The sequence below is a fragment of the Miscanthus floridulus genome, chromosome 8 (assembly GCF_019320115.1).
Source record: "Miscanthus floridulus cultivar M001 chromosome 8, ASM1932011v1, whole genome shotgun sequence".
NCBI lineage: Eukaryota > Viridiplantae > Streptophyta > Magnoliopsida > Poales > Poaceae > Miscanthus > Miscanthus floridulus.
In genome coordinates this window covers 67,087,529-67,158,696 of record NC_089587.1, presented here as the reverse complement: position 1 = coordinate 67,158,696, position 71,168 = coordinate 67,087,529, and the positions used below count along the sequence as shown (strand labels likewise).

The 71,168-nt window shown below is 47.9% G+C and overlaps 4 protein-coding genes and 1 pseudogene across 16 annotated transcripts; 2 read left to right on the top strand and 3 right to left on the bottom strand.

The window, feature by feature from the left end:
- Window positions 1-738: 738 nt before the first annotated feature.
- On the top strand, window positions 739-8,525 carry LOC136476585 (pentatricopeptide repeat-containing protein At1g19720-like). Of its 13 annotated transcripts, none has more exons than XM_066474480.1 (9): window positions 739-3,618; window positions 3,863-3,946; window positions 4,026-4,147; window positions 4,228-4,351; window positions 4,479-4,581; window positions 4,683-4,755; window positions 5,309-5,444; window positions 6,280-6,383; window positions 6,455-7,100. In XM_066474480.1, exon 1 carries the CDS (start codon window positions 963-965, stop codon window positions 3,579-3,581), a length of 2,619 nt encoding a protein of 872 aa, XP_066330577.1. In that variant the 5' UTR covers window positions 739-962; the 3' UTR covers window positions 3,582-3,618; window positions 3,863-3,946; window positions 4,026-4,147; window positions 4,228-4,351; window positions 4,479-4,581; window positions 4,683-4,755; window positions 5,309-5,444; window positions 6,280-6,383; window positions 6,455-7,100. The 13 variants fall into 13 exon arrangements, with proteins under 13 accessions (XP_066330577.1, XP_066330576.1, XP_066330575.1 ...); XM_066474479.1 differs by having other exon boundaries at window positions 739-3,683; XM_066474478.1 differs by having other exon boundaries at window positions 739-3,683; window positions 3,822-3,946.
- Window positions 8,526-10,950: 2,425 nt separating this feature from the next.
- Window positions 10,951-12,363, bottom strand: LOC136472417 (vacuolar protein sorting-associated protein 26A-like). Its single transcript, XM_066470127.1, has 3 exons — window positions 12,245-12,363; window positions 11,972-12,147; window positions 10,951-11,239 (listed from the first exon to the last, which is right to left on the bottom strand). Exons 1-3 carry the CDS (start codon window positions 12,298-12,300, stop codon window positions 11,052-11,054), a joined length of 420 nt encoding a protein of 139 aa, XP_066326224.1. The 5' UTR covers window positions 12,301-12,363; the 3' UTR covers window positions 10,951-11,051.
- Window positions 12,364-32,070: 19,707 nt separating this feature from the next.
- LOC136469278 (protein unc-13 homolog) lies at window positions 32,071-34,148 on the top strand (annotated as a pseudogene).
- Window positions 34,149-39,207: 5,059 nt separating this feature from the next.
- Window positions 39,208-47,164, bottom strand: LOC136469277 (uncharacterized). The gene is made up of 3 exons (XM_066467533.1): window positions 47,014-47,164; window positions 39,741-39,997; window positions 39,208-39,516 (listed from the first exon to the last, which is right to left on the bottom strand). The coding sequence occupies exons 1-3, from the start codon at window positions 47,162-47,164 to the stop codon at window positions 39,220-39,222; spliced, it is 705 nt and encodes a 234-aa protein (XP_066323630.1). The 3' UTR covers window positions 39,208-39,219.
- Window positions 47,165-51,730: 4,566 nt separating this feature from the next.
- LOC136469276 (probable methyltransferase At1g29790) lies at window positions 51,731-53,125 on the bottom strand. The gene has a single exon (XM_066467532.1). It carries the CDS (start codon window positions 53,123-53,125, stop codon window positions 51,731-51,733), a length of 1,395 nt encoding a protein of 464 aa, XP_066323629.1.
- Between the last annotated feature and the right edge of the window lie 18,043 nt (window positions 53,126-71,168).

Here is a 71,168-nt window from a genome sequence, read left to right as displayed (position 1 = left end):
GTAAAAATTATTTTCAAAAGGGACCAAAATACAAAAATTTCACTCATGTTGATTTGGCAAAGTCACAGTGAAAGAGAATATAAGCATCATTCTCATTTTGGCCACGGGTGTAACAATTTGAATAATAATAAATCTTCAAGACTCTTGTGCCCGGAAGGGCGCATCTCCAGACACGACTCAAAAGTACATCCAGATACGGCACAAAGTATGATTACGAGACAAACTATAATATTACATGATTATTAATAAATTTCAAACTATAATATTACATGATTATTAATAAATTTTGACATGCAAGATGTCCGCGTGACCGTATGTACTATTGCAACGCACCATTACAAATACTGTCTCGGACCCTCTATCCACGGAAGAGTACAATTCTAGCACACTAAGGCCGTGTTCGCTGGTCTGGAATTCCAGACCAGCTGGTTGCTCCCCTCATAATTTACTATTCACCAAAGTAGTTAAATAATATTTTTCTCTCACAAAACTAGTCAATTTTAGCTAAGTTTTAAACCAGTGAACGGAACCTAATAGAGTTATTTGGATCGATGCCATTATAATATTCACGTACTCAGAAAACACAATTAAAATTTATCTATTCGGAAATGAACCACCGTAACTTTTTTTTTCGGAATTTTCTTCCCGTTTTATCCCGGTGCGCAGCGCAGCGTTTTTTTTTTTTTTTTAGACTTCTTGGGCCAGGGCCCTTATCCGGTCATCTCTATCTCCTTTAGCCACTCGTACCGGCGGTACCGCCCCGCAGCCGTTTGCGAGGCGAGCGTGGTCTGCTCCTGCGCGCGCGACGGCAAGCAGCGGCTCCGTGTTCCGCCCGTGCGAGGGGAGGGGAACGAGAGTTCCGGTGGCCCCCGCGGTGAGCTTCATCGCCCCCGCCCCATGTCTGTGCCTCTCGTTGGGTTGGCTCGTATCCCTATCCCGACATCTTCTTCCCTCCCATTGCCATGGAGCACCTCCCGGCTCCGTTTCCCTTTTTCCTCCCTAGACCCCACCAATTACCTCCCCAATTGCCTCTTTCCAGACCCTGCCATGGCCGCCTCCAAGAGCCCATCATGGCTGCTTTCGCCCAGGCTCCTCCCCTTGCGCTCCACTTCCAAGAAGCAACAAGAAGCAGCAGCTCCCAGCCCCCACGCCCACGTACCCGTCCCAGTCCCCCCGCCCAGAGACCAACAACAGCTCACCCGCCGCTGCCTGGCACTTCCCCTTCCTCCACCAGTGAGCCCCTGATTGTTTCCGAGACGAAGCTCATCACGATGCACTCCTGCGCGGGGCGCCTCGAGGACGCTCGCAAGGTGTTCGAAGGAATGGCGTGCAGGGACCTGCTCGCCTGGTCCGCCATGATCGGCGCATACGCCATCAGGGGCCTGTACAAGGAGGTTGTCGCGCTCGCGGTGACCATGGTAAGGGAGGGGGTCATTCCGGATAGGTTCCTGATCACCCGGATTCTACAGGCGTGCGCGTACACAGAGGACCTGGAGCTCGGGGTGGCGATGCATTCACTGGCGATCCGGAGTGGTTTCATGGTGGAGAGAGCGAGGGACGTGCCGGTCGGGAACTCGGTGCTGGCGATGTACGTCAAGTGCGGAGAACTGGGCCGTGCACGTGTGGTGTTTGAGAATATGGGGCAGCGGGACCTGGGCACATGGAACTCAATGATTTTTGGGTGTTGCCAGTCCAATGAGTGGGAAGAGGCACGGAGGCTGCTTGATGATATGAGGCATGAAGGTACAGAGCCTGGGGTCATCACGTGGAACACGCTGATCTCGAGCTATGCGAGGTCTGGGGAACTTGATGTGGCCATGGAGATGCTGGAGCAGATGGAGGAGTCCGGTGTTGCTCCGGATGTCGTCACCTGGACTAGCCTTGTGTCTGGTTTTGTCTACAGTGATAGGGGTGGTGAGGCACTTCGGTGTTTCATGCGCATGCGTCTTGCTGGAGTCGAACCGAATGGCATGACGATCGCGAGTGCCATCTCAGCTTGTGCTAGTTTGAGGTTACTGAGTCAGGGCATGGAGCTCCATTGCCACGCAATAAAGGTTGGGAGCGTGAACAATGTGCTCTCAGGGAACTCCTTGGTTGACATGTATGCAAAATGTGGAGAAATTGTTGCAGCTAAGAGAATATTTAATGAGATACCCGAGAAGGATATCTTCTCCTGGAACTCAATGGTTGCGGGGTATGCACAGGCGGGCTATTGCGGCAAAGCATATGAGCTTTTCTGTAAGATGGAGAGCCTTGGTGTTCGGCGCAATGTGATAACATGGAATATAATGATCTCGGGATACATAAGAAATGGGGATGATGAGAGAGCTTTTGAGCTATTTCAGATGATGGAAAGCTACGGGGTAAAAAGGGACACGGCTTCATGGAATGCACTCATTGCTGGGTCAGTGCACAATGGCCATTCTGATAGAGCCCTGAGAATATTTCGGCAGATGCAGTCACTCTTGGTGAGACCAGATTACATCACAATATTAAGTATCATTCCAGCATTTGCAAACCTAGTTGCATTTTCCAAAGTACGGGAGATCCACGCCTGCATATTTCACAACAATTTAGAAATGGATGGCAAAATAGCAAATGCACTTATCAATGCCTATTCAAAATCTGGTGATCTTGCTGGTGCTTGTGCTGTTTTGGATAGGCACTCATCAAGGAACATTATTTCTTGGAATTGTATAATTCTCGCACACTTGCTGCATGGTTCTCCAAGTGAAGCACTGGATTGCTTTTGTGAGATGAAACAAGAAGGCGTGCGGCCAGATCATACAACTTTGACTGCCGTAATCAAGGCCTATGGCCTCCAGGGAAAGGTTTCTGAGGCGAAACATATATTTTATAATATGACCCACGATTACAACATTACTCCAGATTTAGATCATTACGCAGCTATAGTTGATCTCCTTGGCCGCTCAGGTTGTCTACAAGAAGCATATGAGTTTATTGATAATATGCCACTCATACCCAATTTAGCAGTCTGGGAGGCATTGCTCACTGCTGCAACTATTCATGGAAATGCAAGGCTAGCAAACCTGGCAGCAAGAGAGCTGTCATCGCTTGATCCCAGTGATCCTAGAATCCAAAGACTGGTTTTTAATTACTGGGATCCAACTGGAAAGTCTGCTGATGTGCCACTCATGACAGTATACAACAAAGGAAGAGAGTTGGAAGATGTTGATAGTTGTTCGGTTGAAATCAAGAACAAGGTCTATTTGTTCTCAACCAGTGATAATTTAGCATTAGAGAGTACAGTAGCTGAATTGAAGTTGATTATGATTCAGATCAGAATGTCATTGCTGAACATCTGTAATGGGACTGACGCTGAAGAAGAGAAAGAAGAATTATCTGGAATACATTGTGAGAAGCTAGCAATTGCTTTTGCAATTTCAAATTCCCCTCCTCTCAGAAGCATACGGATAATAAAGACCTTAAGGATGTGTAGCCGTTGTCACATCTTTGCCAAGCTAGTTTCAGAAAAATACGAGCGGCAGATACTGATCAAGGATTCAAATTGTTTGCACAAGTTTAAGGATGGAAAGTGCTCTTGTGAAGATTATTGGTGAATACAACTAATATAAGTGTACCAATGGTCCTGTTCATGTATGCGTCTTCCGGACTGGTTTTTTCATGTATGAATGTAGTGCATTCAGTTCATGGTTGTATTGGTACGGAAAATTACTATAGCTGGTTTTGCTCATAAGAAAAGCCTAATGTTGTCTTATTGCTACTTTTTAGTCGGAAGTAGTAGATATCTTTATCTTCTTTGGCTGGGGCTTACTATACTTTAATTAACTTCTCTCAAGCTTGAATTTATTGGTGTTCAAATGCTACCTGCTACGTACAGAGGCAGAGCTCCCCTATGGTTTATGGCAGCTCTAATAAAGGGAATGACAATAAATTTATGGAATCTAGATCAACCATTAGACAAGTATGTTGCAATGACACTGTAAATTGTTTTTTTGCAGCTTGTCTCATGTTCAATTTTCTAATGTTCTCTTGGTGCTTAGGGTGTTCTTGCACAGAGAAGGTCAAATCTTGGTGGAAATCAGTTCCCTTCTACAAAGCAGGCTGTGAAGAAGGCTGCTGCTATGCCAATGCGCAATGGGGCTGTCTGATGGAAAAAGCCAAGGTATCAATCAGTCATTATGTTTTTTCCTCGTTCCTTTTTAGCCATGTTTTCATCTCAATAAATTGTTATGTTATGGACAGGTAAACAATGGTTATCTTATTGCTTATGAGAAAGTTTACTGCATTCAAGGGGCTGTTAAATTTATTGAGTCGTACACCTTGGGTTATATTGGCTGAGAATGATTGTGATGCTGGTGTTTGCATGGTAAGTTTATAAAGAACAATCAAGTTCATATTCTTGTGGCATAAGGCCTGTTTTCTTGGTTGAACTGCTACAAATATACGATGAATAGAACTTATGAGCCTTAAAGCTTCATTAAAATTTATGGCAGTTGCCTTTATTCTGGTTGAGCTGGTCAAATTTTTGAACTTGCTGGAGCACCCTGAATATGGGGGAGCTGCTATTCGACCCCTCACTTTTTTATTTAGTCAAAGGTAATCCCTTTACCAGAAAACTTTTTACATGGTGATGGCGAGTTTGCCTGAGATTGGCCTAGTATAGCATCTTTTCCTGAATTTTTGGTGCATGGACTCAGGCAGCCGGTTAAGTCACATTCAATGATGTTTGACAGGAAGATTATTGAAGCCCTCGAGGACATGTCCCTGAAGGTGAGAAAGCTCACTCATCCTGAATGGTGCTGCCTTTTACTTCTTGCTACATTTTGTTGTGAATTCAAATTGCCATTCATCTCCTGTTTTGAGATAAAATAAAGTTGGGCAAAAACAACATCTGTTAAATATATAGGCTTTAGTGGAATACTTCTGGTAACACGGAGCATGTTATGATGAGATAAGAATGATAATTTTCGGTGAAATAGAGTAGATGCAGAGGGATAGAAACAAGCTTGCTCCTTTTTAATGATTGGTCAGTTGTGCTAAATTTTATCACGTGAAGGACTCTGTATCTGTATGCATTGCCTGCATACAGATACATGAAGCAAGATGATGCTTGCATTTGTTTTCATCATTGGCTGTCACATAAATTAGTAAAGACTTTTCTAATTTTTGGCCAGAGACTTGTTTCCTGGCTAGAATGAATTGTGTTATATTTTATCAGCCTGCTTGTCCTCAGATCAAAATAGATGTCTTGTTTGGAGCTTTCATTAGGCAAAGCTTCAATCTTTTTTAATCTGAAAATTTTGCTACATCTGAAATTGTTCAGGTTTCATGTTTTAGAGAGTTTCTATTTTGCTTGACTTGCGACTGGACCATCTTGGGATCGTATTGCAACCACTAATTCCTGTGCTTGCTAGCATCAATTGGCAAGGGATATTATGCTGCTGCTGCACTTGAGACAGGTACCTGTAATTCTTGTCTTTGCATTATCGTCTAGCTTCACGTACCTTTCCCATTATCATTTCTGTATCCTTTTGTTGATACGAACATGACCTCAAGATTCCATTGCTTGTTGATGTATGCAAACATAAGCCAATCTTTTACCCGCTTCTTTATAGTTCCTGTTATGGCAACGTCACATCTGAATGTTTGCAAGGCTTGTGCTGTTGAGAAGATGGTCACTCAGTCAGTCGGAGTGCATGTCGAACTCTTGACCTCTGTCTTTCTGAATAAGTAGTATTATGATTTTAAAGACTAAACTGCTTGGATTATTCTTCTTGTGTCTGTGTTCACACTATTGCTCTGTCAGCCTGAATGTGAAGTAATTTTCATAGAAAGCAATCTCCTTGGTTCAGTAAAAGCACATCATGGTCAAGTGGAACTTTTGATAGATTTTTGGAGCCTTTTCTTTTAAAGCCGCCACTAGAGCTGGCATTTATTTTTTCTCAAAAACGCAGGAGCTAGAGCTGACATTTAGAAAAGAATAATTATAAGCCCCAATGACTGGAACATTTTGAATAGCCAACATTTTGGATGCATATAGTAATGGGAGTGACATAGATCTCTTCACATTTTTCTAATATATAACCTATATATTCCTTGCTGATTAGAGACGCTGTCAGAAACTTAGAACTGTCTGTGCTAAGAGTTGGTTTTCACTATGGAGCATTTTCTCCTTGCCATTTGTTTCTCTTATTGTCACCCAAGTGATTCCTGACGTGGTAATATTTCTAAAACCTGAAAGATCTGACCTTGAGGTTATTAATCACATCGTGGAATTATTTGGCCATACCTCAGGACTCAGAACATGAACAAAAGTTCAGTATTGCCCATCCAGTGCGGAGATGTTGTGGTGAGAACTATTTCAGAAACACTCCCATGTGAGCTGAAGGACTTTCCATGTACTTACCTTGGCTTACCTTTAACTCTTCGCAAACCCACCAAGTCTGACCTCTTACCTCTTATTGACAAGGTGGCTGATAGTCTCGTGGGAAAAGGTTCAACGCCCTATTCAGTTTGGGGGGCTAGGCATTCATAACCTTGAAACTTTGGACTGGTCACTCCGTATCAGATGGCTGTGGGCACAGAAGACTGATGAGGGACGTCTAAAGGGCAGGTTTACCAGTGCAAGTCCCATGTATTGCCCAAACGTGGGTGTTTCTGTACAAACCATAGTTGGTAATGGAACTTCAACTAAATTCTGGCTGGACTGCTGGCTTTTTGGTAAAACAATTGCAGAGCATGCTCCCAACCTGATCAAGGTCATTCCCAAAGAGAGCCTTGAAACAACGTACGGTCTACGGTGGCACAAGCTTTACAGGACAGAAGTTGGGTGGCTGACATCAAGGGGACCTTGACAATTGAAGTATTGTTGGAATACTTGCAACTGGACACTCCCGATCAGCACCAATGAAGACTTGCACAATCGGGCTCTTACTCTAGCAAATCAGCCTATGTAGCTTTTTTTCACAGGGATCATCAAATCCATCCACCGTAGAAGAGTTTATAATAATCATATCCAAGACTAGGATTGTACTTAGAGCATTCGAAGAAAAAAGAATTGTGCTTAGAGCAATTTCCTACATCATTTCTGTCGAGCAAATTCAGCCTCATTGTCATTTGTGTGTCTAACTAGTTTTTTATGATCTTCATTCTACTTCCACTTCCACCTCAAAGATTTTTTTTTTAGGACTGGAGTTTACAGGCCACTCCATGGCCTTCCTAGCTCTGTAACGCGTCAGAGAAGACTGAACACCATTGATCCGCTACTTGCTTCTTCCGCCGTGGAAATCGAGCTCGCCGTTGTTCAGCTTCCCGCTTGCACGTAGTTAGTAGCTGTTGGACTGACGTTTGCTCCTCCCTGAAGACAAGTGCATTTCGTGTTTTCCAAAGTAGCCAGCGCGACAAACGCTCCGAACTGATCTTGTGGCAGGTTGCTTGGCCGGGGGAGCTTATAAACATCTGTACTCTCGGTGGAGCTGCGTTCTTCCGGACGAACGCTGATCCTTCATCACTTCCCTGTCCACGAGATTTGAGCAGCCTGTATACTCCCCCGGAGTCAAGACTAGCTTCGCCGGTACTGAAATGGGACAGCCTGCGGTCCTGATCCTCTGAAAGGGTGACCTCGGACAGGTTGGTTTCAACCATTCTCAGCTGCTCCAGTGCCAATGTCGTCAGTCTTTTCTTTTTTTTCTTTTTTTTTGAGGAATCAGGAGGGGGTTTTGCCCCCTGCTGGTTAATGTCGTCAGTCTTGGAGCGAAGATTGTCTGTATTCCAGTATCCAGGACTTCTCTGACCGTGACATCCTTGCATGTGCAGTGGCTGTACAGCGCCGGGTAGACCTCTGCCAACGCCTCATCGCCGAGCCAGACGTCCATCCAGAACGAGCTGAGGTGCATGCACCATCACCAATTTGGACTGTGGTAATGGCTTGGTAGAGCGGTAGGATGGAGCGCAGCACCTCCCAGTGCTCTCCATGAAGGTCACCTTTCAGATTAGCAATACAGGCCTTGCCTAACCCACCGTGCCCATGCAGAATATTGAGGAAAATGAAGCCGGTGAATGAGTTTCAGCAGGAGGCACACATTTTGGACGCCCATATCTTTGATACCAAGTCCTCCTAGCTCTTTGGGGTTGCACACCTGAGTCCAAGCTACAAGGCATTTCGCTGGGGACACAGTTCCAGTCCGTTCACCAGCCCACATGAAGGCCCTACGCCTCCGATCCATTTGGTGTATGACTGACGGTGGTAAAGCTAGGGAACTCATGAAGTATACCAGCTGACTGTCCAACACTGCATTCACCAGCACGGCCCTCCCCATGGTGTTCAGTAGTTGCGCCTGCCAGCATCCAAGATACCTATCAGCTTTTTGAATGTAAGGGGTGTATGCAGAGATTGGCAGCTTGGATGTGGATAGGGGTAAGCCAAGATAAGCTTTGAGGAAAGCTTTCTTGCTTGCATCCAAGGAGTTGGACACAATTCTGAGTTAGATGTTCATCCATATGTAATACCATAATTGTCTTCAGCGCAGTCACACCATTCAGATCCCCTTTTAGCACTATGAGCGTATCATCGGCGTACTGAAGCACTCCTCAGTGTCAGGGTGTAGAATCCCGTTACCGTCCTCTTTGATCAGGCGCTGCAACGTTTCAGCCACCACCAGTAGGAAGAGGTAAGGGGGTGGGGGCGCGTCAAGCCCACCGCCAGATCCGGCAGTCACCGGCGAGGGCGGCCCGGCCGCGCGGCGGCGCAGCCGGGAGAGAGAGAGAGAGAGGGAGCGGCGAGCGAGAGAGAGCGAGGGAAGAAGAGAGGCAGCGGTAGATATTTTGTTGCCTGTCGGCTCACAGTTGGCCGATATAATTATATCGGCTCTCCATGGGCCGACAGGACAATCGGGCCAATAAGGATACACTGGCCCAGTCATGTCCCAGTCGGCTACTGGCCTGCCGATGGTGTCACCCTGCCAGCTGCCGTAGCTATCCAGGAGCCGACATTATACTATATTTATAATTCTTATAATTCGGATGCTATATTTGCAATTATTTATTAAAAAATATTATTTAAAAAAAATCTCTTACTTTGGGATATAATAAGGTGCTTCTGAATGCAATTAGCAAGAGTTGACTGAATCGGCTAGCAGCCTATTCGTTTGGTCGTGTTTGGCTTATAAACCGTATTTTTTCAGCCAACGAACAATTTTTTTCTCTCACACCAAACCAACCAACAGTACTTTCAGCAATGACTTATTAACCAAACAAGCCCAAATGAACAGGCCATAGATGCTAAGTTGTTTGTTGTGCGTACCCTCTCTGTTTTTTTTTTTTTACCTACAGTCCAAATTGTTCTACAGACACCTTTTTTCGGAAAAGTTCTACGGACACCTTGATTTCCTTTTAATTCCAATCAGCACATGGCGACTGCACGTCCCGACAGGTCCCTCTTGGGAATGGGGGAGGGGGGGGGGGGGGGGGGGGGGGGGGTTGAGTTTAAAGAGATTTTACCGACATGTCTTACATATCACGCACCCGACAAAACTCCTCTAGTTTGCGTATCGCACTCACCGGTCACCACTGGAGGCACAAGGGTGAAGTTTGTGCGGACAAGCTGTTATGTGATGGCAAAGTCGGCTAGGCTGATTTTGGCCTGCCTCTACCGAGCTTTCTATCTCTTTGTGGTGTGTGACCAATCTAATTATCTAAACATCAACCGATAGGAAGAGCATGGCCAAGTTTTCAGTTGGAGGACAAAGCAGCAGAAGCCCTTGAAATGCATGCCTTATCCGTAGCAATTTCTTGCCGTCTTCGTGCACAAGTGATGCGAGTAGATTCTATCTTGTGATTGTCAGTCTTTGATTCATTGGAACATACGGAGAAACAAAACGTGCAGGTGCATTATTCTTGTGTGCACGTCTTGATGCAACATGCAAGTTGTATGATTTAGTTAGTTGTTACAACAGCAGGCCTAGAATTATCCACTAGGATTAACAGTCCAGTCCAGTCCATTTGTCACACACGCTTGTGAACAAGGACGGACGAGTGACATGATTAGCATGCCATGTAGGTCAGGTCCATTCATGACCCTTCTGCAAAATATAGTTAAGAGTAAGGCTAATAATACAGCTCGTTGTTAGCTGTATTGTATGCATAGCCGACGTTGTCATCAAGATCGATGTGAACCTTACTCATAATTTTCCGTTTATTTAAAACAGATAGGTCTAGTAAGTTTCAAGTATCCTTTGGACGTGAGAATGATCAAAACTGCAGTTATAAGCGGAATCAAACACATCACAACGGGACTCGGTGATTGATGTGAAAATTAACGAGACATGAATACATATTTGCGTGTTTGGTGCACGCCGGCCATGTACAAACAACAGATATAGTACAAATAATATGACCTGAGTCCACACACATGACACCACACAGTTATCTATATCAGTAAGCTAAGACGACTAAACCGATGGTCGCTGCGTCCACCTGGCAGGGAGCTTGGGCTTGGGCAAGGCCAAAGGCCTCCTGGTGAGCACTGCCAACGCCTCAGCAGACGGTGCGAACCTGTCGTACTCCGTGGCCTGCCCCATGAGGAGCCAGACGGCGTTCATGAACTCTCCTCCGGTGCTGAGCTTGGTGGCGCTCACTACTACAATAAATATTCGTAGGAGCGGCTAGAGATCGTTTGTAGATGTGGCTCAGCCAGCTACCCCTACCATACCGTCTCTACAAATTATATATTTGTAGGGGGCGGTTCCTAGACCGCACAATCGATTTGTAGGGGCGGCTGGTAACACAGTCGCCTCTACAAATCGATTTGTAGAGGCGGCTACAGTACCAACCGTCCCTACAGTACATTTTTTCGCAAAAAAAAAAACAAATTTACAATTCAAATTCGACCCGAACATATATTTTTCATGCACAACTCCATCATGACTTATCTTCTGCGATTGTACTGAAACTCAATGAGAGGCGAATATGCTGCTACACCCTGAGAGTTTATATACATGACATTGCTCTAACCTCAGCGCCCACTTGTACAAAACCTGAGAGGCGAACATGCTGCTACAGGTTGGGATCTAGGAGGCCGGGGGAGATTCTAGGAGGCGGTACATTGTGATCTCTTGCTGCTTGAAGTACCTCCGATCTTCCTCGTCCACAAGGACCAGATTCAGGTAATACTTGACGCTGAACTTGTTGTTTATGTTGCGGTAAGTCGGGGTCAACTCATAAGGTGTCAGGAACAGCCTCACTGGAATAGATTCACCTGTAAAGGAATTTGATTAGGTATGCGGCAAACCGACACCAACATCATTGAAACATGTTAGGACCTAGTTTGGGCAGGCTACAGACTAGAATTAGACCAAATCCTGGTTCCATCAATGTGTAATTCAAGGACAGATCATAATTTAGTCCAATACCAGCTCAACCAAATGGTTCCAATGTGGAAAGGCAGGTAAGCAACAACAGCATCAGATTCAGGCTTTGAACCGTAGGTGGTATTGGACAATAACAAATCATGACAGTGAACATCTGAAGAAAAGTTGTCAATTTATGCATCATGGTCCGTTTGCCAAGATGAGCATCCATGCAGCCAGTCCTAATTCAACTGCAGACAGGACCCATATCTATAGTTACCAGCAAAGTGGCACAAGTTGTACAAGGGACTGCTGAAGCTAACTGAGAGATCTCCAGTTATCAGTATCCACGTGACTATTTAAAACCAAGAGCACCAGTAGTAAACTCAAAATGAACTAGCTTGTCAGTTCTTCATATACGTTTCAAATTGCTCACAAGTTCATTTAGGTACTTTTTTACTTTGAAATTGAGGTATTGAGAAAGGTACAAGTGAAAAAGAGTGCACCCATGAGGTCAAGAATGGACATGAATACTCCACAACAAAGAAGGAAACACTCACTACATTGTCTAAACTTGAGGGCACAGGACAAACATTTAGAATTTGAAAAATGAAAAAGTGGCAACAAAATGGCTCTCATACCTCTCACAGGAGCACCATCCATCAACTCAAACTTTGCAAGAGTCTCAGTTTCAACATATGTGTTAGAGCCTGATCCTGTTGATTCCCGACGCCGAATCTCCAGCTCCATATTTTTTATCTTTATTCTGACAAGAAGAAAATATATCTTCCCAATAATCACATCATTGAGATGGTACCTGGACATAAATGGGGAATATGAGTAACATGCAGATTTCTAAAGTGACCAACTTCTCATAATAGATGAAGCAGATAGGCAGACGGCTATGGTCTTACTTGCTTTTGCTGTATTCAAACTCAATATGTAAGCAATCTTCAATTCCTACTTCCATCTGAAAAGGGGAATATCAGTAGCATGAATTGCACAATGAAATAAATAATCATTCACCCTTTTGAGAAATGTCATTCTTACGTAATAGTTTTACCACATCAAAGCAAAAACACATGCAATTAAGTTTCTCTGTTTAAAATCATAACAAAGTGTCAAGTAACTCTAATGAACTTCAACACATCAGAGCAGTTCAATCTATATACTTGGAGCAATCAGATTATCAAATTAAAACCATCAGTAGCCAAAAATTAAGTGTATTTGTAATTTACTGTAGCCTAGCATCTTTCACAGGAAGACATATGTTCTAAAACAACAATTCAACCATGTATCCTTGTCATAGAGAAAGCATGTATCGGCTTTATCTTAAATTGATGTCAGCAGGAATAAAAAAACTCACTTCATATCGCTCTTGCAGAAGCCTAGGCGCAGTAATCAAGGACTCCACAAATGACTTAGTCTGCAAGATGAGTATTCAAATAGAAATCAATGAGCAGTCCCATTTTTAAATCAAAAGGAAAGTAGACATCGTGAAGTACGAATTGTTTCATTTGCTTTAGAAGTAATGCCTAGTTTATTACCATTTTAACAAGACGGATGCGATATTCCCCAGAGATTGTAATCTGCATGTTGAAGTAAGTTAGCCTGACTAAACACTATTAGAGTATTTGGTTCAGAAGCCAGTATTTGATTAGAAGCCGCAAAGTGTGTTTCCAAGGGGATGCAACATACCAGGAACAGTGTGCCTGCTCCTCCTTGACGGCGTCGCTGCAGTGTCTGGCGGCGGCGGCGGCCCGACAGCGTCTCGGTGCACGGGTGTCCACGGCAAGCGCTGCTCAGGTGAGCTCCCACGGCACTAGAGCGCTCGGCGCTCGTAGTATTGCCTCCCCGCGACCCGCATCGAGCTCATCCTCGCCGCCGCACCCGCTTGCCAGATCCAGGCTCGTCCTCGTCGGATCAGGCTTCTCCTCGCCGGATCTGGTGGTGGCCACTCGGATCTGGGCTGGTCCTCGCCGGATCGAGCTCATCCTCGCCGGATCTGGTGGTGGCCGCCACCATGTGCTTGATGCGGCCTCTAGCAGCGTGCCGGAGGAGAGAAGGTGAAGGGGACCGCGCCACCAAGTCCCGCCACCGCTGGAGGGAGGCCGCGCCACCGAGCCATGGCACCGAGCTCCGCCACCGTGCCTCTATTGGGGGGAGGGGACAGGGTCCCGCGTGCCGTCGGCGCAGGAGGAGGGGGACGGGCCCCTGCGCGACTATCGGCGCTGAAGGAGGGCACCGAGCCCCTCGTGACCGCCGGGAGGCCGCGCCCCAGAACCCCTGCCACCCTAGGGTGCGCCGCCGAGTGCCGCCGCGCGGAGAAGAGGGGGGTGCGACACCGTGTGCCTCCGCTGGAGAGGGAGGTCCCGTCACCGCGTGGGGGAGACGGCGGGGCGGCGTGGGGGAGAGACGGAGGTGCTCGGAGGAGGGGGAGGGTGCGGCGCAGGACAACGAGCGAGGGAAAGAGAGACAGAGGGAGGGGAATGGAACTGGAAGAGTCGAGACGGTGAGAGAGAGAGATGAGGGCAGTAGATATTTTGGATCGGCATTTGTAAGGGTGGCTCAATCACCAGCCGCCCCTACAAATAGAAACACCGAAGACGGCTCGTATCACCAGCCGTCCCTGCTGTTCTATTTGTAGGGGGCGGCTGGTCTCGTGAATCTCAAGCACGTCACTGTAGGGGCGGCTCCATCACCAGCCGCCCCTAAAAAAGTTTATCCCATTGCTACGAACCATTTTTCACGTAGTGGGTGACGTGGGACTCCTCGCCGCAGTGGTAGGCTGAGTAGCACAGCAGCTCTACCCACACACCGGCTATCACCTGCAGCATGTCCACGGTGCGCAAGCACCACCTGTTGCCGAGCAGAGCATCCCGGCGAGCCAAGATCCGTCTTCATAGCATAGGCTGGCCTGTTGTCGACGTCGTCGGTACGTTCCTCGCCGATGCCGGAAATGTACTTACCCCGTTGTTTGATGGATTTTTGTCAATTCAAAATCCTCCGTATGCACGCATATGCTTGTATTTGTGTGTGCTAGTGTGTAAATAAAATATATGGAAAATGTACGTGCTTGTTCATGTACATGTATTGGAAAGAAGCTAATAAGCTTCTACGTGCTACAGGTTCATGCATGCACGTGAACGTGATCATGACGTGCAAATAGAAGAAGCTAACAGGTGCAGCCATATATACGTACGTGCGCCTGTATACGTCCAGAACCGGCTGTAGAGTTCGTATGTACGCCGGTCGGGGCCATGTATTTTCTGTATAATCGTACGCCAACTGGGTCGGCGCGGCGCGCGCGGCGCGACTCGGTACAACATAGTCTAGAGTATTCTAGAACTCTCGGGTGTATACGGCCAGCAAATACGTGGATTACGAGGTAGCGTATGCCTATCGGCCGTAAGCTGTTGATTCAAACACACGTGATGTAATGGAACTCCATCTAGCTAGGTCCACATGTCATGGACTGCATGAGAGCAGTGCTAATTGGGTTCGGTCTCGGTCTCAGGGCACTCCCCTAAATATTACTTGTAAAAAGTCTATGTTTGTCAACTTCTAAAAAGGTTTTAGAAAAAAAAAGTTTATCTTTAATAGTTTCTAATATTTGACTTCTAGAAAATCAAATGATGGTCCCATTTGACGTCATTTTAACCTCGGTGCCGGTAGAGAGCCCTAGCTAGCAGCTAGCGCTGCTGTTGCTGGCCACCACGTCGTCGAAGCAGGAGGAAAAGGAAGAGGAAGAGGTGGAGCTGCCGTGCATGAATGGCGACGTGGGGAGTGTGGGGGTATTAACCCCTATACCCTTACGGCTAGGCTTGGGCCGGCCCGGACCAGGGGGTCTGGCCCACTAGAAGACGAAGCGCGGCCCGGCCGATCTGTTCGGAGTCCCGCGCAAGGAATCAAGGCAGATTTAGAGATCAAGCAAGATCCTGGTCGGTTAGAGTAGGAATCAGATTTAGAGATCAAGCAAGATCCTGGTCGGTTAGAGTAGGAATCCTTATCTGGCCGCCTATGGCAATTGTAACTGGTTAGGATTAGTTTCCAGATCTGTAACCCTGCCCCCCGGACTATATAAGGCGGGCAAGGGACCCCTCTAAAAACATCTCTCATTGACATACAGCAATACAATCAGACGTAGGACGTAGGTATTACGCCTTCACGGCGGCCGAACCTGGATAAAACCTCGTATCTGTCTTGCGTCACCATCTTGTTTGTAGCTTGCGCATCTGTCTGCCGATAATCTACTACCTTGGGCATACCCCTAGATAGACTGCCGACCATATTTCGTCGACAGTGGTGCGCCAGGTAGGGGGTGTGCGTACTGCTCTCCAGACGAACAAGATGGTCATCATCCCCGGTTTCATGGCTACGCCGAACAGCCTCACGTTCACCATCAGCCAGATCACCTGGACCACTGGCTCCGACGACTTCATCGCCATGACCGCGGAGGAGGCGCGGATCCGATCTGCGTCGACCACTGCTTCACCTACATCGGCTACGGCTCCGACCACGGTGGATCTGGCTCAGGCCACGCTAGCATCATCTTCAGCTACGCCGACAACCCGTCGTCCGCTTCCTCGCTACGAAGGGAGGCAGATCGACAACACCGACCTGCTCGATTCCATCGATCGGGTCGACACCAAACTTGCTGAAACCCTAGCTCTGGTAAGTTCGATTCAAAGTCAATCTAATGAGCAGGTAACCACTACCCACAACAGATCTACCCGACCAGCTCGGGCCAGTCATCCTACACGACTCGGTATGGATCTCGTGGTCACATCTACTCCTGAAGGGCGCTCCGTTCGTCGCCGGCCAGCCTCCATGACGGGTCTCCGGCTCTCCAAGTACGAAACCTCGATGGAGAACTACCAGGCCCAGCCCTATGGCCTGCGCAACTTCGTCAACATGATTCGGATTGAGGATTATCAAGAAGGATCCGTCCACACAGTTCAAGAGGGTGGCTCAAGCTCCTCATCCGGCATCGCATCTAATGCCTCCGTCCACACCGAGCTCCAGCATCATGACGATGAAGGCGTCGAATACGATCTGGATATCCCAGACCATGCCCCGGGGTTCCCACGATTCCCATCTTTCCCACCAAGGCGAGGGGACTTGATCAATGTTGTCAGTAATGACGAACCACCGACAGTTGGCGAAACAGAACAAGAAAGGCTAGCACGCGAAGCACGCAATATTGACTAGTTTAATCGCCAACAAATCGAAGCCGAGGCAGAAGAGGAGGCACGACGCATAAGGGTCCAACCATGTGACCTTAACAATGCCTTCGATAGGGTGGGGGACAAGCAGGTCTTCAGGACTCCAAGCGCCAACGTAGCTGTTGCTATGGCGACAATGCAACGATTATCCAATACCCCGGAAACCTAGGCAGTTCGTGATGATATACAAGCTTACCTAACGACTGCTATGGCCCAGACCGCGGAGATTGTAAATCAAGCCTGGGCTCCATCTATCTCAGTCGAATCAAGCCACAGCCGCCAGTACTCAAGTCGCTCACAGCCACCCAACCAACGTGGCTCGCGCAACAACGACCCATCAGACAACCGTCAAGGCGGAAACGGTGGCCATGATGGTGGTCGGGACGACAACCGCCGCAACTACCGGGACAACAACCGCCGAGACAACCACGACAATCGCCGTGATAACCACAGTCGCAGGGTTAACCAGGGTGGCAACCGGGATTGCCGTGATGGCAATAACGATCTCCGCCATTACCTCGGAGAACGCGATCTGCGCGATCACATTAACCAAAGAGCCAACGATCGTGCATCCCACGAAAGCTATCGCCATATGGAATATGATACTGCCCACGGCCCTCCGGGTTTGAAACAGTTTACTCCACACCTTTGCCAAGTCATATGGCCCAAGAACTTCAAGCTCGAAAAACTTCAGAAGTACAATGACAAGGAGAACCCCAAATTATGGGTCATGCTCTACGAAACCGCGTGCAGATCAGCCATGGCTGACGAGCACGTCATGTCTAATTACTTCCGAGTCGCCGTCGGCCATGCAGGCCACCAATGGCTGGTCAGCTTACCGGCGAACTACTTTGATTCTTGGCAAGAGCTCAAGCAAGCATTCATCGACAACTTCATTGCTACTTGCAAGCAACCCGGCAACAAATATGATCTGCAATAGATTCGAGATCGCAAAGATGAGCCACTACATGAGTACGTCCGACGCTTCTCGAAGATGCGCATCAAGGTCCCGTCAATCTCCGACAACAAGGCAATCGAGGCTTTCATCACTGGTCTCCGCTTCCATGATGCCCTAAGGGACAAGCTCCTTCGCAAGAGACCTGAATCAGTCACAGCGCTCCTAGCCACTGCTAAAAATATACGGATGTCGATGATGCTAAAAAGATAATCATCGAAGAAGCAGCAAGGGTTCCACGCTCCGACCACCCCCCACGCCGCGACGACTACCGCAGCAACTGTGGTCGGAACGACAATTTTGATCGCCGCAACCAGCGCAATGATTCCCGCGACCACCGTGACCAGCGTAATCAGCGGCGTAATCGCCGTGACGATTACAGGGGAAAACGTGCTCGGGAAGACGACGGCGAGGTCAACACCGTTAAAAAAGGTGGCGGGTGTTGCAACTACGAAGAAGACTATGCCAAAGCATTGAAAGGACCCTGCTAGCTCCATCCCAAGTCAAACCATACTATGGAGAATTGCCATGTTCTCAAGTCTATCTACACGCGTCAATAGGCTCCGGATACATCCGACAAGCCTAACGACGTAGGGGAACAGCGCAACGAGGACAACGACGATGAAGACGCAGACCCCCATCACAAGTACGTCAAGCCAACCAATCGCATCCACACCATCATTGGGGGCAAAGTGTCCATCGAGACCAAACAAGAACGCAAGCTGCTCGCCCGCGCCTGCTTGAATGTGGCCAACGCCGCCAACCTCATCGCCGATCCACGGCTTCCTCCTTGGTCTCACCGCGAGATCTCCTTCAGCAGAAAGGACCAATGGGCTGCTATACCTGAGCTAGGGTGTTTTTCCCTGGTTCTCGATCCTTGTATCAACAAGATTCAGTTCGATAGAGTGCTGGTTGACGACGGCAGTTCCATCGATATACTATTCAAGAACAGTTTGCCAGCCCTGAAGATAACCCAGGCTAATCTCAAGCCATACGAGGCATAGTTCTGGGGTGTTCTCCCCGGACAGAGCTCTACACCTCTCAGGCAGATCACGCTACCTGTGCAATTTGGTACCCCAGACCACTTCCGCACCGACTACGTCAACTTCGTGGTCACCGACTTCGAAGGCACCTACCATGCTATCCTTGGTCGACCAGCGCTCACCAAGTTCATGGCCATACCTCACTATAGGTATTTGGTGCTCAAGATGCCTACTGAGAAGGGGGTCCTAACTCTTAGGGGCAACATGTACGCAGCTTACACCTACGAGGATGATAGCTTCAAAATAGCAGAGGCTCACGACCTCTCTATTCGCATGGTCGAGACCACGTTCGATGCCAAGAAGACCCCAGCCGATCGCCTGGAGATCCTAGAGCTCGAGGCCCCACTCAAGAACATCAAGTCCAAAGAGCACAAAGCGATCCAGCTAGTCGATGGTGATCCCAGCAAAACGGCCCTTATCGGGGCCAACTTGGATCCTAAATAGGAAGACACGCTCGTCAGGTTCTTGAGGAGCAACGTGAGTGTGTTCGCATGGAAACCCGCTGACATGCCCGGTGTACCTCGGAACTTGATCGAGCACTCCTTAAATGTCGACGACAAGGCCAAACCTATCAAGCAGAAGCTACGACGGTTCGCTCGCGACAAAAAGGAGGCTATTAGGGTAGAAGTTACACGGCTTTTGGTAGCCAGATTTATCAAAAAAGTGTATCATCCGGAGTGGTTAGCCAACCCGGTTCTTGTACGCAAAAAGAATAATGAATGGAGAATGTGCGTTGATTACACTAATCTCAACAAACACTGCCCTAAAGACTCCTTCGGCTTACCTCGCATAGACGAGGTCGTAGATTCAACTACCGGTTGTGAGCTGCTTTCTTTTTTTGATTGCTACTCTGGTTATCACCAGATCGCTCTAAAAAAGGACGACCAGATCAAGACATCCTTCATCACGCCTTTCGGCGCCTACTGCTACATGACCATGTCATTTGGGCTCAAGAACGCTGGGGCTACCTACCAATGCGCCATACAGGCCTGCCTCAAAGACGAGATAAAAGACGACCTTGTCGAGGCTTATGTTGATGATGTAGTTGTCAAAACCAAGGAAGCATATACCCTTGTTGACAACCTAGAACGCACCTTTGCAGCCCTTAACACATTCCAATGGAAATTAAACCCAAAGAAGTGCATCTTTGGTGTTTCTTCTGGTATACTGCTTGGCAACGTCGTCAGTCACGACGGCATACGCCCTAATTCGGAGAAAGTCAAAGCTGTCTTGGACATGAAGCCACCCAAAAAGGCGAAGGATGTTCAGAAGCTTACCGGATTATGGCTGCCCTAAGTTGTTTCATATCACGATTAGGCGAAAAAGGACTACCGTTTTTCAAGCTGCTCAAAGAATCCGAGAAGTTTGAGTGGTCGGAGGAAGCAGACACTGCCTTCACACAGCTGAAACAATTCCTTACATCACCTCCGGTCCTCACTGCTCCCAGAGAAGACGAAACCCTCCTGCTTTACATTGCGGCAACTAATCGAGTGGTCTCCACTGCCATGGTGGTCGAGCGCGATGAGCCCGGCCACGTCTACAAGGTACAGCGACCAATCTATTTCATTAGCGAGGTACTCAATGAATCCAAGACCAGGTACCCACAGATTCAGAAACTGATCTACGCCATACTAATAACATCCCAAAAGTTGAAACATTACTTTGATGGATATCGTGTGGTGGTCATGACCGAGTACCCTCTGGGAGACATCATTCGCAACAAGGATGTGAACGGGCGCATCGTCAAATGGGCAATGAAGCTATGCCCTTTCTCCTTGGAATTTGCAAGGCGTACTACAATCAAGTCTCAGGCACTTGTCGATTTCATCGTCGAGTGGATAGACTTAAGCACACCTACCTCTCAGGGGCTCGACGAGTATTGGAAGATGTACTTCGATGGCTCTCTCAACATCGACGGTGTAGGAGCAGGAGTCCTTTTCATGTCACCATCCAAGGAGCAGCTTCGATACATCCTCAGGATTTATTTCCCGGCGTCTAATAACGCCGCCGAGTATGAAGCATGCCTACATGGTCTGCGCATTGCGGTCGAGCTCGGTGTCAAACGTCTTTATGTCTACGGAGACTCGGCTCTAGTCATCAACCAACTCAACAAGGACTAGGATACGACCAACTAAAAGATGGATGCATACTGCAAATCGATCAGAAAGCTGGAAGGCAAGTTCTATGGCATCGAGTACACACATGTGGTCCGAGACAAAAATCAAGCAGCAGATGCGCTGTCGAAGTTAGGATCATCCTGAGCCAAAGTCCCACATAGCGTATTTGTTCAAGACCTGCTCATGCCTTCCATCGAAGAGGAAGATCCTGCAGTCGACAAGCCTCCAGACCAGCTATTGGTGGCTACGGTTTCGGCGTTAAACACCACCGAACCACCTCCGACCACTAAGGAGCCTGACTAGAGAGTACCTTTCATCAAGTACCTGACAGATGGTAGCGGTTACACTGATCGGACAGAAAACGAATGCCTGATGCGTCGCAGTAAGCAGTATCTGCTCGTCGATGGCAAATTGTGGCGCAAGAACACGAATGAGGAAATCTTGATGAAGTGTATAACCCAGGAGGATGGTGAACATCTCCTAGACCAAATCCACTCTGGCTCCTGCGGCAACCACGCGGCCTCAAGAACGCTGGTTGGCAAGGCTTTTCGAGCAGGGTTCTATTGGCCGTCAGCCGTAGCCGATGCAGAGAAGCTAGTCCGCCATTGTGAAGGTTGTCAGTTCTTCGCCAAGAGAATCCACGTACCAACACACGAGATCCAGACAATACCAGCCTCTTGGCCCTTCGCATGCTGGGGACTAGATATGATTGGGCCTTTCAAACCGGCCCTGGGAAATTTACATGCGTCTTTGTGCTGATCGACAAATTTTCCATGTGGATAGAGTACATGCCCCTGGTCCAGGCATCTTTAGAAAAGGCTGTCACGTTCATCGACCAGGTCATCCACCGCTTCGGCATACCCAATAGCATCGTCACTGATCTGGGTACTCAGTTCACCAGGAACGCTTTTTGGGACTTCTACGATGAAAGGAGCATAGTAGTAAAATACGTCTCGGTGGCGCACCCTAGAGCTAATGGACAGGTCGAGCGGGCAAATGGTATGATCTTGGATGCACTTAAAAAGAGGATGTACAGAGAAAATGACAAAGCTCCCAGAAGATGACTCAAAGAGTTACCAGCCGTGGTCTGGGGTCTCAGAACCCAGCCTAGTCGCAATATTGGCGTATCACCATGCTTTATGGTTTATGGCGCTGAGGCAGTGCTCCCAGCAGATATAGCCTTCAAATCAGCACGGGTAGAGAACTTTGACGAAGACAAGGCCAATGAAGTACGGGAGCTAGAAGTGAATAGTGTAGAAGAGAAGCGGCTCGATTCTTGTGTACGTACAGCCAAATACCTTGCTATTTTACGCAGGTACTACAACAAGAATGTCAAGGAGCGGTTCTTCGTGGTTGGGGACCTGGTCCTGAAGTGGAAGACGAATCAGGCTGGTGTCCACAAACTCGCAACTCCATGGGAAGGGCCCTTCATGATCAAGGAGGTTACACGACCAACGTCTTACAGGTCAGCTCACCTGGACGGTACAGACATACCCAATTCATGGCACATCGACAAGCTTAGGCGTTTCTATGCTTAACTACTAAGATATGTACTCCTCTTGTACTTTCGATTTAATTCAATAAAGCTATTATGATTTTTCCGACCACTCTAATGTGTCACTTTGAAGTCTATTGTTATTTTAACTCAACCAGTTAAAACCGACCACCATTCCTTCTCGGGTTTTTGGAGTAGGCCATGTCTCCAGTTCCTCTCAACGCGTGCATGGGATCTGCTCTCTACGCTATGGGTGATCAGTAGGTCCCCTCTAGTTTGACTTGTGTGTGTCTACGTGTGCACAAGCTACGCACCTCACACTTTGACCACAAGACAAACCAGGGCCATACAGACCTATCAGGATGACGTGTCGACTAAACTAGTACAACTAAACAGAACGCTAACATGTTCTCACTTAGTTACACCAACACGAGATCCAAGCTTAAATATGTTTTTTACAAAACAAACAAGCTTATGCTGATATACAGTTATGTTATTACAAGCTTGCCTGAAAAGGTCCAAGTTTACAATAACACAACTATATCTTCTTCTACAACTATAGCCTATACTACTGGCTGGTCGAGGCACGTGGCACCTGCTGCTCGCTAGGCTTGACATCATGCAAGGGTCTCGGGGACTTTGGCATTGATCGAGCTGAAGAAGATGGCCCCGCCGAGGCCTGGCTGGTCGAGACCGCAGGCTTCGCCGGTTGGCTTAAAAATGACGGCGCTTCTAGCTGACTTGTTGATGGCGTTCCCTGTACAGGTGCTGTCCCGCCTCCACACAGGTTAATGTCGCCAATTATTTTCACCGACAAGTCCAGCTAGGTCATCCGTAGCTCCTCAGCCTTGTCTGGATCTACCTCCTTCGGGTATCCAGCCTCCAGGCGCTTGAGATCGATCAAGGGGTAGTGAGCACGTACCATGCTTAGCACATGTGCGCTTGTGAACTCACCCGCCTCCTTCACGAACTTCTGGAACCATCCCCATGCCTTTCGGCATCTATCGATCAATCCCAGCTGCGGCGTCCTAGGCACGTCCTCTGTTAGCGCTGGATCAATGAGGTTGAGGACCGGCAAAATGCCCGTTGCCACCTCCTGGCACCGATTTTTCTAGGTGTCTCGATCCTTGGTGATCTCTTGGCACTGCGCTTTCCAGCCGTCACGGTCTTTTATCATGGCCTCCAGATGTTTCTTGGCATTGACTTTTAAAACTGCAAACCGCACAAGCTATTAAAACGTCATACCACGACAAAATAAGGCGGGCAACAAAAGTGAGCAAAGGGGTTTGGAAAACTTACTTTTCAGCTCCTCTGTCATCTTGGTCGTGTGGTCCCGGAGCTACGACTGGTCGTGCGCCAGTTTTCTGTTGTCCTCTTTCAGGCGATCACACTCCACGACTGCACGACTGTTCTCCTCTTGGAGACGGACCACTTCGGCTTCTAAGCCTGCACTACAGCTGTTACTACCAACAACGCAACAACACTTGTCAGTATTCGTTGTGATAAAGTGGCTACTTACTTGTTATTTCCTGCTCTTTATTACTGAGCTAGACGACCAGGTTTTGGTTCTAGGACTCTTGCTCCGTCTTCTCATGGTTGGCGGCTTCAAGTCGGTGGCGCAAGCGTTCCACCTCCGCCGTTAGCTCCTTGTTGCTTGCAGCGATCCCCTCGATCTGGTCGAAGCATTTCTTGTGGTACCTTGCGGTCTTCATTAAGTCCTGTGTGTAGATAGCTAAGTAAGACAGCTTGACTAGACAGCAAGATCAGGTGTTGAAGCAAAGCCTACCTGGACCTCCGTCACCAGCCGTTTCGCCGTCCGTTCAACTTTCTTGGTCTCTTCGACCTCCGGGATTTCCTCATGAACAACCCATTGGTCGTTTCGCCAATGCGACACATACACATGTTGTCACTTGTCCTGTGATGGCCCAGGACCTCCTCCACTTCATCCTCTTCGGGCTCATCTTCGGGTCTCGGTGCTGGTCCAGCGTCAACAGCTTCTGCGATCACCAAAGTCTTCCCACGGGCTTCAGCGTCGGTGAATGTGGGCTGTGCTCTCACCTTCGATTGTTGCTCATCGGTCTGCTCCATCACCCTCGACGCTAAAGTGTTGCCCTCAGCTAGTCGAGTGCTCAGAGCACTCATGCCCGGCTCAGTTGGTCCCTCGACCACCTGCTCGGGGACTGTTGTCTGACTGCTCCCTTGCTGAGGTAACAACAGATCTTTTGCTATGGCTTCCTCGGTGACCGGCTGCTGGGCAGTCTGTTCTGAATTTATTGGTGGAGCCACGAAACTTCCGACCAGCTGGTTCGGACTTTCAGTGGACGCCGAACTAGTATATCCGAGAAAAGTTCAGAAGGCAACCATATTCAATATAAATTGCTAGCTTACATCAAGGTTACAAATACTTACATGTTGGAAGCGCGGAATGATGTGGCGAAGGCGCGTCTCTTCGGTCGTGCTTGCTCCACGTGCTGTGCGGGTGACACCTGGTCTCCCTCTACAGCCAGCACCGTCGCTGGGCCTTGGTGCTCGACCCCTCCGCCGCTTGTCCTTCGCGCTGTAGTGGTCGGTGATGTAGGTCCCACCGGCACGGAGGAGCCACCTTGCTCCATCGACTCCAGTTGCCTCTTCCTCTTTCGAGGGACGAGTCGAAAGGTATTTGCATCCTCTCCCTCCTCTGCGTCATCGTCTGACAAAGTAAAAATCGCCTGATGACGCTTGCTGGCCGCCAGCCGCTTACCAACAGCTTTGGCCGCTGCCTCCTCTCTAGCTCCGAGCACGGCCCAGTCGACGTCCTCGACCCCCGACGCTGGTCTAGGTGGTTGGGTCAGCTCCTTGCGGCCAGTCTACTCCAGGGGGTGGCGACACAAACACTGTCGCTCTATCCCGACCATTAATCTAGAAAACAAATGGGAGTGAACACAGTAAGTTTCTACCACAATATAAGACTGCGGGTACAAGGCAAGATGAGTTACCTTTGGGGGAGGTCGGGCGAGCTTGAAAGCATGCTCGATGTCGCTCAATCTTACATAATTTGGATCAGCTAAGTTAAATAGCTCTCCAATTCTGGCTCTGACTTCGTTTTTGTCAAGCGCCTCATGCCTTGTCCTCGTCGGGTCCACGCTACCTTGGTACTCGTAGCCAGGATGTACCCTTCTCTGGCAGGGCTGGATCTGTCGGCTGATGAAGCTCCCAATCACGCTCGGACCGTCCAATTTTTTTCTACGGGATCATCCCAAATATTTCTGGAATCTGTTCCAGGTGCTCAGGCTTCTCTGACCAGCTTGTCCTCTTCTCCGGAATGAACCCGGCTTTCATCCCATCATGGAGGTTGAGGTACACACCTCTGGCTATCTTCGAGCCGCCGTTTCCTTTCTTCCGTAGACAGAAAAGATGGCGGAAAAAATTGAAATGGGGCTGGAAGCCACCATATGCTTCGCAAAGATGTATGAAAGTGGCGACAAGGAGGATCGAGTTGGGATGCAGATTGCAAATCCCAATCTCGTAGTAAAGGCAGAGCCCCTGAAGAAAAGGATGTACCGTAACCCCAAATCCCCGCTTAAAGAAGTCTTCGAACACCACGATCTCACCTGGTTGTGGATTGGGGCACCCCTCTGAAAGGTCCTAATATGGCTAGAGGGGGGTGAATAGCCTATTTAAAAATCTACAAATTAACTAGAGCAATTTGATTAGTATGACAAATAGCGTAATGCAAACTTGCTCTAGCTCTACAAGGGTTGCAAGCCACCTATCCAACAATTCTAGTTGCAATGATTATTTAGGCACACAAACTTGCTACTCCAAAGAGCTCAACTAGATGAATGTAAATAATAAAGCAAGCTCTCAATTCTAATTACACTAAAGAGCTTGTATCAACTAGTTTGCAAGAATGTAAACAAGTAAGTAGGATGATTATACCGCCATGTAGGGGATGAACCAATCACAAGATGAAGATCAAGTCAATCACTGGGAGAATGCAAATGACAAGAGACAACCGATTTTTCTCCCGAGGTTCACGTGCTTGCCAACACGCTAGTCCCCGTTGTGTCGACCAACACTTGGTGGTTCGGCGGCTAAGAGGTGTTTAACAAACCTCGTCCACACGATAGGACACCGCAAGAACCGACCCACAAGTGAGGTAACTCAATGACACGAGCAATTTACTAGAGTTACCTTTCGGCACTCCGCCGGGGAAGGTACAACTCCCCTCACAATCACCGAAGGCGGCCACGAACAATCACCAACTCGTGCCGATACTTCACCGCTGCTCCAACCGTCTAGGTGGTGGCAACCACCAAGAGAAACAAGCGAAATCCACAGCGCAACACGAATACCAAGTGCCTCTAGATGCAATCACTCAAGCAATGCACTTGGATTCTCTCCCAATCTCACAATGATGATGGATCAATGATGGAGATGAGTGGGAGGGCTTTGGCTAAGCTCACAAGGATGCTATGTCAATGAAAATGTGCAAGAGTTATCCCTTGAGCCGGCCATGGGGCTATAAATAGAGCCCCCATCAAATAGAGCCGTTATACCCCTTCACTGGGCAAAACGCGCTCTGACCGGACGCTCTGGTCATACTGACCGGACGCTGGCCCTCAGCGTCCGGTCGCCCGATGGACGCCATGCGTCACTGGCTTCAAATGCTGCTCGTCAGATTTCAACGGCTACGAAGCTGACCGGACGCTCCGGTAAAACTGACCAGACGCTGAAGCTCCAGCGTCCGGTCGTTTCCAGTAAGCTCCCCGAGGCATGTTTTTTCGACCGGACGCATCCGGTCCACCTTGACCGGACGTAGACCAGCGTCCGGTGCTCAACCCTAGCGACTGTGCCGTCTGACAGCTCGACCGGACGCAGCCCTTCAGCGTCCGGTCGCTGAGTGACCCAGTGTCCGGTCAGTAGACCGACGCCAGCATCATTTCGACCAACTCTATTTCAACTCTAACTTCTTCACCCTTGCTTAAGTGTGCCAACCACCAAGAATTTTGCATCCGGCGCAATAGAAAATAGATATTTCATTTTCCCGAAAGCGCCGAATCCTGCCGAGCAAGCTCGGCGGGAGGGAGAGAGGGACCCAAACCCATCTCAACCCTGCAAACACCTTGTGCACATGTGTTAACATATTTTCACAAATATTTTCAAGGGTGTTAGCACTCCACTAGATCCTAAATGCATATGCAATGAGTTAGAGCATCTAGTGGCACTTTGATAACCGCATTCTGATACGAGTTTCACTCCTCTTAATAGTACGACTATCTATCCTAAATGTGATCACACTCACTAAGTGTCTTGATCACTAAAACAAAATGGCTCCTACATTTTATACCTTTGCCTTGAGCCTTTTGTTTTTCTCTTTCTTCTTTTCCAAGTTCAAGCATTTGATCATCACCATGCTATCACCATTGTCATGATCTTCGTCATTGCTTCATCACTTGGAGTAGTGCTACCTATCTCATAATCACTTTGATAAACTAGGTTAGCACTTAGGGTTTCATCAATTAACCAAAACCAAACTAGAGCTTTCACCCTCGCCCTCCGACGCACGCCATCCAGCGAGCTCCTTGTTGTGGAGAACTCCCATGGTGATGAGGTCTTCAATGGTCTGCTTGTTGCTTCTCGATTTCCACCACTCCTTCGCCATGACTCCTGCTTTCTTCTGCGCGTCACTTTTCGCCATGAATCTGGCCTTGCTGATGAACGAGGAAATGACGGAGGATTGATTGGTGGTGATTTCGGAGGTCTTAGGGTTGGCAAGAGGAAGAAGATGGCTGCGGTTGCGAATGGCAATAGGGTTCAGTAAAAAGTAACTTACCTATCCTATACTGTATTTAACCCAAGAGTTACGCCGTATCGTCTGCCCGAGATTCTTGGGAGACGTGCGCATGCGCCGCAAACGGTTGTTTTCACAGCCTCGAGATCTATGCCAATATATGTGCCTCTTCGTTGTAAGTGTATGTGCCTCTTTATTGCTAGTGTGAGAGGGCCCACACTGATGCACCTACTTACAGGTGCCACGCAACTGTTTGTTTGAAATGACAAAAAGGCAGTATGATATGCTATACCCATCTACTTTTTTACCAGACGTGTCATATTGGACTTGACAGAGCAAGTAAATAAATAAATACAAAAAATAATAGTACAAGTGGCATATGGTTTTTCGTCGCACTTCTCGTTCTTGGGGGACTATCCAGACCACCATCGTGATCGGGGATTGTTCAGACCACCATTGTGCACGGGGACTGTCCAGACCACTATCGTGCTCAGGGATTGCTCCGACCACTATCGTGCTTGGGGACTGCTCCGACCACTCTCATTCTCGGGGATTGGTCCGACCACTCTCCGAACATTGCTCGGAGACCGTTCTCCTCGGCTACATATGATTTGTACTCACATACAGTTGAGAGACATTTATTTAGACCTTGCTACAAGGCTGATACCTCGCCTTCCAGCAAGCTCGGGGACTACCTCGGTACGATACACCTGTCGGTGCATCTCGTATTGCTTGTACGACGATTGGATTCTCAACTTCAGTGCAAATTCTTTTTAGACCCTGACACCACGTGTCTACATCACCTACTACCAGGCTCGGGGACTAAGTGGGCATACTTCACCTTGCGGTGAATGTGCTTATTTTATCGACCCCTACGCTCTGACTGTTGGCCATAACTACTATTGAACAAGGGTCACTTACATTTCTTTTCAGAAATACAAGTGGGCACACTTGATCAGGAAAGAAATATTTTTCTTTTTTCTTTAGAGGACCATGCATTCTTCGGACAACCGGAATCTTCGGCTATAATCGTGGTCTACTGCTCTCTGTTCTGACCAGAATACTGGCACATTCGATTGGTCAATGTTTCAACCAGTTGGAGATGACATGAAGACGGATCGCATTAGCCAAAGGAGATCGAACGGCGTGTCGCAGCATAATACATGGTGCTCGGGGACTAGCTATGGGGGTATTAACCCCTATACCCTTACGGCTAGGCTTGGGCCGGCCCGAACCAGGGGGTCTGGCCCACTAGAAGATGACGCGCGGCCCGGCCGATCTGTTCGGAGTCCCGCACAAGGAATCAAGGCAGATTTGGAGATCAAACAAGATCCTGGTCGGTTAGAGTAGGAATCCTTATCTGACCGCCTATGGCAATTGTAACTGGTTAGGATTAGTTTCCAGATCTGTAACCCTGCCCCCCGGACTATATAAGGCGGGCAGAGGACCCCTCTAAAAAACATCTCTCATTGACATACAACAATACAATCAGACGCAGGACGTAGGTATTACGTTTTCACGATGGCCGAACCTGGATAAAACCTCGTGTCTGTCTTGCATTACCATCTTGTTTATAGCTTGCGCATCTGTCTGCCGACAATCTACTACCTTGGGCATACCCCTAGGTAGACTGCCGACCATATTTCGTCGACAGGGAGGGACGACGACAACAACGGAGTCGAAGGAGGAGGAGGAGGAGAAGGCGAGGGCGAGTTCACGACGGCGATGGCGCAGCTGGCGCCGGAGGACGTGCGGGCGCTGCACGCGCGGGTGGAGGCGGAGTGGGGGCCCGTGCTACAGAGCGCGTGCCAGACGGCGGCGGCGCGGGCGCTGTGGGGCCGTGTCGTGCGCGACCCGGCGGCGGGGTGCACTACCTCAGGGGCCTGCATGACAAGATGTGGCACGACGAGCGCGTCGGCGCTAGGGAGGTGCACGGCGTCTCCGCGCGTGGCTTCATCCGTATAAAGTTACGCGGAAGGAAGAGGAATTTCTAAGTCCTAAAAGATTATGAGTAAATATTAGGAGTTGTTGGAAAGGGTTTTTTCCTCATCTTTCTTAAAAAATAAGGATTAGGAGGATGTTTAGGGACATGCTCTCAGATAGAGCAATCACCGTGTACGCGTACGCGTACGCGTGCCTATATAAAGGAGCCCAAGGACTCCAGGAAAGGCTACTCACACTTTGCATGCATGCATCCCCAAAGCGAGTAGCGCCGCCAGGCTTCTCAGCAGGAAGCGCGTATTCGCAATCCATCAACACCGACGTCTGGCTGCGAAGGAGTCCATCGGCGATCAGGCGACTTCATCCAGAAGGCGCTGCGCGTCCGTTCCCGAAGCCGGAAGTCACAAGCAAGAGGAAATGGCGTGCACGTCGTCGTTCTCCATGGGTAAGTAACCAGTCTAGTCATTTAGTCATTATTTCTTCCAATCTTGCACAGCAGCATGCATGCACGTTGGCCGGTGTCACAGTTCCGGCCGAGAAGAGAATGACACGGCAGCCAGATGATCAAGACGGCGCCGGACTGCGAGAATCGTCGCGTCGTTGAGGAGACAGAGCATCGCCGGCGGGCTTCGGCTTGCCGGTGTCGGACATGCGCCCGCGACGTGGAGCTGGAGGCTGAGCTGCGAACGCGGCCGCCAGGACAAAACCTGAAGATACAAGTACTACACCAAGATGCAAGCAATGTCAAGATGCAAACAAGGCCAAGGCGGGCGTCCGTGCATGCACGTACAGGCCATGCATGCACGTATGGGCCAGGCCGGGTGCATTTACCTACAAGCCCCGACGAGCAAGGTGCAAGCCACGTGATGATGCATCTACCACGACGTACGGTCTTCACCAACAACTACAAGTACACAACTCCACGTGGTTCCACGGCGTACCATGACGATGCTGCTGAAGAAGTTTGAAGCGATCCAAGCTACACCAACCATGCAAGTGCGACTACGATGACACCATGTGGCGTTTGACATCGACAAGGCGAACGACGCAGGCGGGCATGACTGATATTCCAGGCATGTTGTACCTGCTCATGAACCGACACAGCCCTTACGCCGACGCCACCCACATCTACACTAACACCATGCATGAAGACGTGAAGCGAAGATCGAAGATGATGACCACAATAGCAGAATCGGAGGTACTCCATGAGCTAGCTCATGGGGGTAATTAACTGGGAGTCTTCCGAGGCCTAGGAACCATGAAGTCCACATTGCCTAAGTTAGGTCGCCTCTAGCAGGCCATGGAGCGCGCATTTTCTGGGAATTTGTATTTGTTAAACTTGTGATAGTTAATAAAAGAGTTAAATGCACCAGAGGTCCATTAACTTGTGAGAAGGTTTCGGTTAGGTCTATCAACTTCCAAAGTGGCTTTTTGGGTCTATAAACTTTATATGCCGTATCACTTAGGTTCATATCCCGCCACGCAGGCTTCTCATGCTGACGTGGCATGCTGACATGTCCTTCTGAAGCAGCTCTTGGCAATGCATTTTGTCAAACAGCTTGTGGGTGACGGCGACAGCGTCCCCGGCGCGCCGAGCAGCCACAAAGGAGATGTAGTCCTGGAAGATGGACTCCAGGCCGTCGACGAGATCGTGAACCACCTCGTCTTTTGCGCTCGCGCGCGGGGACCTCGTCCATGGCCGCAGCGCCCGACGGAGCTCGAGGTCCGGCCGCTGGACGCCGTGGAGGTCCGGTGGACGCCAGCTCTAGATCGAAAACACGCAGCAGAGCAGAGCAGGGATCAGTAAGTTAAAAATTCGAGCTCAGCCGTCCAAGTGTATGAGTACCTCAGTGTCTCTGGCTCTGAGGAGGCAGTCCCTGGCAAGCCCAAGCTTGTCGTCCATCCAGGCCTTGAGCAGTCCCATCACGACGGACTCCACCTCGAAGGGCTCCATGTCGCCCACGACAGCCTTGCGCGCCCGTCGTCGCAGTCCGCCGCGTCCTCAGCCGTCATCTGCGCCAGGGCCTTCTCCAGCCTGCTTGCCGAGTGGAGCACGCGGACGAGCTCGTCAGTGAGGATGTTCACCTTGGCGAGGTACTGTCTCAGCACGACGCCGAAGCAGCCGTGCAGGGTGACCGCAGCCACCGCCACCCGCGCGGGGTGCCACCACCTCAGCACCGGGGGCAGCGTCATGGGCAGCCGAGTCAAGAAGGCGCTCGGACTGAGGCCAAGGCGGCTGTCGTCGGGAGCGCAGCCGATGATGGCCCGCACGCTGAGCCAGACGTCGGGCCCGGCGGCCGATGACGTCAGCGGAGATCATGCGGCAGCAGATGCGAGTCACCGACCCGAGTGACGCGCGCCTGCGCCGCACCCTCATGCGCACCGTCGCCGGTCAGGTCGGCGTCCATGGCGGCATTGATCGTTTTCGTCTACATCTTTTCCTTGACAAGTCTGGTTTGCACACAGGTGGGCAGGAGGGCGGAGACGATTGTTCTCCCGCTGGAACTCCTACGGCAGCTGAAGCCTGCAGAGTTCACTGACGCCGAGGAGTACCACCAGCGGCAGATCAAGCTCCTGGAGGCAGGACTCATCCTGCGCCCTTCCCTCCCGCTCGATCGCCTCCACGCCGCCGTGCTCCGGTTCCGCGAGGTCATGCGCGCAACCGAGATCCGCGCCATCAACACCGGCGAGAACTCTGACGTCATGCGCGCCCTCACCAACGCCGTGCACGCGCTCTCGTGGCGCTCCGGCACCGCCGGTGCCGCTGTAGAAGCTTGCCACTGGGCCGACTGGTACCCGCTCAACGTGCTCCTCTACTGCTCCCTCCTCCAGACCATCTTTGACCTGAGGGAGTGCACCGTCGTGCTCGACGAGGTCGACGAGCTCCTAGAGCTCATCAAGAAGACGTGGCCTACGCTTGGCATCAACAGGATCCTGCACAACGTGTGCTTGGCGTGGGTGTTCTTCCAGCAGTACGTGATCACAGGCCAGGTCGAGCCGGACCTCGTCGCTGCGGCGCTCACCGTGCTCGTTGACGTGGCAGCTGACACCAAGCAGGGGAGCCGTGACCCGCTGTACTCCAAGGTGCTCCTGAGCGCGCTCGGTGGGATGCAGGAGTAGTCGGAGAAGCGCCTCCTGGACGGCTGGACTGGACTACCACGACAGCTACGAGAAGGGCATCGGTGGCGCTGCTACGGAAGGCATGGAGATCCTGCTGTCCCTGGCGCTTGCCGCCGGCAAGATCATCGCTGACCGGGAATGCGCTGGCGACGGGAACTTTGCTGGAGACCGCGTCGATTATTACGTCAGGTGTTCGATGAAGAGCGCCTTCACCAACGTAATAAAGTTGATGTTACTATATCATGGCACACTGGTACAGAGTATTGATCTGTTCATGACCATTTTTCGCTTCCATCTGGTTGCAGATACTTGAGACCGGACTCGGCGAGGCCGACAGCGTGATCATCGACCGCGACAGCGACCCTGGGTCCGTCCTGATGCAGCTCGCCAGGGACACGGAGCAGCTGGCCATGTTCGAGCGCAGGAACTTCAGCCCGGTGCTGAGGTGGTGGCACCCCGCGCCGGTGGCGGTGGCCGCGGTCACCCTGCACGGCTGCTTTGGCGTCGTGCTGAGGCAGTACCTCGCCAAGGTGAACATCCTCACTGACGAGCTCGTCCGCGTGCTCCACTCGGCAAGCAGGCTGGAGAAGGCCCTGGCGCAGATGACGGCTGAGGACGCGGCGGACTGCGACGACGGGCGCGCAAGGCTGTCGTGGGCGACATGGAGCCCTTCGAGGTGGAGTCCGTCGTGATGGGACTGCTCAAGGCCTGGATGGACGACAAGCTTGGGCTTGCCAGGGACTGCCTCCTCAGAGCCAGAGACACTGAGGTACTCATACACTTGGACGGCTGAGCTCGAATTTTTAACTTACTGATCCCTGCTCTGCTCTGCTGCGTGTTTTCGATCTAGAGCTGGCGTCCACCGGACCTCCACGGCGTCCAGCGGCCGGACCTCGAGCTCCGTCTGGCGCCGCGGCCATGGACGAGGTCCCCGCGAGCGCAAAAGACGAGGTGGTTCACGATCTCGTCGACGGCCTGGAGTCCATCTTCCAGGACTACATCTCCTTTGTGGCTGCTCGGCGCGCTGGGGACGCTGTCGCCATCGTCCACAAGCTGTTTGACAAAATGCATTGCCAAGAGCTGCTTCAGAAGGACATGTCAGCAGACCACGTCAGCATGAGAAGTCTGCGTGGCGGAATATGGACCTAAGTGATACGGCATACAAAGTTTATGGATCCAAAAAGTCACTTTGGAAGTTGATGGACCTAACCGAAATATTCTCACAAGTTAATGGACCTCTGGTGCATTTAACTCTTAATAAAATGCATGTTCCTGTCTTTTTATTTTGTGTACTTAGTACACTGGCACGTCCGCACCTTTTCCCACACACGACAACCGCTTGAGGCGGATTTTCAGTGTCCAAACACCCGTGAATCGGCCGGGAGCTGCCACTCGCCTATTTTCTTGATGATCGTCGACCTAGGGGAGCTCATGGTCTCTTCCTTGGTGGACTTCATGACACGCCACCACAGCATACTGAAATACATGTAGTTCTGCTTGTTTCAGACGCTGCGAACGACCCCCGGCAGCAGGTAGGGATATATCTGGGCACAAAGCCCGAGCCCGTGAGCCCGGCACGGAGCCCGCTATTTAGGCCCGGCCCTAGCCTGGCCCGGCCCGAAGGTCAATGGGCCCTGGCTGGCACGGCACGGGGTGCAGGCCGTGCTTGGGCCGAACCTTCGGCCCACAGGCCGGCACGGCACGGCCCGCAAGCAGGCAAGCAGGCCGGCCCCCTCCCCACCGGCCCACCCCTCCTGGCCTCCTCGGCTCCTCGCCTCCTCCCCGGCTCCCCATATAACCGAGACCCCCCCCCTCCCCCGGCCGGCCCCTAACCCTAACCCCATTCGCCTCGCGCCCTCGCCTCCTCCCCGCAGCCGCACGCCCGCACTCGACAGTCGACACCCTAACCCTAATCCCATTCGCCTCCCAACCGCAGCCGCACTCGACACCCGCTCAGTCCATCTTCGCCTCCTCGTCGATCCATCTTCGTCGCCGCCTCGCCGGTGCGACCGTCGTCCTTGGATCCGGTGATATCGCCGCCGGCCGCCGCTCCATCACCCTAACCCTAACCCCATTCGCCTCGCCTCCCAACCGCAAGCCGCAGCCGCACTCGACACCCTAACCCTAATCCCATTCGCCTCCCAACCGCAGCCGCACTCGACACCCGCTCGGTCCATCTTCGCCTCCTCTCGTCGATCCATCTTCGTCGCCGGTGCGACCGTCTTCCTTGGATCCGGTGATATCGCCGCCGCTCCATCACCTCTCCGGCTCTCCCTGAGTTCCCTGCTCCCTCAGTCCCTCTCCGTCTTCCTTTTTACTCCTTCTCCTCTGTTTGTCGATGAACATGTGAGTCCGCCTCCCCGTCTCTCTTCCACCGTCGCTCGCCGTCCTTCTTAATCCCGTCTTGCCCTTGTGTGGCCCTCGTCTTCTCCGGCGCCGGGCTCCGGTTGCTCAGGCAAGTCCATCCCCATTCGTAACCCTAACCCTAGCCCCTAGATCTATACGTTTCTCAGTGTTTTGATTCTGTTTTTGGGATCATTTTCTCATCCGGCTCCGGTTGCGCAGGCAAGTCCATCCCCATTCGTAACCCTAACCCTAGCCCCTAGATCTATACGTTTCTCAGTGTTTTGATTCTGTTTTTGGGATCATTTTCTCATCCTTTTTTTCTTTGCGTGTTCTTTTTCTTTGCAGGTCTGCTGCCGATGCCTCGTCGTCAACTAGCCTTGGCGTAGACGGACGACGGGCAATGGCACCGCGGCCAAGCCGTAGCCGCGCACCGTTGAGGAACGGTGCTGGAGTTCAGCCGTCCGCGGCCGAGGGCCCCATGGCGTGTGACTCGCAGGGCGACGGTGCCATGTTCCCTGTGACTGGCGACGATGACTTGGTCGCGGCTGGGCTGTCCCCGGAGCACGACGACGACGGCCGTGACCCCTTTGCGGTGTTTGATGACGCCACCCGCGGGACACAGCCGGCGATCGACGTCGATGCCGTCGATGCAGGGGCAACGGGGACAGGGACGGTGGACTCCAACACCCACTCCAACTACACTGGTGTTAATGGTAATGCTGATGGTAATGGTACTCGTACTCCTTCCTCTGGTGCTGTTTCTGGACTTGGTAAGCGCAAGTCTCAGTGCTGGGGTGACTTTGAGGAGGTTTATGAGAAGATTAATGGTGTCGATGTGCGTGTTAGAGCTATATGTAAGATGTGTAGAACTGTGTTGAGTGCTAGATCTACTGCTGGTACTGGTCACATTCTTAGGCACCAAAAATCTTGCAAACAGAAACTTGATAATGCTTCTAGGGTTCAGTCTCGACTAGCTTTTAATGCTGATGGGTCTTTGCATAATTGGAACTATGATCCTGCTGTTGCTAGAACTGAACTGTGTAGATTGATTGCTAGGCTTGATCTTCCTCTTGGTTTTGGTGACACTGATGCATTTGAGGAATATATTAAAAATTCTCATAACCCAAGATTTGTTAGATCATCTAGAAGAACCACCACTAGAGATCTGGATAAGTTATTTGCTGAACGTCGTGCTATGATTAGGAACTGTGTGCATGCTTCTGCATCTGTTGCTTTGACTTCTGACATATGGTCTGGTAATGCTAAAGAGGATTACATATCTGTTGTTGCTCACTATGTGAATGCTGATTGGGAATTGCAAAAGAAGATTGTTGGTCTTAGGTTGATTCAAGTTAAGCATTCTGGTGAAAACATTTCTGCTTCCATTGCATCTGTTGTTGAGGAGTATGGCTTGGTTGATAAAATCTTTTCTATCACTTTAGATAATGCATCTTCTAATGCTAAGGCTATGGAAACTTTGACACCCATGTTTGCTGGTTATCTTGGTTGTGATCCTGCACCTGATGATCCTGCACCTGGTTACAGTCTTGTGCATCAACGCTGTGCTTGTCACATTATTAATCTGATAGTCAAATCTGGACTAAAAAGAATCAAACCTTATATAGAGGATTTTAGAACTGCAATTAATTTTTTGAACTCCTCTAATCAAAGAATTGCTATGTTTAGAAACTACTGTGAAGCTAAAGGTATGAGACCTAGAAAATTTGGCTTAGACATGGATGTTAGATGGAATGCTACTTATCTCATGCTAAAACACTTGGTTCCTTACAGTGAAGTATTTTCTGTGTTCATAAATTCAAATTATGGTTCTGCACTGTTGTCTCCAGCCCATTGGCACGTGGCTGGGAAAATATTGGAGTTCCTGGAAGTATTTTATGACTCTACTGTTACATTGTCTGGTGTTTATTATCCTACCAGTCCTCTTGTGCTGCACCATGTTCTGGAGATTGGAACTCATTTGCATGCATGTGAAAGAGATGTTAATCTTAGACCCTTTGTGTACCCTATGCAGCATAAATTTCTCAAGTATTGGAAGGACATTCCTCTCTTATACTCATTTGCATTCATTCTTGACCCTAGAGCTAAGCTGAGAGGTATGCAAAGGGTCCTCCATTTACTTACTGAATATACTGGTACTGATTACACTACTTACTATGCTGATTTGAAAACTGAGTTGCATAAAATGTTTGAGAAATATTTGAGAAAGTTTGGTGCAACCAGGTCACAAAGGGTTGCTGGTCCTACCCCACCCACTGGTAAGAGAAAACAGGCTTGGGGGGTAATTTTTGGAGGATCAGGTCTGCCTGGTCCTTCCAGTGGCACTGCCTGTTCTTCTTCTCACTCTACTGCTTCTGAACTTTCAAGCTATTTGGACAGCGACTGCATAACTGCTTATGAGGATGGTTTTGACATTCTTCTGTGGTGGAAGGACCACAAACTAACCTATCCTATCCTGGCTATTATGGCCAGAGATATCATGTCAGTTCCTGTTTCCACTTGTTCTTCAGAGTCTTGTTTCAGCTTAGCAGGGAGGATCCTAGAAGAACGGCGCCGGAGCTTGAAACCAGAACATGTTGAGATGCTGACCTTGTTGAAGGACTGGGAGCTAGGAGAGAAGAGGGAACAACATGAAGCTGCTGATACCAAGGAAATTGAAGATGCATTCGAGAATCTGTTCCTGGATGAACCAGAAGGTGAAGATGATGGATCTGGTGGCTGACAGTGGCATTGGTTGGCTGGGAGTGTTGGAGTACTTTTGTGTGAGTTGAGAGTGGATGTGTCCCTCACTCACTTAGTCACTTGTTTAGTTTTCATTTAAACCTTTGAACAATGGTCTGTAATAACTATGTAAGATTAAGACATTTGGAGCTGGCTGCACTTTTTTTTCCTGCCTAGGGTTTCTCACAAGGGTGAGTTTTACCTAGGTAGGTTTTTAATGAGGCAGCATTGCACAAAACAGCTCTTTTTGATATCGTGCCGTGCCGGCCCGTGACATTTCTGCTTCCATTGCATCTGTTGTTGAGGAGTATGGCTTGGTTGATAAAATCTTTTTGATATATTGCTTCCATTGCATCTTTTTGATATATTGCACAAAACGGGCTGTGGGCTGGCACGGCCTGTTATTTTTGCCGTGCCTCACGGGCTAGCACGGCACGAAAAATGGCCCACAGGCCCGTGCCTGGGCCGAAGGCCAGGCCCGCAGGCCGATGAGGCACGGCCCGCAGGGCACGGCGTGCCTCGTTGGCCCGATAGCCATCGTGCCGTGCCGGCCCGTGACCGTGCCGTGCCGGGCCGGGCCGGCCCGATGCCCAGGACTAGGTAGGGATGCACCTCCAAGAGAAACATCATATGGTTGGAGAGCACCCTGATGTCGTCCCGGACCGTGCCTTCGGTGGCGGCGTCCTCCTCGGGCTCGGGGCACATGGAGAGGTAAAAATCAGTAGCGATGTGCCACACGATGATGCTGCGGTCCAGCTCTGTCTCGTCAGCGATCCGGATGAGATCCTCGTACATGCCTCTCTCCTTGAGTACCCACTTGCCCCGTGCATTCCTCAGGTCCTCCATGCTCTTCTTCCGTATCTCTCCCAGCACCAAGCCCTTGATGCCGTCGGAGACAGGGACGGTGGTCGAGTAATGCAGCTTTCGCCACCGGTCCCCGAGACCGATCATCTTGGCGATCTTGCCTCTGAGGTTATCATGGTTCACATCAGTGCAGACATCCAACAGGCTGTACTGCCCAAGTGAGTCTAGCCAGGTCCTCCTCCTTGCTCCTGCCTTGAGAAGCCGACGAAGGCGCATTACCATGCTGCAGAGCCGTTGGCATCCCCTGGCATATATGGAAGGACGCGCATGCTCAGGATGAGCCCGCGGCTCTGAGCAATGACGCCATTTCCAGCACCAGGGCTCCAACCAGCAAAACATAGGTGACGACGACATCAACTCTGATGTAGGCATCCTTGCTACTGAACTGAAACAGCAAGAATGCTGCGATGTCAGAGAGTGGTGAGATTATTCGGATGCAGATACCGTACCAGGTATGGATCACTGCTGCCTTGGTGTAGAGTATGTCATATAGGAGGGAGAGCTCCATCGCGATCAACTCATACAGATACATACCACCGTTCAACTGGATGCCTTGGCCGGCGTACAACTTCATATTCAGACTTCTTCATCACTGGCCGATCAGCCAACATGCCCTTGCAGACATTGCGCATGTAGTGGGCGCCTAGCAGGACCTCCTCCGTGTCCAGCCTCTTCCCTCCCTCCGTCCCATGATAAGGGCCAGTGACTTGTGGTGACGTTTCCTTGTCGCTGAGAGAGCTTGCAATGCTATCTATACCGCCACACTTTAGTGCCCATGTCCTCTCCCCATACTTGAGGCAGCCAGAGAAGAACATCAGGGTAGCGGCTGCCACCAGGGTTCCTACCAAAAGCAACGAACTGGTAGAGGACATAAGCCGCCCCGATCACCTGCACCACAAGAGTGAGCAGGTGGCGCAGCCAGAGCTGGTTGTCCTGGAAGGCGTAGGCCTTGATGGTGTCTGGGCCACCGAGGTGAAGCAGGAGGAAGGGAGCCCAGAATGGCATGATCTGGTGGCCGCCTGACCTGCTGCTGAAGGACATATGGCCAACACTACTGGATTCAGGCGCTTTGCCGAGTGCCTAATGCACTCGGCAAAGGCTACTTTGCCCTCGGCAAAGCCTTTGCCGAGTGCAGCACTCGACAAAGAGCCTCCGGTAAAAAATCCATCGGCAAAGAATTCTTTATCGAATGCCTTTTATCGGGTTGCCGAGTGCAATCTTGGCACTCGGCAAAGAAAAGTGACTGTCATGGCGTCGGCTCCGTTAGCACATGCTTTGCCGAGTGCCATGTCGGGGAGACACTCGGCAAAGATTTTTTTTAATAATTTCTTTGCCGAGTGCCCTGCCAGGTCGGCACTCGGCAAAGATTTTTTTTTTATTTTTTCGTAATTTCTTTGCCGAGTGTCCTGTCAGGGCGGCACTCGGCAAAGATTTTTTTTAAAAAAAAAATCTTTGCCGAGTGCCAGGGTCAGGGCACTCGGCAAAGAGGCTAATTTTTTTATTCTATATTCACAAACACAGCATATAAGAGATATATATAACATATGTGACATCACAAACACAATATAGCACATATATATCACATCCATCTCATCACAAAAGGCAACACCACATATATATCACATGTCGATCACACAATATCTCACATACACGACATCACAAGCATAATAGGTCCAATATCCATCGAAACAAGTCGATAGTCGATCATAGTGCATCACATGTCCATCAAGCGGTGAAAAAGAGATACAAACTACAGGTGGGGAGGAAACTGAGTGCCTGGTGAAGGAGAAGTGTCGTCGCCTGCTTGCGCCTGAGATGGGTTATTCAAACCCGCCGATGGAGGGTGCATAAAGGAAAAGAGATTGCATCTATTAGAGTGGTCATCTAATGAAAGCACTAGTCGAAGCAATTTGGTTTCATACTCACAGGACTAGCTATAACTGGCAGCGGCGGTGGAGCGAACTGCGGCACAGCTACACCGTGCATTTGCCCAAAGTTCTGCAGAAACATCGTAGTCTCTACTAGCTGCTTGGCCTGCCTTTCCCGCTCGGCCTGCTCGGTCCTCGCTGCCAGGTCCCGCAGCCCTGAGCCATCCTCTCGCTCTCGGCCTGCAACATTTCAATCGAATGTTTCAGCAATGCAAAGGTAACTAAGTTATTTAAAGATCAATGTATGAAGAGTTAAACGGGACTAACCTAGAGTGCGTCGACCCGCTGCTGTGAAGGGGACGGTCGTTGGCGTATGGCCGGGCCTCCGCTCGGGGTCTGTGCTCGGATCTAGGAGAGGGAGGGAATCTCGCTGGGCTCGAGGGTGCCATCGCCAATCCAATACCGCTCATGCTTCTTGCCTTGTCCGAGCCTCATGACCATCGTCCCATTGATGTCGTCGGTGCTCGGATACTAGTCTCGCCCATGGACCGACCTTGCCTCCGACGCGTATGAACTGATGCAGGTGTGGACGCTCGGGTTGCTGTAGGACTCGGGCGGGTCATCCGGGGTGAAGGTGACAGTGGACGTCGCCTTACCCTTGCGGGCCAGACCATATGCCATGAAATTGGAGATGGACTGGCCACTATGTGACGCCGACTGCGAGAAAGACAACAAGATGATTAGAAGAAACATGCAGAATGGAGCGTCAGAATACTAAAAATTCACGTACCTATGCTTGCTTGTACGCGCCGAGGCTGCGGCTGCCTTGATGGTGTGTGGGGCCTGTCGCTGCCATACGCCGCTCCCGCCCTGCCTCGTGGTCCTGGATATAACCCTCCGTGAACCACCTGTCCACGATCATCACCCAGCAGTCCCGATACGACTCGCACCACCATGGAATCATCTACATGTCATAAAGAATTTGAGATGTAAGAAGACCAAATTAAAGCTACTTAATCTCAAAACGAATCAGTATTATTCTTCTTCATTTACCTCAAGGTACTGTTCCCGGGTCAGCGTCCTCTGTCTTGCCTGTGTCTTGGTGATCTTCTCACCAAGGTGCGTGGCGTAATACTTGACGATGCAAGTGAGGCACTCCTCGTAGTGCATGTCGGTGATTCTCGTCAGCATTGTAGCGAGGGAGTGGATTATGCACGCTAGGAAAGTTCGTTGTGTAGTATAGCTGTGTGAAGTTTGTCACCTCCTCCAGAATGGAAGCCTCTGCAATGGAAGCCTCAATTTTGACTTTATTTCTACATTTTTTATGAACAGCCTTCAGACATCTCTTGATTAGATAGCACCAATGGGCCTGCACGGCCCCCCATATGTGCCTCATACAGGAGGTGCACAATCAAATGTTGCATCGACAAGAAGAAGCCGGGTGGAAAGATCTTCTCCAACTTACAAAGCAACTCAGGTGCCACTTTCTCCAAGTTTGCAACCACGGTCCGAGATAGCTCCTTGGCACAAAGCCGGCGGAAGAAATAGCTCAACTCTGCAAGCACTAGCCAGACATGCTCAGGAACATAGCCTCGTACCATCGCCGGAAGAAGCCACTCAATCCATACGTGGTAGTCATGACTCTTCATCCCGTTGACTCGCATAGTGCCTAAGTTCACTCCCTTGGTCAGGTTCGCTGCATACCCATCAGGGAACATTAACGCCTTGATCCATCGTAGTACTTCCCTCCTTTGTTCGGGTTTCAAGACAAAATCGGCCTTAGGCCTTTTTCAGTTCTTACCGTTTGTAGGAGGCCACATCTCTTGCTGTGGTCTATCGCACAACGTCGCCAGGTCCACGCTAGCCTTAGGGTTGTCCTTAGACTTGTCAGTGTCCATGAGTGTTGCCCAAAGTGCCTCGGTGATATTCTTTTCAGTGTGCATTACATCAATGCTATGGGGCAGTAGGAGGTCATCGAAATAGGGGAGCCTCGTCAAGCCGGACTTATGAGTCCATATGCGTTGCTCACAATATCCCACAAAACCACCTTCTTCATTGGGCACGAGAGCATCTATCTGAGCATGAACCTCGGCACCAGTCTTCAAGTGCGGTCTAGGGTCCGTGACTGCGACACCTTTCCTAAAGTTCTTGGTGTCTTGTCAGAATGGATGGTTGGAATCTAGGAATTGACGATGTTGATTGAACGATGAATACTTGCCACCCTTCTTCAACCAAATGAACCTCATAGCTTCCTGGCATATTAGGCACGGGAACTTCCCATGAACACACCAGGCGCTGAATAACCCATACGCCAGGAAGTCGTGCATGGAGTATTGGTACCAGACGTACATTTTGAAGCTTTGCTTTGTAGCTCGGTCGTATGTCCATACCCCTTCATTCCAAGCTTTGATCAATTCATCAATCACAGGCTCTATGAACACACCCATATTCTTCCCCGGGTGTCCAGGAATTATCAACGTCAAGATCACGTTATGTCATTGAAAGGCGATGCCAGGGAGAGATTGAGGGGGATAACAAACATGGGCCAACACGTGTAAGGGGCAGCCATCATGCCATAAGGATTGAACCCATCTGTTGCCAGCGCGACACGTACATTACGAGCCTCATCGGATTTCAGACGATGTTTGTCATTAAAGCTGGTCCATGCTTCACCATCAGATGGATGTACCATCTTGTTAGGATTGTACCATTTGCCATTCTTGCACCACATCATCTGTTTTGTAGTTTCCTCGGTCATGAATAGCCTTTGAAGCCTCGGCATGAAGGCAAGGTGCCGTAAGACTCGGGCGGGTATCTTAAGCTGCCTCTTCTGGCCACCACCATCACCAGACTCTACCTCCAGGCACCTAGAGGCTTTACACTTCAAACAGTACTTTGCCTCCTTGTGTTCTTCCCAAAATAGGACACACCCATTCGGACAAGCATGTATCTGCTCATACGGCATCTTCAGTGCTTTAAGGAGCTTATGTGCCTCGTACATGGTCTTCGGGAACATGTGGTCCTTTGGAAGCAAGGTGCCAACCATGGCCAACACCTTATCAAAGCCTTCTTGACTCATGTTCAAATCGGACTTCAACCCCATCAAGCGACTAATGGCATCTAGCTGAGAGACCTCAGAATGAGCGTGAAGGGGTTTCGCCGTCGAGTCCATCATGTACTTGAACGCATCTACGGCTGCCTGCATCTCCGCCTCCTCACGTCCTTTAGCAAACTGTGCTTGGTGAACGTCATCTACCATGTCTGCTACCCCAGCATCAGCATCGAAAGCCTCGAAGCGTGGTCTCACCACCTCCTCTCTCATACGATCGGCTTCACCATGGTGGACCCATCGGGTGTAGTTCGGCGTAAACCCATTCTTGTGCAGATGTATACCCATGACTTCCTGGTTTTGCATTCTCCTGTTACCACACTTGCTGTAGGGACACAAAGCCATTTTCGGGTATCTAGCGGCCTTGCCAAATGCACACTTTAAGAAATGATTAGTCTTGTTCATCCATTCAATGCTAGCATCACCCTGACTTGTTCGGCCCGTGTACATCCACTGACGGTCCTCCATCCTCTAGCATATATAACATCTCCATAGGTGACCATCAGTTGCATCTACGCGGTGTCCTTACTCTCTAATAGGTGAGGATAGGTCCTAATCTCGCCCACGGATGCGTAGATGAGGTTAATTTCCATGCTCCGCTCCTATCCCAGACAGAATTTCGGCAGCACCTCCCCGCTGTTCTCCCGATACACGTCCTGCAAGGGAGAGTGTGTATCCGAAGAACAATAGGGGGTGATGCCGAAACACCATCTCGGACCGAAGCGGACCATGGAAACTAACCCATCTATGCATCCGCGGGCTGTCCAAAAAACATGGACAATCCAAAACAGATACGGTCGCAGATATGCAAAGATCTACATACCTCCAAAGATATCTCTTTTGGACGGGAGACGCCTAACTGGGCTACACCGATCTACGACAACAGACAAGCGGAAAAAGAGGTGATTTATACCTAGGGTGTCGGTGAAGTCAGGCTAGCGGAGCAGTGGCGAGTCGCCGCAGTGGTGAGGCGACGCAATGCAGGCAGACCCGCGACATCGACGAAGATGATCGGGGACCTCCGGGTCACCTCCGATAGGTCCTGCTCTGCAAAAGAAGAAACACGACACTATAAGTTCAAAATTTCGGCAGCACCTCCCCTGCATGGGGAGGTTTCCAAAGTAAAAAACAACGGCACGAAGGCCGACAATCACAAACGGCACGAAGGCCGATAAGCACAGCGACACGAAGGCCGACATCACAACGGCACGAAGGCCAACAAGTGGAGAAAGGGTGGATATACCTTGCCCACGCTCGTAGGCGGTTCGGTGACGGTAGGGGCGTCGGCAGGACGGGCATGCAGAGAAGACGGCCGAGGCACCTCCTCCTCCCCTCCACCTCGGCTTCCTTCCCCTCTCCCTCTCTCCCCTTCTCCTCCTCCTTCCTCTCCTCCTCCTCCTTCCTTTTTCTTCTCTTTTTTCCTTCTCCTTCTTCTTCCTTTTCCTTCTCTTTCTTTCTCCTCTTTTTTCTTCCTTCTTCCTTCTTCTCCTCCCTTCTTCTTACTGTTGCTTCCTCCTCCTTCTTCCAAGCTGGCGACAAGACCAGGGGAGCATGGGGGCGCGCGGGGCCAGCGCATGCAGGTGGAGGACGGCGCGCGCCGCCGGCGGTGGTCAGCACTCATGGACGGCGGCGGGGCCAAAGCGCATATACCAAAGGCGGCGGTGCGCGCCCTGAGAGCCGCACGGCCGGCTTGGGGTGGCTCGGGGGTGGGGGATGCAGGGGCGGGGGCGCGCGTGGCGGGGGCGCGCCGGCGTGGGCGTCGCCGCGCGGCGGATCGGGGGTGGCCGGCGGCGCGCGCGGGGGTTGGTGCGAGCTGCGCGGGCGGGCGACTGCTGCCCGGGTACGGAGGGGAATGGTCGGCGCTGGAGCAGGGCGGACGGCCGGGGGCGGCGCTGGCTGGCCAGGGATGCACGGCGAAGCGGCGGCGGCGGCTGTGGCGGCGGCGGGCGTCGGGACCGAGCGGGCAGGCGGGCGCAAGGGAGCAAATAGCGTTCTAGGGTGGGGGGGGGGATTTTGGGCCAGCGGCCCATTTTCTATTGGGCCTTTGCCGAGTGCTCCAGAAATGGGCACTCGACAAAGAATTTTTTTTATTTTTTTAATTCTTTGCCGAGTGCCACGTGCCCTGGCACTCGGCAAAGGCTTCTTTGCCGAGTGCCAAAAGGGTGGCACTCGGCAAATTAATTTTTTTTGTTTTTTTGTCCCCATATTTTTTGTGGGGCCTTGCTATAGTAATTTCATCTCCATTTCAAAATTTGGGACAATTTTGAGTTCTTTACTATATTTCATTAATTATTTTTTTTCGTTGAATTTTTTCGAATATTTTAAATTTGAACTGCAGGTATATGGAATAATCGATTTTGGTCATTCAAAAAATGATATTTATGATATTTAGCGTATGTTAAGGCCGTATCCAGGAACTCACATGAAATTACGAGCTTCTTGTTGTCGTAACATGACGAGATACTTGCGGGGAAAGTGTATTTAAATTATATAAAATCCAAACCAAGTCTAAAAATCACGAAACTTGTCGAGGTGTCTTGTTATCACATGCGAAGGCTGTGGTAAAAAATTAAGAAAGTTTCGAGCAAGTTGTGACGTCGGATGCCTAAAACCCAGACATCTCCACGTGTGAAAAGGCCCCACAAAAAAATGGGACAAAAAAACAAAAAAAATTAATTTGCCGAGTGCCACCCTTGGCACTCGGCAAAGAAGTCTTTGCCGTGTGCCAGGGCACGTGGCACTCGGCAAAGAATTTAAAAAAATAAAAAAATTCTTTGCCGAGCGCCAAATGGAGGGGCGCTCGGCAAAGGCTGACGGTAGATGGCCGCTGTCACGCCGGCCACCTTTGCCGACGGTCGGAATTTGCAGAGCGCCCGGCACTTGGCAAAATTTTTTTGCCGACGTCACTCGGCAAAGACAGATTTTTGCCGACGGCCAATCTTTGCCGAGTGCCCGGCACTCGGCAAAGGCAGATTTGCCGACGGCATTTCTTTGCCGAGTGCCGCTGGGTCTGGCTCTCGGCAAAGACTGCCTTTACCGAGTGCCCGATGGAATGCACTCGGCAAAGTAGTTCTCTCCGGTAGTGCAAGGGCATAGATGGCGATGTAGTCAGCCATTAGGTATGCCAGCCAGAGGAGGGTCCTTAACAAAGCCGAGCTTTCACGCCGGCGGATCCCTGCAGACAAGAGGAGGATGACTTGCATGGTGAAGCTCAGGACCACCAGAATTTGATGTCCCATTTTTACCAAAACAAAGCTAGCCCTCCAGCCATTGCTCCCCTGCCTGGAATTGGACACGACATGTAACTTAGTAATTGTTTATTATCTCACCGATTGCAAATCAAATGCTCCTCCTACCTGGAAAGCATTTAATTTGCAACCTCATCAGCTCACATATGAAGTGCAAATGGTTTCCTCCTTGGATAACTAAAAAAGAATAGGTAAACCTGCTTCGCGTGATGCCGTGATGGTACAAGTAGCATTAACAGAGGTATATGGAACTTTTGGTGGACTCAGGTACAAGAATGTGCCGCTAGAAATGTGGTCACAATCTAAAAAGAAAACCCATCAGCAAATGAAAATGCCAAAAAAGAAAATATATGGTTGAAAACAGAAAAAATGTCAGCAAAGGTCCAAAAACCAGCAGGAATGTGAAACCCTTCGGGAACAAAAAAATGGTTTGGGGGTATTGTTTTTCTGAAAATTGTCATCCTAGAATACTTTCTTAACATACTAGTAATTTCAGTTTAAAAACACCTTACATGTAGAACTCTATGTAGTACATTAACTTTCAGTTTACAAATACCTTACATGTAGAACTCTATGTAGTACTGTACATAACTTTCTATGTGCCATGCCTAGGGTTAGTACACTAACTTTCTATGTGCCACTCTTTGAGAGTGAACTAAATATTATTTACTAATTTCTTCAATATAAAATCAACGTTTTAGTGCGAATTTTTTAATGTATTAATCAAGCATGATACTCCTATTTGACTTAAAATTTTGGATTAAAATACAGAATCATAGCATCTCCATCTGGTCAGGTATAATTAATGGAAACTTCCTATAACAATGGGGATTAAGGCCTTTAAGGGTATGGAAAATTTAACATAGCATATCCTATCCCGTGTCTTTTAAGTTGATCGAAACTAAATCGCCTATTTTAAAGTAGAGTAAATTCTCGCGGTAGCAAGCCTTGGCCACATTTCCATGGAAGATGGAGAGAGGGCTAGCTAGCAACTAGCAGAGTAGCAGCTAGGAATGGAGGACTTGGAAGGAGACGTACGGCCTCACCTCGAGTTCTCGGGTGGCGGAGAAGTTGGGGGCAGTGGCTACTGCTGGATGGAGCAGCGACTGGCCTGGATTGGCGGCGGCCGTCGGCATGGGCCTTCTCCTTTGCAGATCTGGCAAATCGTCCTGGCGGCGAGCAATGGGGGTGGCAGAGTGACCGGCGATTTCCCCAGTGATGAGGCGACGAGCAATGGGGTGGCAGGGTTGCCGGCGATTTCCCGAGCGACGAGGACCAGGACTTGCTAGAGAGAGAGGTCAGCGCATGGTCTTGTTGTGGGTGCACACATGATATGGAATCTGTTGCTTTGATCACCAACGAGGAAAGGAATAATCCAAAACCTTTGATGTGGCTCTTTAACCACTTTTAGAGACCGTTTGATCCATTAGCATTAAAAAAATTAGTAGCTAAAATTAGTACCGATCAAAATAATAGATCTGCTAATAAATCTATTAATTATTAGTTGGAAGGGTTGCTAATTATTAGTTGACTTTTGCTATTTATCTGTCAATAAATTTTTGTTGTTGAAATCTGTTGAATTTTGGACCAATGGGTTTGCTTTAAGGCCGTCTAATGCTGTTTTATTATGCGAAAAAATACTATACCATCACTTATAAATCTGATAAATTCACACGAACAGGTCCTAGATTGGTGCCACCGCCGCGCCGTGGCCATCCAGAAAGCTGCAGGCATGGCGATGACATATGCGAGGCCCATTGCAGAAGTCAAAACGCAATGCCGATTAAAAAAACGCAACGGCGGTCGATGCACAAATTAAACTGACATATGACTAGCAAGCAGTTTTATTTTTTTGCGAGGTGACTAGCTAGCACCTTGGTAGTGTGTGTAATCGAATGGTCACCGTCCACGCTCCACTAGAAATTGAGCATTATGTTTTGTAATAGTGAATTTAGCTGAGTTGTTTTTCTAGTTTGCGTGTAATTTTTTTAGTTGTAATGTTTAGAGTTGTAATGGTGAATTTAGTTGAGTTGAATGTATTTGTTTGTGTTGTTTTAGCTGTAATGTTTATAGTTGTAATAGTGAATTTAGTTGAGTTGAATTTTTTTTGTAATGGTGAATTATGTTTTTTTGTTAGCTAATTATCAGTAAGAAGGCTGTGTGATTTTTGTACGTGTCTTAGCTTCATTTGTGAATCGGTTAATGTTATGCTTCTCTGTCTCGTTTTCTATAGATGTCCTTTTGTTTTTGGGCTTTACAATGCCGGCCTTTGTTTGTTTGTTTGGTAGGCCTACCTGCTACAACTACAACTACATATATTGCGCTATGTCAGTTTACATCTTCATATTCTGGGCCTGTTGTTTTCATGGGTATTTGGATTTCTGTTGTTGTATGCCCGGCCCGTTAATAGATTTGATAGATTTTTTTTATGTAGTTATCTGTCAGTTTTTCTAATACTCTCTGATTGGTCAAAAAATGTGACAGATTTCGGCAGCAGAAATCTGTCAACGGATTCGTAGACAGTCTTTATTAGTTTCAGCAGGTTTGAAATCGTATACACTTTCAATTCGCTATCCAACCACCAATTAGTTAGATCCAAATAGCCCCCATAAAAAATTAGCTAGCTAAAAAGTAGCAGCTATTAGCTACTACCCCCTCCATTCAAAAATAAGTGATGTTTTAGGTTTATCCTAAATCAAGCCTTTTCAAGTTTAACTAAATTTATATAAGTTACTCCCTACGTTCTAAATTATAAGTCGCTTTTACTATTTTGGTACATCTATTTTGCTATGCATCTAGATAAATAATATGTCTAGATATATAGTAAAATAGATGTACCAAAAAAGTCCAAACGACTTATAATTTGGAATTGAGGGAGTACCTATTTGTCTTGAAATTCAACTTTCCATCGTTATATGGCCCTTCCATCGTAATTGGCTACTAACATTGTTAGGTGGGGATGAAATGACCATTTATCCCTCGGCGAAATAGGTAAGTTCAGTTATATTTCATTTTAAGGATTATTTAGATTATTTTTGCATGGTTTGAGGTCAGCGTAATTGTTCAGAAAATAATGTGTGCCTTATTTTGTGCTATTATGAGGACCTCAAACCATATAAAAATAGTCTGAATAACCTCAAAATAAAATATATGAAAATTGAACTTACCTATTTTACCGTGGAGTAAAATTGTCATTTCATCCCTATGTAACACTTTTAGTAGCCAAATTTGACCGAAGGGCCATATAAAGAAGGCAAGTTAGATTCCTGGTCAAATAGGTAACTTTGAATTTAAAAGGATCCAGAATATAATGGAAGAGGGCCGAAATTTTCTCTAGAATGATCCTTTGAAAAAAAAAATTAATAAAAAATCTGATCTTTCTCTATGGAACCCTGATCAAATCATGCATATTCAGGTAAGCATTGTGACTGCCACACATGCTCACTATAAGCAGTGTAGTAAATTTGATTGTTGTATTGAGCAATTTCCTACGCCATTTCTGTTGAGCCATTTTAGCCTCACTGTCTTGCGTGTATCTAACTAGTTTTTTTTTTAATCTCTGATTCTAATTCCACCTCAAAAATTTCCAATATAGGCACTGTAATTTTGACCCCTTTCAAATTTATTATCGGCGGTATATTACTTTGGGATATAATAAGGCGCTTCTGATTGTAATTCGCAAGAGCTGACTGAATTGGCTAGATACTAGGCTGGTTGCTGTGCCTGTGCGTGCCTTCGGTTTCGTGCCCATCCAAACTGTTCTACGGACGGTGGTTTTAGTTTATTGTAGTTTAATACAATGCGAACCTGTCTAAAGAATGTATAGTATTATTATTTGTCTACCAATCACAGTTTAAAAATAGCGGGCTATTAAAAATAGCGGTAACTTTTTTCAGCAGTTATGAAGCTATAACGACGCTACAACAGATAGCGTTTTTTTATAAAATAAGCATGAAAAACACAAGTAATTGATGTAAAAAACATGTTAAATATGAAATTCGATGAACACAAATATGTTTCTAAGATTTCACAAGTCTAGGTAACATTACTAATATGACATTACAACATGGTTCATGAAACTCCAGTGTTTAATTGTTCAAAATACCCAATTAGTAGCAAATTATAAGTAGAAAATAACTAATTAAATTAGTAAGCAAATGATAAGTAGGTAAATATGAAATAGTGTCACTATTTTAACGTTAAAGCTATGCAACTTAGCGGCGCTATAGCTCACAACAGCGGTTAAAGTTGGCATAGCGTCAAGCCTCTCCGGCTGCTATAGCGCCCTTTAGCCCGCTATTTTTTTTCTATGCTACCAATGCAAAATATCCATTTAGTATTTTTCCTACTGCTAGTAAATTTGGCAATCGGCGAAATTTCTTAGACCTCAACCAATTGTCAACCAATAGGATGCTGACACGTACGGTAATGTATTGCATTTTTCTATAATTAGGCAAAAAGTCATAGTACACCAGAAGCAAGAATGAACAGGACATAATTCATAGGATTATTACAGCCACGACTTCTCTGTAAAAAAACACACGCACACTAATGTTCTCATGCCATGGGCTTCTCCAACAGCGCTGACACGTACCACTGGCCCTTCTCCTTTCCTCGGGCGGTGTTCCACCGCAGCTTCCTGAACCCGACGCGATCCAGCATGGGCACGAACGTCGCGTTGAGCTGCGCGGCGGCGTAGACGAAGTGGTCGAGCCAGAACAAGCCCCCTGGCCTGAGCACCCGGTAGACGTCGTACAACGCGAACTCCAGCATCACGCCGCCGCCGCCGCCAAGTTCGCGCCCCGCGTGCACGATGTCCATGGTGCCGTCGAACAGGGGCAGCCGGTGCGCGGCGGTGACGTGCAGCGGCACCAGTCCGCGCGACGCGACGAAGCTGCCGAAGGGCGCGCCGGAGTTGACGGCCGCGGTGAGCACGGTGACCCGCGCGCGCTCCAGCATCCGCGCCGCGAACGTACCGGTGGGGGAGCCGCCGCCGAGGTCCAGACCGATGCGCACCGTGCCGTTGGGCCGCGCCGCGAGCACGGCGTCGATGGAGTAGGACAGCGCGCCGTCGTCGCGCGCCCATCTGTCGGCCTGCTTATTCCCCCGGCCGCGCCGCAGGTCGAAGCATGCTCCGCCGCCACCGTCGCCGCCGCAGCCGCTGATGCCGCCGCCGCGGGCGGCGGCCGCGAGGCACGAGTAGTTCTTGCAGGCGTAAGCGTCCCACACGACGGTGGTGTCCGGCGGCGTGGTCCAGAGGCTCCTGGGAAGCGGCAACGGCTGCGGGAACCGCTTGGGCGACCGCGGCCGACAGCGGCGGCGCGGCAGCGGCTCGCAGCCGCTGAGCATGAGGCTGTGCGCGAGCGGGTCGTCGGACGGACACTCCCCGCCGGGCGCGTAGTCCATGTACCGCTCCACGTCGTCCTGGACGCGGACGCACGCGTGGCCCAGCACCGGGAACACGGCCTCCCCCGCCCCGGCCACGCCCACCTTGTGATGCGGGGCGACGGCCAGCCTGAGCTCGCCGGCTGGCTCGCGCTTCCATCCGCCGTCAGGCGTCGCAGGGAGGTCCCGGCCACCGTGGTCCTGCATGGCGCGGAGGAGCGTCTGGAGGAGCTCGTTGGCGGTGCGGACGCGGGCGTGGAGGTCGGCGAGGTGGGCGCGGCTGGCAGCGAGCGCGGCCTGCGTGGCGTTGAGGTCCGCGTGGAGCGCCGCGGAGCCATCCCAGAGGCTGACGATGGTGGCGGCGGGCCTGTAGCCGCCGCCGCTGTAGCGGCGGAGGAGGGAGGGCCCGGCGCCGGACGAGACGACGGCGACGGAGACGGCGTTGGTGAGCAGGAACATGAGCAGCGTGGCCGCCGTTGTGCCGCTGCAGCAGTAGCAGCGGCGCCGCCTCCAGCTCGTTGGCGGCTTGTTCTTGCCGTTGCCGCCGTGGAGGTCGTCGTCATCCATCGTCGATGCCTCGATCGGCGCGTACGTGCTGGCTAGTGGTTGAAGCTCGATCGATCTCACTTAGCAAGCAAGCAGGAACAGACGAGAGAGGCAATGCAGAGCTAGATACTCCTAGAATACTAGATCACATCGAAAAGCTCGCGATCGCTTGCGTTGCGTTGCGTTGACTCCCGATCGTTCATCTACAGTTGGCATGCAGGGTTGCTTGAGATTGCGATTGCGAGTGAGAGTGCATGCGACGCGCAAAATTAAAAGGGGAAGGTAGCTTCATTTGGAGGCTTGTGCTTGCTTCGAGATGAGACGTCAAGCGCCATGCTTGCGCTGCTACTAGATTGCTTTGCTACTTGCTAGTAGCACTCTCGTACGCAAAGTGCCTGACGAGTGACTATCTGAACTGCTGAGATTTTTTTTAATTGTTGAGGATCACTGCTGAGTGGTCGGTCTTACCAAAGTGAAGTCCAGGAGGCAAGAAAGCAGTTGGCCCAGCCCAATAGGGATATTATGGGCTGTAACTGTAACCTCCTCGTGGTTTTGGACCAGCTGTGGAGTACGTGGGCTTTCAACCCAGGCCGGTAGGCCCGCTAGAGGAGAAATTTATGTGCACTGAACAGGCTAAACTTCCATAGTGCTTCAGCTAATCAGCTGCAGATAGATAGCTAGCGAGACAAATTACCGTATACATCAGTAATAAGGTGCAGTGCAGGCTGTGTATATCGGAGTAAATAAATAAATTAAACACTGAACAGGCTAAACTTCCATAGTGCTTCAGCTAATCAGCTGCAGATAGATAGCTAGCGAGACAAATTACCGTATACATCAGTAATAAGGTGCAGTGCAGGCTGTGTATATCGGAGTAAATAAATAAATTAAACACGGCATGTATCGGCAAGGCCTGCTGCATTTGCATGCACCAACTGGACCGCCACACTTGATATGATTGGCGGCAGACTGCCAGATTGGGAGCGAGCACCGCACACCGCACTGGAGGGACCCAACCACCGCGCGCTTTTACTTACACGCGTCCACTCATGTATTGGGCCTACTACCAGGGTGAGCAAACCGCGTTCCTGCGTGCGTGTGCATCCTGGGCCATTCCTGGCGTGGGCTACAATTTTTTTTTCTATTTTTCTATTTTTCCATTTTTATTTGAATTTAGAACAAGCATACCTTTATTTAAAAATCTTGTAAATCCATATACAAGTTATCTTGTGAAAACAATCCACTAAGCTTCTTTTCTCAAACTTTCTCAAATGACGAACTCTGATAGGTCTTCCATGGGACAACCAATACCACATTTAGCACCAAGTTAACATTTTTTAAACAATTTGAAAAGATTTTCATTTACACCTCACCACGCCACTCAATCTAATACATATGCAAAGTTAAATCTCACATGCGTAGTGGCATTATGTAACCGTATCAGGTATAGATTTTCTCCTTTTTATAGTACGGCTATATATTCTAAACACGGCCAATTCACTTCTCTAATCACCTTAGGCCGGTGAAAACAAACCCTATGTTATATCTTTGCCTTGGGCTTTGTTTTCATCCTTTGCATCTCCATCCATCATCCACCTCTTCGCATCTCTACTTGTTCATCCTTTGCATCATATGTCCTTGCCATTTCCACATTATAGTATGGGTAGCTAATTGATTGATTTGATGATAGAAGAACACATGATTTCGCAGAATAGCTAACTGCATTGTGGGACAGACATTACCCGGAAAGAGTTCATTTTGTTGGTTGACTGATTTTGAATCTTCAAACTAAAAACACAAGGAAGAAAAGGAAACCTATTTAAATCAGTGAAGGTTTGCATCCCTATAACAAATGACAAATCATATGATGAGCCACGTACCCTGCACAAGAACATCTCAATGGTGCAGTTGGTGCTCATTGAGGCGACATGATCGAGGAGCCATGACGGAGGGAGCATTTAGAGAGGGGAGATTAGGGTCGGCCAGTCAAAGATCACTGGATTAGTCCATTCCGGTGACCACCTCGCCGATGGAGGGCCTTTGACGGTTGGATTTGCAATGTTGGCGCTAGGGTTATAGGATTTAGGGTGATGATGCTTGCTATTGCGAGAAAAAAATTTGTGCATGAAGAGCTATGGTGTGTGGAGGGAAAAAAAAGAAAATGAACTACTATGTGCGTTACTAGTGGCGTGGTGGGTAATTTTTCTGACAGCACCGTGAGGAGTTTAGAAAGTCAAGTTTTTGAGTACCTCTCACTACTACACAAACCATTTTTAGAGGCATCTCTCCTTTAGTTTAGAGATTGATCTATCAAGAACCATATCTAAAAAAGGTTTCTGTGCCACACCGCCCTAGAAGTTGTTTTTTAGAGATAGCTGGAAATCCTAGACGCTACTAGAAATGCCCTCTTATTTTTAGAGACGACTAAAAAGCCCAACTACCTCTAAAATGTCATTCTAGAGGTAGCTAGACTTTCTAGCCGCCTCTAAAAATGAAGGCATTACTAGAGGCAGTTGACAATGTGGTCCGCCCTGAAAAAAGGTGCAACACAGTAACATTTATAACCTTTTTCAAATCAAGTCCAATGAAGACAGATTTTATATCAAAGTTTTAGATCTCAAAAAGATCTAAACTTTGTAACTAATAATTTTTTTATTTGAAATCATTGAAGACCCAAAAATTATGTTTTATTTTCAGATTTTGAAATTCATTTTTTAATTTTCAAATGACCTCGGATAGAGAAACAACATAAACAAATTTTCATTTAAATTCATTTAGGTTCTCAATATTTGTCGGTTTGTATTAGCCTCTTGGTCATAAGTGACTTTGGGGTGGAGTAGTAAGAAAGGAAAAGGTTGTGAGTTCGATTCCCATGACAACTGCATGCACTACTGGATTTAGGTTCTTTGCCGAGTGCGGCACTCGGCAAAGCACACACGGCAAAAAATTGATCGACAAAGCACTCTTTGCCGAGTGTATTTTATCGGGCACTCGGCAAAGAAAAGCGACCGTCACGGCGCCGGTCCCGTTGACGGTCACTTTGCCGAGTGTCAACCCTGCAGGCACTCGGCAGAGATTTTTTTTTATTTTTTTAAAAAATTTCTTTGCTGAGTGCCAACCCGTGAGGCGCTCGGCAAAGATTTTTTTAAAAAAAATTGCTTTGCCGAGTGCCAAACCGTGAGGCACTCGGCAAAGAGCTTTTATTTTTTTTTTGAAAATTTTCTTTGCCGAGTGCCAACCCTCCAGGCACTCGGCAAAGATTTTTTATTTTTTTTAAAAAAATTCTTTGTCGAGTGCCAACCCGAAAGGCACTCGGCAAAGAGCTTTTATTTTTTTTGAAAATTTTCTTTGCTAAGTGCCAACCCTCTAGGCACTCGGCAAAGATTTTTTATTTTTTTTAAATTCTTTGCCGAGCGCCAACCCGAAAAGCACTCGGCAAAGAGCTTTTATTTTTTTTTGAAAATTTTCTTTGCTGAGTGCCAACACGCCAGGCACTCGGCAAAGTTTAAATTTTTTTTAATTTCTTTCCCGAGTGTTATAGTCACAGCACTCGGCAAAGCTGGAAAATCTGTTTTCTGGTCGCCCATTTTGCCAGCTTTGCTGAGTGTTGTGACCATTGCGCTCAGCAAAGGGGTCCTTTGCCGAGTGCAACACTCGGCAAAGTGATCCAAAACGGCAAATTTTATTTATTTTTTGCATTTCATCATGACAAATACATTCATACAAACATATATCACATATATATCTCATCCATCACATATATATCTCATCCATCACATATATATCTCATCCATCGCATATATATCTCATCCATCACATATATATCTCATCCATCCACACATCCATCCGCCCATATCACATCCATCACAATATATAATAATAAGTGCTCAAGTTCATCCAAATAAGTTTACAAGTCCATCAAAGTCCACAAGTGCATCACAAGTATATCACAAGTCCATCACCAAGTGAACAACAAATGTAAAAAATACAACATGCACTCATCTTGGCCACTGCGACTGTGGTGAAGGCCTAGATGCATCATTCGTAGGTGCATGAGGTGGATTATTCGAACCACCGTCAGATGGAGACTGCACAAAGGAGAAAAGATTGCATGTGAGACAAGATTATTTTGATAGCTAATCTAGGATGATAGAGGCCATACAAGCAAAGCACAAGCGAAAGTAAAAAAACTTTGATACTCACAGGAGTAGCTGCAGCTGCAGGACGCGGAGGCGGAGGTGGAACCAACAGCCCAGGTGGTAGAGACAAGCCCATACGTTGCCCAAGCCCTTATAGGAAATCCGTAATGTCCATCAGCCTCTGTGCCTGGGCCTACTGCTCGGCCTCCAGCTAGGCCCCCAGCTCCTGACGTTCCTTCATTTCTTGTTCCAGCCGGTCCTACAATATTTCACTCCAATATTTCAGTAATGCAAAGCTAATTAAGGCGTGTAAAGATCAATGTATGACGAGTAAAACAGGAATAACCTTGAGTGCGTCGACCCAGTGTTGTGCAACGGTCGGCCATGTGCGAATGGCCGGGCTCTCGCTCGTGCTCCGTGCTCGGATCTGGGAGAGAGAGGGAGTAGAGGCCGTGTCGATGACACCGTCACCAAGCCAGAACCGCCCATGCTTCTTGCCTTGCCCCGCCCTCATGACGGCCTCTCCATCAAAGTCCTGGGTGCTCGGATCATGGTCTGCCCCATGGAGCGACATTGCCACCTCAGTGTACTCACTGATGCGGGAGTGGACGCTCGGGTTCGTGTATGCCTTGGACGGGTCCTCCAGGTTGAAGGAGACGTCGGACATCGCCTTGCCCTTATGGGCCATACACCATGCCTAGAAGTCTGAGCAAGCTTGGCCACTATGTGACGCCGACTGCGAGAAAGACAGCACGATGATTAGAAATCAGACAGAACTGAGCATGACAATAGATAAATCAATTCGTGTACCCATGCTTGTTTGTATCTGTCGAGGTTGTGGCTGCCTTGATGGTGTGCTGGACCTTGCATCAGTAAACGATGGTCCCAGGCATCCCTGTGCATCTTGAGGTACTCCTCCATGAACCACATGTCCACCATCATCGCCCAGCACTTGGGATACGCTTGGCACCACTAGGGAATCACCTACACTTCATCAAGTATTGGACATATAAGAAGATCAAATTAAACCAACTTAATCTCAAAATGAATCAATATTGATGTTCTTCATTTACCTCAAGGTACTGCTCCTGGATCAGCTGCATCTCTCTTGCGTCTTTCTTAGTTTTCCTCTCTCCAAGTAGGTTACGATGGCCTGGATGCGCGCCTCGTGATGCATGTCGGTGACGTGTTTTTTATAGGCTTTGGTAGTCGTCTGCTCCGCCCTGGCCTCAAATCCCTCCTCGCATCTGTAATAAGTTTGCATACAAAAGCGATGTATCCATTCATTATTTCAAGAAAAGTCCAATGAATGTGACGTATTGAGCAATGTTGTGCAAGGGAGACTTATCCAAAACTCTGCCTTCACCCACGCCATCTTGTTGGGGTACTCCGCATCGGAGGCGACGACATAGTGGTCAAACGAGTAGGCCGGCTCTGTCTTTGATGCGTATGTGACAATGCCGGGGAAGTGCTGCCTGCACAGAAGACCCAGGATGCCGTTGACTAGCCGTGGGCTACCACCCGACACAACCACCCAGTTCCTGCACAAGTGATTAAGAAAAATTATTAGTTTTTTTTCATCATATCATATGAAGTAGTGGTGATAACATATACAGTTACTTACTTTTGTCCTTCAGGGCGAATCACTAGGCGTTGGTGATGAAGCGGAACCTGTGGGAGGCTCACAGGACCTCGCAAGTAGACACTCAAAGAGGAGTTGGAGGAAGCAGAACCCGTGCCTACCGCCTCCCCCCTCCTCCTCCTCCTCTTCCTCCTCTGTCTGCTAAACCAACTCCTCGTCTGACTCGTCCACGGGCGCCACCTCCTCCTGCGGCTGGCGGTCCTCCTCACATGGCGTGGGAGGAGACGCCCCCCTCCTACGGCTAGCGGTCCTCCTCCTCCTCCTGTTTGATCCCTCTGTCACCCCCTCCGCCCCTCCTGTGATCGGCGTGGTCTTTGGTAAATCGAGTTCACAGACCTATGACGGTCGCCCGCCATCTTTGTTCAATCACCTGCAATAAAAAAGAAAAATAAGACGTAATTAGAAATAGGTGCAAAAATAAACAAAACATAATTATAAAAAACATAGTATTACATGTATTAGAAATATATGCAAAAATAAACAAAACATAATTACAAAAACATAATATTACATGTATTAGAAATAATCTTCATGATTGAAATTAGCTGGATCATAGGTCTCGTCATCACTATCAACATTGTCCAACTCATCAACACTATCCGAAGGAGGAATGTTGTCTTCATTGTCATTGCCAAAATGTAATCGCTCAAGCATTTGTATGTCCTTCAGATTTCGCACCTCGTCTCCAGTGTCCTCGTCATCATCCCTTTCATTATCTACTTCCATTCCTATCTCTTCGGTTAAGTCTATGTCAAACCTCCCTTGTAGCCCCTCTTCTTGATAGAACTCTCCATCATATGTGTTTGGGTTGAAGTTGTAATCTTTATCGTTTGGGACAGGTAGTTTACCGTGTGGCGATACCTTGTGCACAATAGACCAACCCTTAAGATGCTCGGCGTCTTTGCATGTGTATGACGTATAATAAACCTGGACGGCCTGTTGAGCCACAATGTAGACATCTTTTCCTGGATAGACGGAATCCTGTCAAATCTCGACTAGCCCAAGCTTAGGGGTCCGTCTCATTACACCAGGATGAAACTAGTGGCATTTGAATATGATAGGAGTAAGAGGTTTGGAACCATAAAATGATAGTTCGTAGATTTCTTCAATTCTTCCATAATAGTCGAGTCCATCAGTGTCGGGTGTAACACCTCCGCTGTTTGTGGTTTGTCGATTAGGCCGACTCTGCTCGTAGCTTGCTGTATGAAAACGATATCCATTCACGTCATAACCGGTAAATGACTTGACCCTAACGGCACAGCTGTTTGCAACCTGTCTTAACTCATCACTTATAGGCGCATCAGTTTGGGCTTTCTGTTTGAACCAACAATTGAAATCGGGGCTCCCTGGTCCCGCACCCCGTGAAAGAAGGGTATCATTTTCTTGCGGGGTAGGTTGCCTTGATCCATGCCAGGATTGACGAAGAAATTCCCTGTACCAATGAGAAATAAGGGGGTTAGACGACGAAACAAGGACATACAGCGAAATGAAACAAGTTCGTTTAGAACTTACCGAATGAACGGTTGCACCTCGACAAGGTTGGTCAACACATATAGCATGATACTGTGCCACTTTTCATTTTTCAATTGCTTAGTGGTCGATGCACTTGCGCTTCCAAGTTGCCCTTGGAAAAGGCTGAGGTTCGATTCATTTTCACCAGCATTGTAATGAGGGGGTGGATTATGAACGTTAGGAAGTTTCTCAGTGTAGTATTTCTCTATGAAGTTCGACACCTCCTCTAGAATGTATGCCTCTGCAATGGAAGCCTCAATTCTGGCTTTATTTCTACATTTTTTGCGAAGAGTCTTCAGACATCTCTCGATTGGATAGCACCAACGGTTCTGCACGCCCCCCCCATCCGTGCCTCATACGGGAGGTGCACAATCAAATACTGCATCGACAAGAAGCAGGCGGGTGGAAAGATCTTCTCCAACTTATGGAGCAACACGGGTGCCGCTTTTTCCAAGTCATCAATGACGGTCCGAGAGATCTCCTTGGCACAAAGCTGGCGGAATAAGTAGCTCAACTCTGCCAGCACTTGCCAGACATGCTCCGGGACATAGCCTCAAACCATCACTGAAAGAAGCCGCTCAATCCATATGTGGTAGTCATGACTCTTCATCCCGTTGACTCACAGAGTGCCTAAGTTAACTCCCCTCTTTAGATTCGCTGCATACCCATTAGGGAACATTAGCTTCTTGATCCATTCAAGTACTTCCCTCCTTTGGTCCTTTTTCAAGACGAAATCGGCCTTAGGCCTTCTCCAGGTCTTGCCACGACTAGGAGGTTGCATCTCTTGATTTGGTCTATCGAATAATGTTGCTAGGTCTACTCTAGCCTTTGGGTTGTCCTTAGACTTTTCAGTGTCCATGAGTGTTGCCCAAAGTGCCTCGGCGATATTCTTTTCAGTGTGCATTACATCAATGTTATGTGGTAGAAGAAGGTCATCAAAATATGGGAGCCTCATCATGCCCGAGATATGAGTCCACATATGCTGCTCACCATATCCCACAAAACCACCTTCTTCATTGGGCACGAGAGCACCTATCTGAGCATGAACCTCGGCACCATTCATCATCCGCGGTGCAAGGTTTGTCACTTTGATGCCTTTCGTAAAGTTCTTGACGTCTTGTCTGAATGGATGGTCAAGAGGTAGGAATTGACGATGTCTATCAAACAACGAATACTTGCCACCCTTCTGCAACCAAATAAACCTCACACCTTCCTTGCATATTGGACATGGGAACTTCCCGTGAACACACCAGGCGCAGAATATCCCATACGCCAGGAAGTCATGCAGGGAGTAGTGGTACCAAACGTGCATTTTGAAGGTTGTCTTTGTAGCTCGATCGTATGTCCATACCCCTTCGTCCCAAGCACAGACCAATTCATCAAACACGGGCTCCATGAACACACCCATATTACTCCCTGGGTGTCCAGGAATTATCAATGACAAGAATATGTTATGTCATTGAAAGGAGACACCGGGGGGGGAGATTAAGGGGGATAACAAAGACGGGCCAACATGTGTATGGGACAGCCATCATTCCATAAGGATTGAACCCATCTGTTGCCAACACGACACGTACATTACGAGCCTCATCTTCTTTGTCATGATGTTTGTCATTAAAGTGGATCCAAGCTTCACCATCGGATGGATGTACCATCTTGTCAGGATTGTACCGTTTGCCATTTTTGTGCCATGTCATCTGTTTCGCGGATTCCTCGGTCATGTATAGCCGTTGGATCCTCGGTAGGAACAGAAGGTACTGTAGGATTTTCATGGGGATCGTAAGTTGCCTCTTCTGGCCATCATTAGAGTCTACCTCCAGGTACCTGGAGGATTTATACTTTGGATAGAACTTTGCATGCTTGTGTTCTTTCCTAAATAGGACGCACCCTTTCGGACAAGCATGTATCTGCTCATACGACATCTTAAGTGCTCGAAGGAGTTTATGTGACTCGTACATGCTCTTTGGCAGAATGTGGCCCTTTGGAAGCAGGGTACCAATCACGGCCAACATCTTATCGAAGCCAGGTCGACTCAAGTTTAACTCGGACTTCAACCCCATTAAGCGTCCAATGGCATCCAGTTGAGACACCGTTGACCGATCGTGAAGGGGTTTCTATGCCGAGTCCATCATATCGTAGAACGCCTGTGCGGCTGCTTCCATCTCCTCCTTCTCATGTCCCTCATTGAACTGTCCTTGGTGAAAGTCATCTAACATGTCTGCTACCCCGGCATCAGCATCAAAAGCCTCCACTCGTGGTCTCACCACCTCCTCTCTCATACGATGGGCTTCACCATGGTGGACCCACCGGGTGTAGTCCAGCATAAATCCATTCTTCACAAGATGTTTACACATTTCCACCTTGTTTACCCTTCTCCTGTTTCCACATTTGCTGCAGGGACACAAAACTAGGCAATGTCCTTTAGCAGCGTTGCCAAATGCACTGTTCAAGAAAGCATCGGTCTTGTTCATTCATTCCGTGGTGTAATCACTCTGACTTCTCCAGCCCATGTACATCTACTGATGGTCATCCATCCTCTAACATATGTATCAGCGAGTAATGTAACCATCAATTGCATCTACATGGTGTTCCTACTGTCTAATAGGTGAGGATAGGTCCTAATCCCACCCGCAGATGTGTAGATGAGGTTAGTTTCCATGCTCTACTCCTACCCGAGATAGAATTTCGGCAGCACCTCCCCGTTGTTCTCCAGATACATGTCCTGCCAAAGAAGAGTGTGTATCCGGAGAACAACAGGGAGGTGATGCCGAAACTCTATCTTGGACCAGAGCAGAACATGGAAACTAACCCATCTACGCATCCGCGGGCTGTCCAAAAAGCGTGGACAATCCAAAATAGATACAGTCATAGATATGTAAAGATCTGCATACCTCCAACCATATCTCTTTCAAACGGGAGACGCCTAACTGGGTTATGCGATCTACGACAATGATACGAAAAGAGGGGTTATACCTAGGGTGACGATGGAGTCAGGCTAGCAGGGCCATGGCGGGTCGGTGCAGTGGTGAGATGACGCGGTGCAGGCAGACCGACACGGTGGCGAGAACTCTGACTCAACTCTGATGGGCTCTTCTCTACAAAAATGGAACAAAATACTGTCATTTACAAAAAAAAATTCGGTAGAACCTCCCCTGCACGGTGAGGTTTCCAAAACCTGCAAAAAACAATGGCACGATGGCCGACAAGCACATATGGCTCAATAGAAGCCATGTAGTTTGGATATCAATCCATGCAGAAGAATATATCCAAGTAGTACCACTACTTGTACTACTACTTTCACTATTGCTACTACTACTACCATTGGTTCTTCTACTACTACTACCACTATTGCTACAACTACTACCATTAGTTGTACTACTACTACTACCACTACTTCTACTACTACTACCACTAATTCTACTACTAATACTACCACTAGTTGTACTAATACTACCACTAGTACAACTAATACTACTACAACTACCACTACCTCGACAATAATAAGTGAGAAGGCATACCTGACGGGCGACGGGGTAGGGGCGGGCGGCGTTGGGATCGAGCGGAGTCGGGGACGGGGTCGGGCACGGATGGCGTCGGGGCGGGCGGTCCACGGGGCGCGGCCGGGGCAGGGCGCGGCCAGGGCGCAGGGCCGGCCGGGGTCAGGGCGGCGCGGCTGGGGGAAGGGCTAGCCGGGGGCACGGCGCGGCTGGGCGCGCGGGCAGCGGGCGGCGCGGCTGGGGGAAGGGCCGGCCGGGGGCACGGCGCGGCCGGCGGCAGGGCACGAAGGCAGCGGGCGGCGCAGCCAGGGGAAGGGCCGGCCGGGGGCAGGGCCGGCCGAGGGCACGGCGCGCGGGCGCGTGGGCAGCGAGGGATGTCCTGGTTTGTAAGCATCGTACGTGACAACGTGCACGAAATCTTCTGAAATTTTTATCATAGCCTCCACATATGATATCACGACATCTCAACAAGTTTCATGATTTTCGGACTTCGTTTGCTTTTTATAGAATTTATAAACACTTCACACGCAATTTCACGGACATGTTTCATGAACAAGATGTCCGAAATTTCGGGTCCGTTCCTGGATACGGCCTCTCACAACACTCACTAACATGACTATCAATTTTCGAATAATTAAACTCCATTATTCGTACCACGTGCAGTTCAAATTTCTAATTTCTAAAAAAATTCAAGTAAACGAAACAAATTAACTAAATATTACAAAAGGCCACAAAAATCCCCAAATTGTAACTAGGAGTTCCTGGTGCTTTAAAAAGGCTGCACAAAAAAATTGGAGTCAAAAACAAAAAAACTTTGCCGAGTGCCGGGGCATGGCACTCGGCAAAGGGTGTCTTTGCCGAGTGCCAGCCATCAGGCACTCGGCAAAGAATGTTTTTAATTTTTTTTTAAATTTCCTCTTTGCCGAGTGCATCCACAGGAGCACTCGGCAAAGAAATAATAAAAAAAATTAAATCTTTGCCAAGTGCCGTCCCGGGGGCACTCGACAAAGTATTTTAAAAATAAAAAAATTTCTTTGCCGAGCGCCAGATCTGAGACGCTCGGCAAAGAATTTTTTAAAAAAAATTTAAATCTTTGTCGAGTGCCAGATCTGGGGCACTCGGCAAAGAAATTAAAAACAAAAAAAAACAAATCTTTGCCGAGTGCCTAACTGCAGGCGCTCGGCAAAGAAGGCCGTGACTGGATGCCGTTTTCATGGGCAGCCTATGCCGAGTAGGGATGAAAACGGTATGGATATTTTCCGACCGTATTCGAAACCGAATCTGTTTAGAGGGGTTGAGATCTGTCCGTATCCGAGTCCGGATATCCAACATCTGATACCGTATCCATATCCGAATACTCAAATCGCATATTTATGACGTCGATATCCAATCGTATCCTATCCGACATAGTTGACACTATCTGTATTCGAATCCGAATCCAGACAGAAATATGAAAACAAATGTAATATCGGTGATATCCGTCCGTATCCGATCCGTTTTCATCCCTAATGCCGAGTGTAGAGATTTTGCCGAGAGTCTGGCACTCGGCAAAGAAGTCCTTTGCCGAGTGCCCGGCACTCGGCAAAGAAATCTTTGCCGAGTGCAATTCTTTGCCGAGTGCAGCACTCGGCAAAGAAGGTCTTTGCCGAGTGCCCGATTTTTGACACTCGGTAAAGAATTTTACACTCGGCAAAGTCTCTATTTCCAGTAGTGTCGTGCATGAAATTCACATAACTTTTGACTTGTGGGGGTTGCTGTGGGCTTCTCCTGTGGTTATTTTGTTTGACTAGATTGGTAGCTCTGTAAATCCTTTTCAAGAGTCGGCTAGATTTTAGCCCACCTCTAGAAATCAATCTCTAGAGGCGGTTGAGCTTCGGCCTGCCTCTACAAGTCGATTTCTAGAGACAATTGGATAGTCGCCTCTAGAAATCATTGATTTCTAGAGACACAAGTAGACCGGGTGGAGCAGTCGTCTCTTCAAACCCGTTCTAGCTGCCTCTAAAAAAGCTTTTCTTTAGTAGTGTTGAGTAGCTCTGCCACAAAAAAAACATTGAGTTGGTCTCTACCTTTTTTTTTTGGAGGAGGGGAGTTTTTGGAGCTATCCTCTTTTGGCTAGTGAAGTTATGGGAGCAGATCTAAGAAAGGTAAAGCAATGGTTCATATGTATTATTGCCTGCATCATGCATGTGTTGGTACGTGAATACCAAAATTTACGAACTTCTAGCAAAACTTATAGAGATTAGCTAGACTGGGTCTAACTAATTAAGACTGGGATTATACTAGACTGCGTCAATCGATCTTCAGCGCGGAGAAGGATCGGTAACTGAATGACGAAGAGAGAGAAAAATGACAATGTCAATGAGAGACGATGGATGCGCAGCAAAGCATACGATGACAGCATTAAAACCATCTCTATCAACGACAAGGGGTGGACCAATAAGAACACTCTTCCTCAGTGCTAGGGCATCCCTTCCTTCTTCTACGCAGCAAGCATGCGGTGCTGCCACATTAAAAGCAAATGCAAGCGTCTCCCTCCTGCTTGCTTGCATGTGGGACCTAGTCACCGAACTCAGTAAATTGCCCCCACCGACTGATCGGCCGGCCAGCCGCCCACAGATCGATGCTGCTCCTCTATACAGTACATAATATGATTATATATACATACATATATATTATATATACATGTCTAGTACAACACCTCCGATCTATGGACGACCTCTGATATGTATTGCTTCTTTATGCATGCCATGCTGCTGCGCTTTAGTTGCATTATTGCATTACCCAACCTACTATCAGCTGTCTATATATGATCTATCTATATATATTTCAGTTTTTCCTTCCTTATATGCTCTTCTTAGTAAGCTCTAGTGTAGTGTCATGGAAGATGTTGGTGGAAACGGAAGATTTGGCAAGAAAAACAAAGTTAGGCGTGCTCAAACCTAGCTAGTATAGTTTGATACTTGTACACATCAAATGAGAAAAATGGTCATGACTGCACATTTTTCTTGCGCGTAATTAATTAAGCTGCGATTATATCAAGGTGCTCCTAGTATATTTTTTGAACTTGTACAGGTGCATAGCTAGAATCCCTTATATTTTGGAATGGAAGTAGTAGTTGCACTTTTTATACGTGTACAAAGTATATATCCTGAGCAAATTTATCCATATATGTTACATCATATGTATATGTCGGCACATCGCTACTTTTTTTTAATTAATCCAATGTACACAAGATTACTACCTGGCTATCTTTGTCCATACAATGTACGGCTCAATTGCTCACATCGGTCAATCTCAAGTAAATTAAGATTACTGACACATACATTGAACATTTCATACACATTTATGGTTTGTCAAAGAAACTAATGAAATTTCCAAGGTTGCAAACTTTTTTCATGATTTCCTCTAAACAATCTATACTAATCTAGTAAAATCTATGCCACCCATATATTTTGTCACATACATGTTTCCTGGCATATCGTAACCGAGTGGCGACTATTCTTGCCGTATGGAGCCCGTTTGACGAATTCAATTGAAAGGTGCATCATGTGGAAGAAGGAACAAGAATTTATCATCCATTAATGTCTTCGATCTAGCTAGTGATTGGTACGCAACTTGCTCGATCAACCATGTTATTTTCTTGGAAACAATTGCTACTCTTTTTGGTTTCTATAACTTTTAGATAGATGAAAACTAGCCAAATTCCAATGTTGAAGAAAGTATAGTGTAAACATTTGTTACTTGAAAATGAATGCATACATGTAGCTAGCTCTCATAGTTCGTAACAAATTAAAGGACCATTCCACGTTGAATACATAAAATAAAGTACAAAAGGTACACACAACCAGAATTTTAGACTTCTCCTAGTGAGGTGGGGTTCTCTTATTGTTTTGGCATTCAAAATTTAGTATAAATTTTTCCTACTAAATGCCTCCTAGTGAAATTCCCATGTGCTATGACTAGTGGTAGTGTTTTATTACTACTTAAAAACATTAGGAGAATTCCACCATTTTGGTAGTGACAGCTACCCTATCAGGGCATTGTTGTTGAGATTGAACAAGTTACCCACTGCATTCATTGACTTCAGCTTTGATCCAATAATAGTAACTGGCCTTAAAATTTGGACTATTATGTTTTGAACAATAGTCAACGACCAATGGGAGGAACCTATTTACCTTATGGTTTTCATTTAATCTTACATGAAATAATATATGTTTGAATGCTACCACGGGTTCTTGCATTTTTGGCTACCCATTATTCATTTTAGTGGTTGCCCATATGGCCATTGACAATATATAAGTCACAAGATGCCTGTAGTAATCTCCATCAATCACAAGATCTGCTAGCCTAGTTTCTCGAATGTGTTCGTATATATGTGTGCATTTGTGTGTGTTTGTAAGAATGTCTCTGTTTATAGTAGGACGGAGAAGCTTCTTGTTGAAAAGATTACCAATAGGTTCTTTCAAGAAGCTTCAAGTGATGTAGGGAATCCTAGAAATGCTTATAGAAGTGTCTAGTTGTCTTTGATTTAGATCCATGTTTTGCTTAAAATAAACAAGAATATAATATCTAGCAGTCTAGCACTCTAGCTCTATCTAGCACCAAGTTTACTCGACAAGTAGAGTACTATTAGTATATTGGCCTTGTTTGGATGATGTAAATGTATACATCTCAATATATATGTGTTGAAGTGGAACTTAGTTTAATTTCCACCCCAATCCACTTTAATACATGTGAATTGAGGTGAATACATGTGCATCAAATAAGCCCTTAATTAGGAATATGTTTTAGTATTTATGATTTGACTCATGATTAAGTTGAGTAGTATTCATGTCTAGGAAATGAAGGCATTGAATATCATATATATGTACACATATTGATCATAATAAACCTACTTCCCTTGAGTCGATGCACACATATGCACCTGACAAATAGAGAGGAGAGAGAGAGAGAGAGAGAGAGAGAGACCGTACAAGTCACGGGTATCCCTTGATATGATATGCATGCTCGTACAACAAGATTATGGAGATGTTCTAACCTCCTCCAAAGGAAAAAAAAACCATAAGTACTACTCTACGCACATACAGGTGTTGTTAATTGTGTGCTCTGTACGTGCTACGACGCACTAGTAGCTGTACGTAGCAAACAGCGGCACATGCCTTAAATTACCGACATGCATGGCAATAAAAATTCCCCACAAGGACATCCTAGGTGTAAATGCCAACCTGTGTCCACAGCCCCGCAACCATGCATGCATACGCGTAAACCCTAGCTAGCTATATGTGTGTGTATATAGGGTACGTGCAGATCAGTCTCGAGTGAAAACAGTTAACTGTTGGGTTCAAAGTATGTTGCAAATGCTCTCTTCTATTAGTTTCATTCACCCCATGTTTAGGAATAATGTTGCACTGCTTGATGTTTTCCTGGAGCAAGATACAGGCTCATCTCCCATGGTTATGTAAGTCCTGTTTGCCACCCGTGTGCATCTTGCCAATATTCTTGACTACCGTCAAAAATAAGTTCAGCAAAAAAATATCCTTGATAGATAAATTATCTTGCTTACAGCTGGTATTACTAACCATGAGAGATTGAGGTGAAAAATTTGGGATGAAATGGAGTCTAATTTTCCACCTCAATCCTTCTTCTCAACCCATGTGAATTGGGGGTGTATTGCAGACTTAGAGTGCAACCAAACAAGCCCTTAAAGTATTTCTGAATTTTGAACAGTTCAGGAGTAGGCGCGCACCGATAATTCTTGGCAGCACGCAGGACGATCAATCAAGTCAAAATTGCTTACTGCATATCTATAGACTAGGTTTTGCAAGTGGTATGAATCTATTGAGATAGACAGGAATTGAAGGATTAATTGGGCCAGCATCATGATTTGAGATTTGAGACGTCGACCGGCCAAATAATATGTACTGTTTGTAAGAAGGAGCACGAGGCAAAGACACGTACTTACCTACAGATTAGATTCCAGTGCCATATACATGCATGCACGCGTGAACACAAGAGGACAACTTGTACAAAGTCGAGCGCGCGTGCCTCTTTAGGGCAAGTACATATTGGTGTTATCTCATAAGTGGTCTAATGTAGTGCCACATAATTTTAAGACGACTTAATAGACAACATATACATACTACCTCTATTTTAAATTATAAGACATTTTGGTATTTCTAGATACATTGTTTTTACTATGTATTTATATTTTTCTTCAAAAAAATATGTATTTAGATATAGTGTATATCTAAGTCCATAGCAAAACTTATGTATCTAGAAAAGCCAAAAAACGTCTTATAATTTGGAACATGTTTTGCTTATTTGTCATATTTGCATCTTTTTTTAGATTAAGGAATAAGCATTCCGATCTCCCACATATTTGCATCTACTAGTCCATTAACCCGTGCTCTCGCACGGACTACAATTTTAGGAGATATATAAGTATTAGGTACTGTCTAATAATCCATTCACTCTAAATTATAAGAAGTTTTGGCATTTCTACATATATTGTTTTTACTATGTATCTAGACAGTACATCTAAGTATATAGCAAAATCTATATATTTTAAAAACTCAAAATGTCTTATAATTTGGAATGAAAAGAGTAAATGTACATCTGACTAATAAAGAATTAATTATATTAAATAGTATGTTTTTTCTCTTTGTTTGTTTTCTAACATAAAAGATATAGTAGATACTCCGTAGTCTATATCCAGTTATCATAAAATTGTTAATTACTATTTTTCAAGGAACTAATCCATATATTTTTTTGTCCATATTCATGTTTTCCTTCACATGGCACCTCTATATATTTTTAATATGCAATTACTTTGACACCTTACCATTAATCATGGTGGTTCTTGTTGCATCATGCATTTTATGAAGTCATAAATCTAAATTTTGTTTTTTTAAAATTTATTCTTATCGACTGCTATGGAATTTTTCTCTCTCCTCAAGTTAAGTTGAAACTCTTGTGCTTATTGTATCTTTCATTAACTCTCCCTTTTGCACTTTTTAAAAAATATGGATTTTAGGTCATAGAGCATGTTCAGTACTATAATAGAAGTCATTATTTGCATGCACCATATCGCTTAAGATAAGTCATAGAGCTTGAAGTGATATCTCGGCTAGGGGTAGCAGTGCTAACCTCAACGAAATTTTAATACTTAAACCTTATAGTGATCAATTTTTCACACTTAAGTATTCTTAAAAGGCTAAGAAAATATAGCCACCAATGGTCTCCCACACTTCTCAAGATGATTGAATTTTCCTATC

Bases quoted from the DNA above. Each gene is read 5' to 3' on its own strand.
- LOC136476585 (XM_066474473.1), top strand. From the start codon at position 963: ATGGAGCACCTCCCGGCTCCGTTTCCCTTTTTCCTCCCTAGACCCCAC.
- LOC136472417 (XM_066470127.1), bottom strand. From the start codon at position 12,300: ATGGAAGTAGGAATTGAAGATTGCTTACATATTGAGTTTGAATACAGC. The intron at 12,148-12,244 runs GTAAGACCATAG...ATTTATGTCCAG, and splicing joins TTTGAATACAGCAAAAGCAA to GTACCATCTCAATGATGTGA. The intron at 11,240-11,971 runs GTATGAGAGCCA...ATTCCTTTACAG, and splicing joins GGATGGTGCTCCTGTGAGAG to GTGAATCTATTCCAGTGAGG.
- LOC136469277 (XM_066467533.1), bottom strand. From the start codon at position 47,164: ATGGGACATCAAATTCTGGTGGTCCTGAGCTTCACCATGCAAGTCATC. The intron at 39,998-47,013 runs TTGCACTACCGG...AATCCAGTAGTG, and splicing joins CTACATCGCCATCTATGCCC to TTGGCCATATGTCCTTCAGC. The intron at 39,517-39,740 runs GTATGGGGAGAG...CTGAATATGAAG, and splicing joins TTCTTCTCTGGCTGCCTCAA to TTGTACGCCGGCCAAGGCAT.
- LOC136469276 (XM_066467532.1), bottom strand. From the start codon at position 53,125: ATGGATGACGACGACCTCCACGGCGGCAACGGCAAGAACAAGCCGCCA.